The following is a 60,948-nucleotide window of genomic DNA, read 5'->3' as shown; positions in this document are numbered from 1 at the left end:
GACCTATATTTTGGGACCTACATCCTCAATTTTGGGGCCTACATTTTGGGGCCTCCATTTTTGGACCTATATTTTGGGACCTACATCCTCAATTTTGGGGCCTACATTTTGGGGCCTCCATTTTGGGGGCTCTATTTTGGGGCCTAACATTTGGGGCCTTCCTTTTTTTGGGCCTCCATTTTAAAAGTTTGTTTTATTTTCTTTTATTATGTGAAATTGTATAGAGTTTTATTAATTATTATGACTGTAAACAATTTAAAATAGAAATACGTGTACACACTATTAATAAACTGATTGTTTATACTTTATTCATTATTTATTGATTCCCCTACCTTAACAACACGCTAACAAAGGTCGTTGCTACGGCGGCTTAGTCTTTTGTATTCGCTAAATACACCTCCCAGTGTACTGTAGCAGAATACCGAAACGTGTTTATACGGAAGTTCATTTTTCTCAATACTATCCTTCTGTAAGTACTAATTTTATATACTTTATAGAACGCTTTAATGGTAATTATAATGCTAAATACATGAGCCTTTTATTTTTAATATCCAGCCAGCGCATCCCATTTGCTTATTTTAAGTTAGGCCCGGAGTCGGGTACAATATTCAATAAGTAAACACGTCGTAGTAGAGGCCTACTCACTAGCACTGACCTTCACGGTGAGTGATCTGTTCAAATAGGTAACATATGACTTGAATCTCTAGCTAGGATAATGTTTAATTATATCTACCCGGGATAGAGGAATTTCTTCGGTCATCAAAACAACCGTACAAAGCGTAATAATTAACACTATCAAAGTATGTGGCTAATCAGTGTACTGTTAGATGAGTTCGGATAGTAGGCCTAGGCCATGATAGCAAGAGTATCGCCCCACTAAAAATACTTCATAATACTGTAACATATTAGCATGAGGCCTGAGACATTTACTCTGTAGGCCTACTACTGTGTGGTTAAACCTTGTAGGCCTATGATAAGTTGCTGCTTAAACATATTTTAATGGGATTGACGTCAAAGGGACACCTTGAATCCCCTTCTAATTTAGGGGAGACATCCCCTTACCCCACCAAAAATCGTCACCTTAAATCGTGTTACTTATTGTTATTCGACTCTGCAAAGTTTAGTAAAATTCAATATATTTTCACAAAATATTAACACGTATCGGCTTGATGGGTACAGCTAACGCTATCGGAGTTAACAACACTGGCAGGGTGTACCCACACGTTTGAACACAGAACACTGCGTTACAGAATGAAACATGTTAACTCTGATAGCTATAGCCTATCAAGCCAGTGTTAATATTTTGTGTATGTTGAAATCTCGAAGATATAGCGGAAATACATCGGAGTTTTATCTAAGAAATATTGGAGTTATCTAGATACGGAGTTACGCCTATCGGAGTTATATCGGAAATACATGGGAATTAGTATCGGAGATACATCAGAGTTATATCGGAGATACATCTGAGTTATATCGGAGATACATCGTTATATCGGAGATACATCGCAGTTATATCGGAGATACATCGCAGTTATATCGAAGATACATCGAAGTTATATCGGAGTTATATCTGAGATACATTTGGAGTTATACATACATCAGAGTTATATCGGAGATACATCGGAGTTATACATACATCAGAGTTATATCGGAGATACATCTGAGTTATATTAGAGAGACATCGGAGTTATATAGGAGATACATCGCAGTTATATCGGAGATACATGGAGTTATATCGGAGATACATCTGAGTTATATCGGAAATAAATATGGGTTATATCGGAGATACATCGGAGTTATATCGAAGATACATTTGAGTTATATTGGAGATACATCGGAGTTTATATCGGAGATACATCTGGGTTATGTCGGAGATACATCGGAGTTTATATCGGAGATCCATCGGAGGTATATCGGATATAGGCAACATCGGATATATTGGAGATACATATCGGAGATCTGAAATATAGGAGTTAAACGATCACACGAGCACTTCGAATGTAACTATGGCAGGTAAGCAATCTGTTATGATACCGATCTACACTCAGCACGCTTAACTATACGTGCCTGTGTACGCAAGTCTGCAATAAATATAAAAGTGGTGTGCTCAAAATATCAGGCTTAAGGCCAATTTACACAGGTGAGCGGTAACGCTAAACAAAAAGCAAAACGTTTAGCGCGGACTGGCGGTTGAGAGCGGAAACCCGCCCAGGTTAGAAAACCGGTACGGAATTACGTGAGAAAAGCACGCGGTATTCCGCTTACCGTTACCGTTAGTCTGTGTAAATTAGTCTTTATATTACTGTATATTGAATATATATATATCGAATATGAAATTATTATAATTATTCAGCCTTTTAATTTGAAATGTAATACTGTTCTAAGAAAACACGTAATTACAAAGTGCAACATTAATTTGACAACTCAAGCATGGTAACAAATCAATACATGTTAAGTTTGATGCTTCGTATGGCAGCTGAATTAGCTGCTATATGTAAGCCATATATTTATAACTCATCTTTATCTAAACCATAGAATATCGGTACTCGATGTCTGCCGTGATTAATCAGTGATGACCGTTGTCATTTAGCTCATCTGCCCGTTCGTTACCGTCTTCGAAACTTTAAACAAATCTTAAGCTCTGTCCACACGGTAACATTTTTTGGACAAAAGTGTGATGTGGGTAGTGATATGTCCAAATATTGTAGTGATATGACATCATCGTGTCTATACTATTTGTTATTGGCATGGTAACCTACCTAATCATTATAATTAAGGCATAGACTTAACATATTCTTGTACAACACGGCGTAATTGACACTGTGAAGTTGGTTCTTGTCTTGGTCGTTTTTTTTATAAAATTAGTAATGTATGCATTTGTAGAACTTCTAAAATACACATAGACGCAGCATAATGTTACACGGTCATATAATCTAAACATTCCAATTAATTTCCAATGTATCCACATAGTACACGTGGATGGTGAGCAGAGCACAGATCTAAAGCGCTGTCTACACTATAAAACTAGTTTGACAACAAAAATGTGATGTGCCCAAATATGGACAGTATTGATATGCTCAAATATGGTTGTGATATGACCAGACATCATCATGTCCATATATGGGCTCATCACATTTTTGTCACATAAAGTTTGATCGTGTAGACAGATCTTAAGCCAATGTCCACATTGAAAAAGAAAAATATTGACAATAGAAAAAGCAAATTAAGTAAAATAAAGGCCTAGGCCTATTATAATTAGGTATTTAAAATGATGTCAAGGCAGTATACAAACAGTGTAGAAGTAGGATGAGAATAAACTAATAATAATTAAAACACACGGAGTAGGCTAGGCCTTATTATTATTATCATCTTGACTACGTATAAGTACCGTTCTTTATATTCAATTTCCTTTCTAAAGAATTGCTTTGTGTCTCCGTCATCAAAATCAATTATATTTCTGTCGGTTTAATTACCCAATAATATTAACGTTAGGCCTTATTGGTCACAACCATTTTGATTCGATATAGTCGTGCATAATTCATTAATGCCTAACCATTCATATGTCCAGATTATTGATACGGAAAGAAAACAGATGGAAAATGTATGTCGTATAAAAATACAGGCTTGACATTGTGAATAGATGAGCTTTTTATTTAACACATAGCGACAAGGTCAAAGTTTACCCGCCTTCTCAGTAGGCCACGCACAAAACGCAAATGTTGCCGCCCGTTGGGTAGGGAGATTTCAGAGAGTGAATCTATTTCAAAGGAAGCTTTGTATACATCATCTCGTAACTTATATATAATAATATCATATTGTGTGCCGCTTTTCCTTCTCTTGAAATGAGCTTTCAGTTTTTCGGACAATAGGCCTAGTTCTTCGGACAATAGGCCTAGTTCTTGTATTATACTCTTTCCTTCTATAGAATATCAATAACCGATACACGAAATTCTCTGCATGAATTATGATCAAAAGTCTAGTGTATCATCGTCGCACACGCTTTCTCAAAACAATTGATAATGATACGACGAGTAGGCCTACAGACCTCTTCCTCTCTATTTATATCCGTTTATCAACTAGGTAAATCGTAAATTACTCATCCATAACGGATTGTAACTAGCACCATCATCAGTTCAGTTTTATTCGGTTCACTCATGAACTACAAAGACAAAAATAACATATACAAATCACAAGATAACAATATTAATAGAATGACCCGAGGAATAAAAAAGTTTAAAAGAAAACTTATTTCTATTGGGGTCCTCAGACATAAAACTAACACTGATTATTGCACTTAAAGCGCCCCATAACTATTGTACTGTAAACATAATTATGTAGGATTACACAGGTATTTTGATAAAATGTGATTTTACATATTTAAAATTTTGTGAAATATTGCAATGTTTATTTATTGCAATCATGGAATATCATTTTTAAAATGTCGCTCTGTAGTACACAATTATAACTGATTTAATTTATACAAACATTAAAATAACACCTTTTCTTCTGAGGCATATGTAATTAATGGATAAAAGAAATCAGACACTAAGATACTACAGTATGTGGTTGCTGGCGCCTTGCGCACTTTTAGTGGATACGGGCGCTATATAAATTATTGTTATTAAATGCAAACTTATTCATTATTGCTTTGTTTGAATTAGGTATACCAACGATAAAGTAATATACTGACAAAAATGACGGACAGAGATCCTGTTCAACTACTGCGATACATGCAAAATGTGAGTTCACAACTGACGTCAGGAATTCAGCAATTGCGGGAAGGACCGTATCGGAAGCTCTACCAACAGACTCGAAGCTTCATAGACGCGCTGCAACGAAGTCCCAAGGCCCAAGGAACGATGTATGGCCCTACCATTAGGACGATAGCCGAGGTTCGGCAATGTTACGATCATTCTCAGATCATGGACGGTGAACGGCCGACACACTTCACAACTGTCATCGGACTATTCCTCGATCTTGTTAGCCATTTGCAGACATTAGCGAACCGGGCTAAAGAGTGGATTGGTGAGCCTATTAGCGAATTAACAGTTCATCCAAAACAAGAAGAAACATGCGATAAGATCAATGAAGAATTACAATTCTGGATACAATTTACAGACGAAGAAAACGACTTTACTGAACTTCATAAGCATAAAACATTGGAAGAGTTTCGTGGTTTGAACTCAGGTGAAGTCCCGGTTTGGGGCGCGGTGGTGAATATTGTACCAGTCCTCCTTAAGACGGCAGAAACTATTGCAGAACAAGTGAGTCAAGCCTATATTATTATTTTTAAAGACAGCACAAAAAAGCATATAATTTAACGTTAGAAAGTGAGTCAAATGGCTGAGGCAGGGACGCCGTTTACTGTACCTAAAGAGCGAACGATATCGGCATGTTCGAGGCCGACTCGCTCCTAGTTCTGGTGGTGGAACAAGTCTGTTCGGATAAGGACTATAAACCGAGGTCCATGTGTACACAACCTGTGTGCACTTCATAATTTCGAGACGAGTAGGGAGTTACCCCTGAGAACTGGTTCAAAAAATATCCCCTGTATAAGGGGGGATTACCACCTATCTGATATTACAGTGATCGATTTACTAATAGTAATTCTTGGCCACATGTGCCTAAAAACCTAAGAAAAATAAGAACACTCAATCTGAACGCGTCACCAAAAGCATGGAAGCCAATCTTTGTAGGGAAATTAGAAATAAATTCCTCACAGTTAACTCATACTGAATACATTCATATCATGCACCACCAACTTCTATTCATATTTATGCGTAACAACAGTCTAAAAGTACAATGATACACATCAAATTTCGTCTCCTCTAATGGTCATTTCGTGTGTAATAACTACAACAAAACAGTGGTAAACAGTGTGTTCAAAACGGCAGGGGCTCAGATGAACATGAGCCAGCTGTGGACACTGCACTGGACCTGTAGACATGTGCTACCACCATAACTATATTGCCGTGGAGAGTCTTAAATCTGTTACAATGTTATGACTACTGATTATACTGATACAATATCAGAGGTTGGCAATGTCCATGATTTACCTTTGTGTTGGCACTGTCAATCAGAGAGTTGACCATGCCGTGTGAAAGGGGTTAGCAGACATCTCCAGCACTTGATACATTTTGTAACGTAACATATAGTTTAAGTAGTCATTTTGAATCAAGCGTGTAGCGTTTAAACAGATACACGTTGAAGCCGTCAGCGTAAAGAAATCAAATGGTGTCATTTAAATGATCCTATCAAGTAATGATCGATCTTTCTCTCGTGTATGTCATCATTAAAAAACGCCGCCTTATGTTACTATTGATATTCTCATTTGGATTTTCACGATGAAGGTAACTAGCAATGATTGCCAAAGTAATCGTTACGATCACAGTAATTCACTAGCCTAGGGGGACACTCTAAGGAATGAATTTTGATACGCGTTTTATAACGTGAAGAAATGGTCGCTGCATTTCATATTATGATAAATCAACGTTGAGTATTTAACGTGTTTGTCGTACCCCTAGTAATTATTTTGATGCATAACCCAGATACCTTACTCTTTAAGTTATTAAAATAGGATGTGAATGTTTTCATAATAATTATGCATAACTTGACGGAAGTATTTCATAAATCTGGTTTAAATAATAATAGATCGATATCGATATGAATATTTTAAAGTTGAATACCGGTATGAACGTGGAATTGTCGCTTGTGATTGGCCAATGCGCTCGCCTCCATCTTTGCGCTGCATTTCAGTGGAAAACTAGCTTTGTTATTTCCATCACAATTATCATTTATGCCGAATACATTATAGTCAGTTTGTAATAATATTATACATATTACAATACATTTAATTAAAAACAAGATGACGGCGCAAAGCCATGATGTATCATCACAAACAACCGCAAAAAGACGATAATAATTATGAGGCGCCGTAAATAAGAACAGCCGAGTATATTAGGTATCCAAGATGTATTCAAGTTTCATTTAATATGTCCTACTGTTGAAACACAATCGTTGCTGTTCATTTGTTAAAATCCGACATATTTTCATCGACAAATAAATATACAATAAGACATACCGTATTTATTCGAATAAATGCCCCGTTTTTAATTAATGAGTTCTACTACAAATAGGAACGTTTCGTAATACGGTGTGTATATATGCATGTGGGCTTATTCGAGGAAATATTTATTATTATTTATTTATTTATTCGAACGTTTATTCCAAATGATGTTGAATTTAATTTCGTGAGGTGGTTTCCCGAAAGATCGTAAAATCAAAACGGTACTGGGTATGACCAACTAGCGTTATTGTCACCGGCTAGTCATCCATTCATAGAAGTACTAATGTAGTAGCCTACCTGTACGGTGACCATAGAATGTGACCCGAGGCATGACTAACTACGACTTTTAGATGATAGAAAGTTGAGAAAAATTGTTACGAGTAGTTGTACGACATGAAGATATGTTTATGAAATTATGTTAAAGATGTAAAAACATATTACATTAGGCATATAAACAGTAATGTGTGTTAGTAAAAATAATTTTATGTTAAAAAAATATAAGGAAGAAAAGCAAAGAGATTATGGAGCGGCTGTACCTGAATATACAATATAAATATTGTAAGGTTAAAAACTAGAAATTTAGGCGATCTTGTCAAAGGTCAAGCGCCTTCAGTCTGCCACGTTTCGATATTCAATATTGAACTTGACCTTAAATTTAATTTGGCAATGTTAGCGTGATCCAACACCATTTGGTCGAGGTGTGACGATTTGCTTTTTTTTTGTATTAAGTTAATTGGGTGTAGGCCTAGTTATATTTATAGTCGTGACAAAATTGAAATTGAAGATAAGTTACGTAAATGCTTACTTTATTCCCTGTTAAAATCTGTTAAATGCACCCATATAAATTTTTCGAAAATGCTCACTTATAATACAACTTTACAATAGAATGGTATAAAATGACAAAAACAAGGAAACGACCATCAACAAATTTTCAAAAAATTACTGCGTAGAAAGTAAGAAGTAGACTTGCCCCAAGTCTGTATTCATTGTCTTTTTTATTTATTTTGCTTTATTTCAATTTTTTTCTGAAAAACAAACTCAAGTAGTATACGTATGAAACGCCATATGTGCAAAAATATTTATCTTTTTACTAAAATTAGGACAAAACGCCGTCTGGAACCCAGCAACAATGGGTGAAAACAAGTTGACCAATCACATGCGACTGTTAATCCACCGGTTGTGAAATTGATTGGTTAATGAGAATATGAACATATAGTACAGTAGATGTTGGTATTTGTCGCAGCCAGACATTATATCAAAGAACTATTACGTGTTCCTATCTTGGCCATGGCAAGGCGAGCTCAGTGTCCTGTTGTTAGATTGCCTTGACAGGATAGACACTCATTTGGCCTTCTTGCCGGTACCATACTCTACTTAACAGAAAGATTGACAATACTAAAGTACTGAACAATAATTCAATTCATCACACAAGAATAGAATGATTACGGAACAAAGGGACGCTTTGTCAGGTGTAACTAGGTATCATACACAAAACCCGCCATTATCTGTTAGTTGGCAGTGTGTGGAGGGTTGGTCTGTGTGTGCCGCCGAATAGGCTTTGGAATCAACTCCCAAACAGATTTCTTCGTAAGTTCTATAAATGTTTTGTGAATGTATGATCGCTAGGAACGATTTCCAGTCGGTTTCATTGTTTAGATTAATTTCATTCTATAGGCCTGTAACGAATTCTATCCAAAACGCAATAAAAAAGTTCTTCATGCAAAATTTATATTTGGGTTTTGAACATGAATATCAGTGTCATAATTATTATTTTATTTTTTCAGCAAGCTAAGTGGTCGAGCGTAACAGGCCGTCTAGGTATGGGGATCTATAATCAGGAACGGAAGGAATGTTCCGAGCAAAACGGCAGGAGTTCACGTACGTCATCAGGTCGATCAGCTGGAGCAGCATCCAGTAGAAAATCACAAACTAAAAAAACCAGCAAGAAAACATACGGTATGGTTATGTAATGATTTTATTAAAAAAGAAAAATATATTTATTTGACCAACTTGAACATCATCTGAGTTTTTCATTTATCAACGTCAAACCTTCACTCTCACCATTTCCACTATCATTTATTCATTTGCATTGTATCGATCTATTATCATTAGGCTATTAACAAAATGTTCTTGCCTAACCAAAATTTAGGCGCCGTAGGCCTTAAAACAAAACTGTTATGCCTATGTTAATTCTCCCACGTGACCCCCACATTCAATCAAAACATTTAAACAATCTTTCAATATTATATCGAAATCACATGAATTGTTGTCGTTAAGCGTTCCGATGTGTAAATTTGGATCCGGTGAACTGTTTAACGGTGTCTTGTCATTCTTATGTTTGTACATTATAATAAATAATAGCTTGTACTGAAGGGCTAGAGTGCTACCTTTCTCTATACTTTTGATTGTTTTATTTGTAACAGCATTGTAATTTCTTTCAGTAATTTTCTTTTTGATACATTAAATAATAGCTATAATATTGTTTAAATATATTATTATAATTATTATTATAATTATTTCATTATTCATCAATATCAAACTTCATCATCAACAAAATACCTACAATTGGTAGGATGCATGTATTTACAAAAACTATTGTATCTTAATTTAGCTGACAAGGTGGACCAGAAAAACAAGGGAAAAATGTCATCACTTGAACGACCTCCATGGAAACCAGCCTCGTCGATTCCTCATAATCTGTTTCCAAAACTTCACATTCATCTTAGCGATCCAAGCAAAAATTTCTAGATGCTGACGTCATTGAGTTCCAATATAAACATATCAGAGAGGGACAGCTGAATTGACGACAAATTGTCTATTTATAACTTATTGTATATTTGTTTTTAGACATATCTTACTTGTAATATGTGTTTACACGCATAACATCGTTCATTCACACTTAAGGTGATGCGAATCCTATCTGAGTTACCGTAGGCCTACATCCAACAAATGATTAAAGGACAACTTGACCGAGGACCATATTTTTACAACGTATTAGGGATGTACATATATGATTTCAGAACCATCGCGAGATGAAGGATATCGCCGCACGCGCTCGCCGTACAGCCGTCGCCGTAAATTGCTGTGACGTCACAGGTGCATCGTAAAATCTACTTAATGAGTCCAGATAAGCAAAAGAAACAATAAAAAAAAATAAACATTTATATTTGTTTACGATTTATTTACAAAGTATGTTTACTAGAAATTTTCGATTTGTCAGACTTTGCCAGAAAACCCATGACGTAAATTTTGCGATTTACCTGTGACGTCACAGCAATTTATGGCGACGGCTGTACGGCGAGCGTTTGCTTAATCTCGCGATGGTTCTGAAATCGTTATGTACATCCCTAATACGTTGTTAAAATATGGTCCTCGGTCAAGTTGTCCTGTGATAAGTACATCCTGGATCCTATTATACCCGTGCATAAACCGCTCACAAACAAAAAACATAGATTATCTTCGACTGAATTCTAACAAAGTTCATGCATTATTTATTTAAAAAAACCAGTAATTTGACTGTTTCGAAATGTCTCATTATTTAACCGGTTTATGTCACAATTTGTCATATCTTTCATTCTAGGCCCCCGTAGTACTATAACTTTATTAGAAATATATGACATTTGAGTCCGGTATAGCGGGCCTCATTCGGATGCAATTTATTTGATTGATCGTGAGTTGTGGCCTACTTGTCAAATCGGTTACACATCAGTTGATGTGATGAGATTTTAATAAGACGTTATCACTTTTATGTGTATGACTTTAAACATGTCGTATAGATGAGTTATTAGAATTTGAGCTAGCAATTTTTAAAATCTTAAATATTTGTCTGCGTGTCTTCATTTTATCGTAAACGATAATGATAAATTCGATTGAGATAAATTAGGAATGCCAAATAATATAGGCCTACAATAGGTTGATGATTCAGTCTCACAGATGTTGAATGACAGATTACTAAAAACAAATACACAGCTAGCTACCTAGTTATTATTGTCCGTTGCTTCATGTTGCACGTAAATAAAACGTATACGCTACCATTTTATTATAATAGGTAGAGTTGCCCTCTTTTATATCATTTTAATATTTTTGTTTTTAACTATTATTGATCACTATACGTATGACACGCCGTGTGTGCCAAATTATTTTTTTTAAACAAATATTAAGCCGAATCGCCTTCAAGAACGTAGATTAATATTAGCTGTAAGTGTTCGAGATGCAATTTTTACATAGTAAATATATTTAGGTTATCTAGGTTCGTATATGTAATTTGTTGAAAGAAAAAGTGATTACGGAAGGAATATAAACTGTAGATTGATATTAACATGTATTTTTTCTGTGCATTTAAAAGCTGAAATAAAAGAATGAATTATGTAATTAATGATTTGTAAAATTGTACAGAGGCCGTACATTTACGAAATAAAAGAAAGAAATGTCATTGTGCATGTATTTGTATTGCATTTTAGTGCATGATATTATTGAATGAAATTGAATAAAAGTGGTGTATACATTTTATACACTTTATTTGATGAATAAATATACGTTGAATGAAGGAATCGACTTGCAAAACAATGTGGGGATGCCCGACAACTGTCCATTTATCGGTAAAACAATTACACGATATTACATCTCCGTACGGAAAACATAATTAATGTAATTCGTATCGTTTACATTCTCAGATCCGATTAGTGGTCAATTAACGGATAGAGTTACACTGATTTATTTAGTAACAATTCAAAAACCAAACTATCAAATCAAAGCGAAATATTCTTTATTATTTAAAATTTAAAAAAACATGAATTGTGTTGGTAGAATAAAAATACACACATCCCAAACTAAAGGTCACTGATTACAGGACAATATTCCTACTCCACTTCGAGGAGAAAATTTGAGAATTCCTGATAAAAATAAACCCTAGTAACTAACTGTTCCCATAATCAAGTATTTTTATCATTAAAAGCGACTAAAACTACCCTTAAAGATGTATTGTCCCCTGAAAAAAATAATTATTGAATTTTCTTTGTTGAATATGCCATTTTAATGTCACATAATAGTTATCCACTTTGACCAAAGATTGGGTCAAAAAAAAAAAATTATTTACCTGAAAAACTGTAATTTAAAGCAAAAAATAGTCAAATTGGTTGATTGAATTTAACCATTTTTTTGGTCATGTTATAAGTGAAAACAATTTTTTTTAGTTTTGTTTTTTTTCTACAGAAGTGATCAACTTTATTAAAACTACAAAATAACATACTCACAGTCTGATTAAAATTTATTTTCATTTTTTATGTTTTTGAGGGACGATACATCTTTAAATGTCTAACACGTGTGCAACTGAAGTCTTGTGACCAAAGATTGATGTGTGTTTGTAGCTCCATGTTTAAAAGTTTACTATTTATAAAATAATTTATAAACCTTTGCAATCACAATTATTTTTTCCAACAGCCACTGTAAAGAAAAACAAGCGTCGTGTGAAATACAGTTACATGACGTTTTCGTAATACTACTATTCAACTTTCATTATGTAAATTTGATGATACAGTATTATATATCTGAGAGAAAAATGCTATATTCTACATGAAAATACTATTTTAAATTACCGTAGCAATACTTTTTCCATTTTAAATATTAAACGCGGAGCTACCATTTAATACAAGAATATAATTTGATCCAATTAATTGAAAAGTATACGTCACTAAATGTAAATATTGATTATTACTGTAGATAAATTGAATATTAAAAGTTATGGAATACATTGTATGCATACGTTCATACATATATGCAGATTGTATTGCGTAATGGAGCGATGTGTTGACCTACTAGTATAAATCTATCATTAAGTATACATGTTTCTCTGCGCTGTGGACCTCTGTCGAAATTAGGTTTAAAAAGACAGAACAACATCAACGTTATTGTCAATAGTCGTTATTTTAAAGGATTAAAATGTATCCGAATTGCTCAATATTTTGCCTTTGAAGTCAGTCACTTAGGACCAGATAGAAAGTGCGCAAAAGGATCCTTTATACTAGTAATTATTAGTGTACCTGGCTCTTTATAAAGGCTCATTTACACTAAGACGATAACGGTCGACGATATAATCAAATATGCATTTTTCATACACAAAACAAAAGAAATATAAAAACTTTTCATTCTAGAACTATAGAATAACCATCTATGCTTCCTTTGATGAAAATGATATTTTCAAACGTCAAATCAAATGACGTCATGATTAGTAAGAGCAATAATATCGATATTATTGTTTGTATTTATCATGACGTCATTTGAATTTTTAAAATATTAATTTTATCAAAGACAGCATCAATTTTTTTCATATAGTTCTAGAACAAAATTCTTTCTAATGTCGTTTGTTTTATGTAAAAAAAATGCATGCTTATATATTTCGTTATCGTAATTAGTGGAAATGGGCAATTTTACACCCAATTCTCAGGGCTGTATTGGCACATATAACATGTCCAGGTATAGACAAATTAATTGTATATAAATATATAGCTTGTGTATCATAACAGGCTAAATTCAGGATTTGTTTATGTTACAGTCTTTACATGTGTTTCATGCGTTTCACATGCGATGCTGTAACACCGAATTTGACTATGATACTGGTACAACTTCAATACTGTACCGAAAATCGACTATTTTATCGTGCACCACACATAACTAGAGTGTAGAGTGAAAGACGACTAACTAGAATAATAATCTCGAGGGACTCATACTTTAAACTCTATGAAAGTTCTCAATGTATAAAATAGAAATAACATATACAGTACAATAATATAGCTTTGCATACAATGTCAAGGGTCAAGAAACTCAATTTTGACAAGAACCATGTAACTAATATACATTCTAGAAATATTACTCTATGTTTAAAGGTGAGAAAATAGGAAGAATGGACATTTCCAATGTGGTCGTAATTATTTATATATATTAAACCTGAGCCCTTTAACCTGAGCCCTTTAACCTCAGCCCTTTAACCTGAGCCCTTTAACCTCAGCCCTTTAACCTGAGCCCTTTAACCTCAGCCCTTTAACCTCAGCCCTTTAACCTCAGCCCTTTAATTAAAACTTGTAGTTAACATTTAATTATATCAAACCAAGAGTTGCTTTTTAATTATTCGAACTGGTAATTAATTAATTTAATTTAATTAATTCAAACCCGGAGCTTCCCTTTAAGCATTTAAAACCTTGACTTTCCCTTTAAATATTTAAAACCTTGAGCTTCCCTTTAAATATTTAAAACCCGGAGCTGCCCTGTAAGCATTTTAAACCCATAGCTGCCCTTTAAATATTTAAAACTCGGAGCTATACCCTTTAGGTATTAAAACCCGGAGCTGCCCTTTAAGCATTTAAAATCTGGAGCTGCCCTTTAAGTATTTAAAACCCAACGCTGCCCTTTAAGTATTTAAAACCCAACGCCGCCCTTTAAGTATTTAAAACCCAGAACTGCCCTTTAAGTATTTAAAACTCAGAGCTGCTCTTTAAGCATTTCAAACCCAGAGCTGCCTTTTAAGTATTTAAAACCCGCTACACTTTAAATATTTAAAACTCGGAGCTGCCCTTTAAGTATTTAAAACCCAACGCTGTCCTTTAAGTATTTAAAACCCCGAACTGCCCTTTAGGTATTTAAAACTCAGAGCTGCCCTTTAAGTATTTCCAAACCCGGAGCCACCCTTTATGTATTTCAAACCCGGAGCTACCTTTTAAGCATTCAACCCCGGAGCTCCCCTTTAAGTATTTCAATCCTGAAGCTGCCCTTAAGTATTTCCAAATCCGGAGCCACCCTTTAAGTATTTAAACCTGAATTATAATGATCCTGTTATTACACTCTTTTTACAAGGCAACTGTTTTTTCGTTACTTCCCTCATACTTTTGCAACTCTCGAAAGCGACAATATAATTTCATTATGTTCAACGAAACCACGAAACCAATAATAGAAATTGAGATAGCTAAAATTAACTTTATAGTCAAAGGTGATGGAAACGTTGAACAGATGAGATCAACATCTTTTAAGGCAAACAATGTGAAATCAATTAACGTATTAGGCGACAAGCAGACAATCTGTCTATCAAGAACCTCTATAATATTTACATTAGTAATATTACTATTACTGTAATAGTAATCTTTCATCCACTCAATGTGACAGTCACAACGCCACGGGTTATTTTCCAGCGTCAATACTTCGTAACTATCTCTAACTACCAAGTTTTCTGTGATACTTTCCAGAAAATTTGAATGAAGATGAAGAGTTTTTAGACAAATGCCATCAAATGCTGCTGGATTAACCTCCTGTATGTAGTTGTTACTTAAAAACAACTCCTTTAACGTCGATACGCACTCGAACTGTGACGCGTTGATTACCTGTAAATTGTTATATTCAAGTACCAGCGTTTCTAGACTGGTACCGCAAAATGCTCCTGTTGAAATGGATGAAATACTGTTTTTTAATAGATGAACAATAACTAGATTCTCAAGACCACAGAAAGATTCATTTGATAATGATACGAGTTCGTTTGAGTTGAGATTCACGTGACTGACGCTTGTGCCACGTAACCAATACGGCGGCAACGTTCGAATTGAGTTGTTATCTAATATTACGGTATCCAACCTCGACATTGTTTGTAGAGCAAACTCGTCGATTGTTTTTATTTTGTTACTTTTCAAGTCTAGAACTTTTAAGTATTTCAGATGGTTTAAACAATTGTTTTCAATGGTAGTTATTGAATTGTATGACAGATCTAAATGAATTAAATGTGTATTTTTCACAATATCTTTACACGGAATTTGAAGTAAGGAATTATTTGAAAGAGATAATACCTCAATCCAAGTGTTCTGTGTAAGTCCGATAATATGTTGTTGGCGAAAACTTTCAGAAAGAAAATTTTCTGATAAGTCTAAATGACGGAGAAACTGTAGATTGTTGCTCCATCCGGGTTCTATTTGAGTAATGAGGTTAGCGTCCAAGTAAAGCTCTTCCAGTTTATGAAGATTAACAAACGCACTGCTGTTTATGGTGTGAATCAAGTTGTTTGATAAAAACAGCTTTTGAACTTCTGCAAGACCTTCGAACGAAGGAATAACTTCAATCAGATTCCAAGATAAACTCAGATACTCAATTTGTTCCAAATTGTTGAACGTGATATTCTCCCCTAATCTTAGTTGATTTTTGTCTAAAATAAGTTCTTTTAACTGTCTCATCCGACCAATAGTGTTAAAAACTGAATCCGAAAGTAGATTCTCTTTCATATCCAATCGTTTTAGCTTTTGTAATGTTGAGAAATCGTTTTCAATTTCTTCGATGGAACATGACGCTAACTGTAGTTTTCGAAGGTGTGTGAGATGAGAAATCCTTTTCGCGTTGAAAACAGTCCAATTCTGATATCGTATATCGAGTTTCCGAGTATCATTCGGAAATAAAAACATCAATGTATCATTAACGTATTCAACGCACGAGATGTATCGTTGAGAAGCGTCGCATTCACAGGACGGTGGACACGACGCCAACATCATCGTATCTGACACATGAACTGTGCTTAAAATAAAAATAGCAAAGATACACAGAAGGAATATATGCCACGATGATGTCCTTTCAACTTTCAACATCTTAAAAAACAATCTGAAATGAAATAAAACACAGTGTTACGTTATACCTTGTTGGAAGTATTACTACATAAACTCTAGATATATTGCTACGTTGTGGAGAGAGATGGGAAGAGATTGAACACAAATATATTCCGTCACGTGCTACGCAGATGATAGTTAGCAAGTGTTCTATACTCGCTCGCTCCATGGTAATTTATATATTTATATTATAACATTAATATATTTGTTGACTTACTTTCTATAGCAAACTCCGCTTTACATGTTACAGGTACAAAACAAAACAAAAATCAGCGAGACGAAAAATGTGTAAAATATCGGTAGGCCTATTGCAATATCTACCAGATTAATATGTTGATTAATACTGGGAAGTAGGTCTAGTGATGAGATGCGTTTAATAGCATTATTAATCGTTCATACATAATTCATTCAGCATTTCCATAATATTGGCAACTAGCAGTAGGTATAGTGTCTTCAGCATTAAGCAGCTAGATTGTGCCGATCAGTCAAGGACTTCTGATAATTTCATTTTTCATAAGCTGTTAATTAAGACCTACAAGTGTAAAACGTTTTAATGTCGAACCTAAATTGCAATGGACAATTATCGATTGGGTATGGTTGGTTGGATTGAAAGAATTGCATGACATTTTATAGGTAGGCATGGCGTCTTGATTGGTCAAATTACTCGCGTTACGCTTACGTCATTGTGTTGCGCCCTTAAGCTTGGTTCCCACTAGAACGTAACGCAAGGACGTAAACGCAACGCAAGCGTTTTAACCAATGACACGCGAAGTCATAGACAGTTAGCAATCAGAAGCGAATAAGCCATCGCTTGTGATTGGTCAATCCACTTGCGTTGCGTTACGTCCTTGCGTTGCGTGGCTATTGGGAACCACGCTTTAGTGGGAAACAATCTGTACATTTGGTTCTTATTTTGACGCAACGCAAGGACGTAAGCGCAACGCAAGTGAACTGACCAATCAGATGCGATAGATTAAATGCTCTGTCGCGTTAGTCAAATTACTTTCGCCGCGCTTACTTTCTTACGTTGCGCCCTATAGCCAATATGTGCAACGTAATAATGGAGATGTTACGGCGACTAATCACGTATGTACCGCACGTGATACGGAAAAGGCGAATTTGCATTTTCTTTATAACTGCAAATTCATCTGTTGAATAACGAATGACGTATTTTTTAAGAATCAAAAATAAAAATATTAAATCAAAATAAACTCATACAGTGTGCATACGAATGGGCGTTTGAACTTGCTCAGCAGATTAATGGACATGTATACAATTGACGTACAACATGCTTTATTAAGATGTCAGAACCGCAGCCAAAATTACGCTCGATTTTATGAAATTATAAAGATTGATCATAATTCAAAACTCATAATAAATGTTTCATTAACTTAGCGCAAGTGTACTACAAAATTAAACTCATAACGACCATGGAATCTGAAAATGTGAGACTTTTAATAAAGAAACTAATATAAATATACACGGCTTATGTACGACAATAGACATTCAGCGTAGGCTAGCTAGGCCGTAAACGAGTGTTATTTTACGACTTCGGCTATAGACAGTGAAATCAATATATACGCGGGGTGCGAATATAATATGATGTCATCATACGCAGTGGGTTGTCTGTCGTGATGTCATAAACACTTGAAGGAAGAAGAAATACGCGCGGGTGCGAATATAATATGATGTCATCATACGCAGTGGGTTGTCTGTCGTGATGTCATAAACACTTGAAGGAAGAAGAAATACGCGCGGGTGCGAATATAATATGATGTCATCATACGCAGTGGGTTGTCTGTCGTGATGTCATAAACACTTGAAGGAAGAAGAAATACGCGCGGGTGCGAATATAATATGATGTCATCATACGCAGTGGGTTGTCTGTCGCGATGTCATAAACACTTGAAGGAAGAAGAAATACGCGGGGGTGCGAATATAATATGATGTCATCATACGCAGTGGGTTGTCTGTCGTGATGTCATAAACACTTGAAGGAAGAAGAAATACGCGCGGGTGCGAATATAATATGATGTCATCATACGTAGTGAATTGTCTGCCGTGATGTCATAAACAAAATGCGTCATTAAAAAAAATTTGATATTGTAGAATTCATGGTTTCAAGTTCGTGATGACCGTCAGGTATTTTGATGTCAAGAACATCACTTTAATTAAAAAACATGAATCCAGCATCATACAATAAACACTGTTACTCATTACTTATAATCACACAATGTTATCATATTCCCGTCGCATATAAAATGAGGCAAAGTGCAAATTATTATTTTTTATCTGAATTCTTTTGAACAAAATTAGAATTTCATATCAGTTGTTTCTAAAATAATTCAATGATTTAAAAAAAATACATGAATAAATCTAAAATATGTACATACATAATTCAAATATTGGTAACCTACATTTGGAGAATATGAAATAACTGTATGCAGATGAGCAGCTGCGTTGGCCTATGTAATGTCACTTATTAACACATCCTAAACGATGCTGCTTATTTATTTTTTCCTCTTTTTTATGGAAAATGTTCTATTATTTTACTTAAATCAGATTTTTTTTAATAACATAAACATAAAGGCGTATAGTCCTATAATCAAATAGAACAATATAAAATCAAGTTGTTGTGATTATGATGATGATTATGTATATTGTATATGCAAATGAAAATAAATGGAAGTGATTTTTCACTGATGTTGAGTGAATAAATGAAAGAATGAATGATGATGATGATGATGATGGTGGTAATAATAATGGTGATGATGGTGGTAAAAATGATGATGATGCTGATGATGATGGTGATGATGATGGTAATGATGATGATGGTGATGATGATGGTAATGATGATAATGATGATGATGTTCTTGTTATTGATGATGATGATTATGATTATGATGATAATGATGATGATGATGATGATAATGATGATGATAATGATGATAATGATGATGATGATGATGATGATAATGATGGTAATGATGATGGTAATGATGATGGTAATGATGATGGTAATGTTGATGATAATGATGATGATGATGATGATGATAATGATGATGATAATGATGATGATGATGATGATTATGATGATAATGATGATGATGATGGTAATGATGATGGTAATGATGTTGATGGTAATGATGATGATAATGATGATGGTAATGATGATGGTAATGATGATGGTAATGTTGATGATAATGATGATGATGATGATGATGATGATAATGATGATGATAATGATGATGATGATGATGATTATGATGATAATGATGATGATGATGGTAATGATGATGGTAATGATGTTGATGGTAATGATGATGATAATGATGATGATAATGATGGTAATGATGATGATAATGATGATGGTAATGATGATGATGATGATGATGATGATGATAATGATGATGGTAATGATGATGATGATGATGATGATGGTAATGATGATGATGATTATGATGTTGATAATGATAATAATAATGATGATGATGATGATGATGATGATAATGATGATGATGTAATGATGATGACGATGATGGTGATGAAGCAAAGCAACAATAAATCAACAAACCGTTACTTTACTGAATCATTGGAGTCTAACAGCTTGAAACAAACACAAAGTTATCAACCTCACATCGACTGCTAAAATGAAGACTCCTCGCTACAGTGACAAGATTAATTAATATTTGACATTACTTCTGAAAAATCACAATCTAGGCCTAGACATCCCAATTTACTGTAGCAACACGTAGTATATTTGTCTCCATGAAATATTCGTTCAGTAGGCCTATAACTGATTTGTTATCAATGTAGAACGTAGGCCTATGGTACAAGCAGCGTGTCGTGTTGATACACGGTATTACAAATCAAAAGTGTTCAGTTCAATGGTACTGGCTAAAAATAAGCTAATCCAATTACATGTCTAGAGGGCGGTATTTATATTTCTGCACTCGTACACATATCCTCAAAATAAGGTATAAAATCATACAGTATGTATTTTATACCGTATTTAAAGTACCCCGTTTGTGCTAGAAGTATTGTCTTGAATTAAAAAGTGGTCATGTTAAAATTCATCATTTTTACGCAATCTGCCTTTCGATACCTTAAAATGGGGACAAGTTATTCATTCCTTGCTCGAATTAGAATTTGTTGTAGCCCTACCACCAGGGAAGTATACCTCTCTGCTTTCACAGTCTCTTTTTGTTATTTATTGTCTTGTTTCAACGACAAAGTTCGTACTTGCTCTACATTTTTACAAAATTACCTTTCTAAATCTGGATTTCCTATTTTTTCTTCTTAATTTTCACAAAATGTCTGTTTCCCCAACAGATTAATTTCAATTTGTTTTATTAGCAACAGAAAAAGGTACACAAAATACGGTATAAATTTATAAATATATATATATAAATCAATTTTAAAAATCCCCTATTATGGACAAACAACAGCGCCCTCAGCCCCTATTATGGACAGAAAAAGCCCCTATTGTGGACGGATTTCACCAACCCTATGGTAAAAATGCGAGAGAGATTTGGACGAACACCATACTTTTTCACTACAATAAAAGTTTTTATTTAAATCAATACATTACAATATAATCATAATTTCACAGAAAACATAATTTTATCGTTAAATCTCTTATTTGTTAATATCTATATTGTTTAAATTTCTATATAATATGAATATGTTAATTTGAATTATCCTCTTACAAGTTATCATAATTGACAGTACCTTAATCATTGATTAAAGTTGTTATTTTATTGCAATGCGCTTCTAGTTAACAGACTTTTGGGACATCGAACATGTATATGAACTCAGTAATGGGAATATTTAGGCCTAGATGTTTTACAAGAGGAGCGTTGTTGGATTTTCGTCAACCGCTTCTTTATTTACTTCCATTTGCATTTCATTTGTAAACTCTATTTCATTAGTAGGCTTGTGATTTCGTCTAAAAGAAAAAAACAGTTATAATATTGAGTTATTGTATTTTAACAATTTTTAACGTACAGCTTTAAAAATTAAGGGTCATTGAACTTAATTCGCCATAATTACGCGTAATTCTTGCGTGTTTATGAGAAATTAATATTACAGCAACAGTTTTTAGTCAATGAGGGCATATCAATTTGATCTCTGTTGCGCGTGCGTATAGGCCTACAACCGAGGACTAGTGCTGTTCCGCCGTACCACGCAGAGAATTGTAAAGAGTCGCTATCCAATCGAGTTTGAACAATACCATGAAAGCCCCAGTGGTCTAATGGTTAGGGCAACTGCATATCAAGCAGACGGTCCAAGTTCGAGTCTCGGTTGGGGCGATTTTCTCATTCTCACAGATTTCCTTATCGTTACAGTTTCAAATTATATATATATATCCAGCCAGAGACATTTTTTCATACAACTAAAAATACGGAACTTTCGCCAATGAGCTATGCTCGACGCGATTATGAGATCATGTTCCGAATATGAGCACTGTTTCTATAATTTACAGTATGATTTATATATAATTTACACAGTGCTACGCAACATCATTGATTTACATATACACAATATTATTTAAAAACCCGTTGCGAATTAAAGTTGGAATTTATTCTGACTTGTCAAGCCTCCACTGATTGTGAGGGCGTTTGTTGTATGAGAGAATGTATCTGGTGGGTGAAAATCTGTGATAATACCATACATGGCTCTGTGGTCTAGTGGTATGATACTCGCCCTGTAAGCGAGAGGTTGCAGGTTCGAATCCAGCCAGAGACATTTTTTCATACAACTAAAAAATACGGAACTTTCGCCAATGAGCTATGCTCGACGCGATTATGAGATCATGTTCCGAATATGAGCACTGTTTCTATAATTTACAGTATGATTTATATATAATTTACACAGTGCTACGCAACATCATTGATTTATATATATATATATATATATAAATCCAAAGGCAAATTACTGCAAAAAATGACAATGCTGTGGGTATCAGTGGCTGGATCTCAATGGAGATACAAAAATAAAAAGCGAAAAGCTAAATCAAAACGATAAAGTAAACAGCCAGAAAAGTTATATATATAAATCCAAAGGCAAATTACTGAAAAAATGACAATGCTGTGGGTATCAGTGGCTGGATTTCAATGGAGATACAAAAGCGAAAAGCTAAATCAAAACGATAAAGTAAACAGCCAGAAACGTTAGCAGAGCTTTCGGGCAACACTAGCCCTTCATCAGTGCAAGTGATGGAATTTGGATAAAGTCATAGCATAAGAGTTGGCAAGTGCTGCCTGGGTGGACAGGATATATATATATATATATATATAGGTATAGCAGCAGCAGACGTTATTTACGCGGTGGATGCTGATAGACTACTGACAATTAGTAGTAAAAACGTTGGAGTCAAGTAATACTTTAATAAAGTTTACATAGTTACCTTGTAAGTTTAATGATTATACCTATCAGGATTAGAACTGTAATTACTAGGCCTACCACAACCACTATCAAGTAAATTTGGCCATTTGAATTCTCAATTGTACCTTAAAGATAGAAAAAAATTATTATAGTTCAATTGCTTTATATAAAATCAATATGTGTACAAAACTAGAATTAAAACGAGCAAGAAAACAAAACGAGGAATAAAACAATTAGGTATTGTCTCTTTTTTTCACATCAGAACTTTACAATCTACAATTAAATTACCTAATTCTTTTTTTTTTCCAAATGCAAATGTTATCACCTTTACTTCTTGGGTGTGCTTCGGCTTCTCTGAGGTTATTGATATTGACACCTAATATCAAAAAGTTAAAATACATTAAAAAAAAATTATACCAACGTGCGAATTATTTATTAAAATTGAAGCCTATGGCAGCTCTGCAAATTGACTTAAAACAAGCATTAAACAAACAGAAAGAAACATCGCCTTAAAATTGGTAATCGACGAGAGGTATTTTGGCTGGGACTGATATTCATTTTTTTATATTTTTCAATAATTGGTGATTTATGAAAACAAATTCTATAGCATACTTGTATAATTGTTTGTTCCACATGTCATTCCACTAAATCCATCAGTACAAATGCAAGAAAACAACCCATCGTCTGATGTTTTAATTTTCCCTCCATTTTGGCACTCATTGTATGATTTTACGTCTGTAAACAATGAATATAAGAAGATTAGTATGCATATTCACCTACACGTGCCGAATTCAGCCTTAGTAGCAGATAGCCAAGTTACATTCCCAAGATGGTTTGTGCATCGCATGCCTGCGTCTAGTAGGCAGTGGTAAATAACTTTACTGCTGTTACTAATACGCATGTGCAATCAATAATTAGCTACAAGAAAACTTTCCACATTGTACTGTACATTGTTATAGAAAAAAGTGCTATACTAACTTGACACTGTTATTTTGAACGAGCATTTGTTCGAACGTCCAACCATATCCGTAGCCGTGTACTCCACATTGATTGTTTTTCCTAAAACTCCATTTGGTATTAATTACTTTACCAGGAGAATGAGAGTTACTGGTACTGGAGAAACAAGAAGAATCGTCTGTCCACACTGGAGGTTGCCAAAACACATTTAGCCTTCTTTCATTTGGTTTGGTGAGAAGATGTATATCTTGTGGACAAGTTGACCCGTATGAAGGTGGTTCTTGATCTTCAAAATTACCTAAAATTGACAAAAAGGTTTTAAAATATTGTACAGATTGGAAGCTTGTTAATTGTTTGAAGGTAGTTTCTAGTTTACTTATGTGTGAAAGAATGGTTCATTTTTTTTTGTTTTCCATACGAATAGGCTTGAAGAAAATTCCATAAAGCGGAATTCTATTGTTTGCCATCGAAATAGTAGTAGTAAATATCCGCTTACTTATTTCACACACGTATGCAAAATTCATGCTACAAGGAACATCATTCCATTTGTCTGAATGTGTATAATCAAGTTCTACACAGTCTTCACCGTGTCCATAATTATTTGGTTCACCGGCTCCAAAATCTGTAAAAACACAAGATCATCAGTTTACTGTAACGGAACAGTTGTATGTGCATTGTAGTTTTATAATTAACAAGGCCAACAGCCATTAAGTCGCGTGCTACAATGCATAGTGATACCGGACCGACAGACAAACAGACCGACAGACAGACAGACTGACAGACAGACGGACCGACCGACATAGTGAACTATACTGACCGAAATTACTGAACATGTTTAAAAACATTTATATTTTTTTAATTTACACGTGCGTAGCTTGTCACTTTTGACGTGCTCGTATAACGTAATTTCGAGTTGAAAAGTAAGTCAAGAAAACAGAAATCGGGCAAAAAGAGTGCGCAATAACATTTAACGCGCAGTGCACGCGCAAAAATCTGCGCACTCATGGCAATTTTGTAAACGCTTAAAATTGCCTGAAACGTACTCTTATTTCATGGAAAATAAATTTTGAAAATTTTAAGCGCGCGTACGCATGCGTTACATGCGCTACGCATGTAATTGTATTGCCATATGATGATTTATGCCCTGAAATTTATGAGTACCAAATTTTATTTAATTGTGATTCATGGTTGTTAAGATATGATTACAAACGTGATTTCGTTAAATCGTGCGTAGACCGCGTAATTTTTTATTGCGCACCGTGAAAACATAACCACATCGATTCCTGGCCATAAGGAATATTCTGTGAAAAATTGACTTAGCTAGATTAAACTGATATCAAGATAAGGTCATAAAGCGATAAAACGCATAGTGATACCGGACCGACAGACAGACAGACCGACAGACAGACCGACAGACAGACAGACCGACCGACCGACATAGTGAACTATAGAGTCGCTTCCACGCGACTAAAAAAACGATGTCGAGTATTTTAGAAATACTCAAGACAAAAAAAATAACTTGGTTGACATGTTTGCTTTTAAGTTTACCAACTAATTTGTCTGTTAATTGGTCAATTGTGTTTTTATTTGAAGTATCTAGTGTTTAAATTTAAAACCTTCAATGATCGTCTATAAATTCCCTTCTTTTTTAACTTCTCGACATATACAAACAGTATTATAATCTTATTACACCCCGATGCAACGTTCACACGGGAGTGTCCTTCCTGAAATCCCTAAAATACAGCAATACTGCTGATCTAATGTGTTGCCCAAAACGACGCCAAAAACCTACTTTTATATTGACTGCATTCTTTCGAGACCCATTGAAAATTCGTCTCATTTTGTACATCCGATATGCCTAGCCATAGATCACTTCCCGTAGGATTGTTGGTGTAGAGAAAGTCATTTTCTGCTTTGTTTCTGACCACCACCAAGTCTGCACCTAGTTCCAAACAGCTTGATCTAGAGTCTGACCAAGACCGTTTTGTTGCCTCAAATTTGTAACAGCTATCCTGGAACGACACCCAGCCGTCTTGACAGGAAGAAACTGTAACGAATAAAGAATTTATAACAAGAAAAAAACCCCCATGAAATAACCTATATAACACAACATAGTTTATTGTATCGTGTGCGTATTTTTCTGTACCCAAAGAAGCGTCGTAGAGATTTTTTAGAGAGAAAAACGTCGAATGTCCTCCCAAAATTGGTTACATGAATTGCAATAGTCGAAGATCCATAGCTTATATTATTTATTACATAGATTTTTAGACTTGCATGTTTTACCGTAATGTACACACTCGTGGTGTATCAGAAATATGATCGTCATGGGCTTTAGTAAAGAATAGAGCACCTAATAATCATAACTGTAGCAATCAAAGAAAATATCAGATTTGTAGATGTAGCCATGGCGCATGAGCGATATCCATATGTGTGCATACTCGGTTGTTCTTCCAGAAGTACATTTTACTGTATTAGGCCTATATAAGATAGGTACCAAGTAGCCTTATTGTCGTTTTCCTTCCGATTAGAAACCGACTGAAGTCAGCTTTTTTTGAAATAGTAGAATCCTTATATTTCATGGCATTGTATTCTATGTCATCGACATATTAACTGAAGTCTTTAAAAATCCTGTATTATTGCAATACATTTTCTATGTAGAGAATGTAAATTTACATCTCTATTCAGTTAAACTACCTAATAAGAAGTTTGCTCACCACTATTGCAACAACATTTATTTAACTGCATTTCATTATATTACATGTGATGTTATATACCAAATATTCCTATAATACTTCGAAAATACATATAGTAGATATATTTTAGATTTCAGTTTGTTCAATTGATTTGGCCATACGAACAGATTTCTATTTAACCTACCCGTGCTATTTGTTGTTGCACATGTCTGTCCACTAAATCCGTCTGGACAAGTGCAAGAAACCAATCCGTCGTCTGATGTAATTATCCCGCCATTTTGGCACTTGTTATACAATTCTACTTCTGTAAAACCTATGTTTAAAAAAAGATTAGTACATTGCTATGGTAAACTAATGTAGTGTAGTTCAATATGCGTATACATAGATCAATAAAAAACATTGTGCTACAGTAGAGTAACTCCTGCTCGTGCCGATTGGACATTATGGAAATGGTTGATTACATGTAGTTTAAAACCTTGCCAGGAAAATTCCAGTCATTTTAATGGCCCATATAGATGATTTGTGTAACGGAAAAACGTAGACCTACAAACTTTCTTTCTTACAGTATAGTACTGTATATGTTTAAAACTACTAACTTGATATTGTTATTTTGAATGAGCATTTGCTTGAACGTCCAGCCATATCCGTGGCAGTGTACTCAATATTGATTGTTTTTCCTAAAACTCCAATTGGCATGTCAATTACTTCACCAGGAGAATGAGAGTTACTGGTACTGGATAAACAAGAGGAATCGTCTGTCCACGCTGGAGGTTGCCAAAACACATTTACTCTTCTCTCATTTGGTTTGATGAGAAGATGGATATCTTGTGGACAAGTTGACCCGTATGAAGGTGGTTCCCTATCTTGAAAATGACCTGAAATTTAGTATATGTAGACATAGAATTTAAATATGTATTTAAACAAAATTTATTAGGCCATTTTGTAGTTTAAGTTATTCACTTTCATCAGTGTCACTATAATTTGTAATTAAACTATGAAATGTCTTATCAACAGAAACAGTTTTACAAAATATTTTTTTTCAAGGGAAAATATTTTTTTTTTACAGTGATAATTTACATTTTACACGCAGAGGAGCCAACAAACGACGAAAACAGAATTCTGCAAGTGTATGCCCAAATAGTAGTTAAAGATATATTGTCCCACTGAAAACATAATTTTTGCACAATTTTTGGTTGAATATGCCATTTTAATGTGTCATAGTTATCCATTTTGTCCAAAAATTGGATCAAAAAGAAATTGATTTATCTGTAAAAACTGTAATTTAAAGCAAAAGTATTAAAATTGGTTGCTAGCCTATGGGATTTTGATTGAATTTAATCATTTATTTTGTCACTTTTATAAGTGAAAACATTGTTTCTACTGAAGTGATTAACTTTATTAAAACTACAAAATAACCTATTCAAAGTCTTATTTAATTAATCTTCATTTTTCATGTTTTTACATCTTTAATAGTTGATATCCCTACTTACTTATTTCACACACATATGCGTTTAACCTATAACAAGGGCCATCATTCCATGTGTCTGTTGATTTCGTATAATCAACCTCAACACAGTCTTCACCTTCACCGGGTTTGTGATTATTTGGTTCGCCTTTACCAAAATCTGCATAAACAACAAAAGAAATTATTTAGAAAATAACCTATAATACACAAAGTCCGCTTTACTTACTACATAACTTCCTTTAAAAAGTTTTAACGATAGGCATAAATTACAAAGAAAACTGTATTTAAATATAAGAGAATTCAATTGATTATGTCTAAAACATTGATGGGGATATCTCGAATTACTCCACTTTTTTCATCTCAATTTGAAACCCACTAATAATAAACGCGTTCACACAAAAAGTTAATGTTGCGCGGCTACTTTAAACAGTTTGAAAAATAAGAGTATAATATGTATATATCTAAAAATATATTTTTTTCCAGGTCTTTACATACTTTTATATTGACTGCATTCTGTCGATACCCATGTGAAATCAGTCTCGCTCTCTATATCTGATAAGCCTATCCATAGATTGCCAGTTGTAGGATTGTTTGCATAAATTAATTCATTTTCCTCTTGGTTCCTGACCACCACTAAGTATGCACCTAGTGCTGTACAGTTTGATCTAGCGTCGGACCAAGACCTTTTTGTTGCCTCAAATTTGTAACAGCTATCTTGGAACGACATCCAGCCTTGTTGACACAAAAATACTGTAATGATTAAAGTATTTAGAAAGAAAACACGTTATTAGACTTATATAAGGTACTTTAGTTCGAATAAGTTCTTCAGAAACCTAATAGTATTCTACAACCCAAATAATTCGGCGCTGTGTTGTCTTACGCAAAAAGTATAGTAGCAGCATTTTGTGATGACTGTGCAAAAACTAAAATAACGTAAACTTGCATTAGTTATACGAGTAAATTCAAATATTTGCTTTGTTTCTATGTGTTTAAATGTTAAAGCTGACCTTGATGAACTATTTATTTTGTTGCTGAAAACATTATCTGTTAACTGTTTCAGTGACCCTCCTAACTTCGTCAGTGATGACATCAGTAAGTAGGGCTATATGAATAACACCTGAGAGAATGCTATTTTGTTTTGTTTCCAGAAATTCTTAAAATGGATTACACCAATATTCGTTTTCTCGTCATGAGATAATAGACAAAATAAGTAAGAATATGCCTAGTTTCCCTACCTACCTTTGGCAATTGTTGTGCTTATAAATAAGAACATCAGGGTTGTGGATGTGGTCATGGTGCCGCTGTATCCAGCAATGTGAATATTTTCCGGTGTGTCTAATATAATATAATATCCCAGAAAGATAGGGATGATTGTAATGTTTCAAATAAGCTGACATCCGTTGGTTTCAAGCAAAACCGGAAGGAAAGCGTACATAATGCTACTTGTAATATTTAAGTATGTAGACTTTATATGATATGTTCCAAATAGCATTATTGTCGTTTTCCGAGTAAAGCGCAGAATTGGCTGTTTTGGGTTTGTATCTGCTTTTTTGTGTGTTAAGAGATTAGTGCGCGTTGTTTTACTTCCGCGGTTTTGATTGGAACCAACGGACGTCAGCTTATTTGAAACGGTACAATCATTATCCCCTGGGAATTGTGTTATATTTTGTCCTAGCCTAAACCCAATCAGAATGACAAGCATTGTTAATGCAGAGCCTACGCGTCTATGTATATACAATAATGTTGCACGTATAGTTAAAATTACAATATTATTAGAAAGGCGATGGACTCAGAATGTGCACACATTCACTTAATAAATCTATATATATATTTACGTAAGGGCAAAATTCGGTAAATCGCGCCTTACTTCTAGAATTTTTACTCGATGGTATATAAAGTTGGATCGTACTTTCGGTACTGATTTTAACCACCTGATGTAACCCTGTTTACTAATTAAATTGAGTTAGATAATTAGTTATTGACGATTAAAACGAATTTAGGTTCAACGATTTGCCCCAAATAGGGGTGTTTTCCGACCGTGGTATACACTGTTTAATGCATGTCCTTCGTGAAAAATACCCGCATACTATAATACGAGGACGCTTCGCATTTTCCTATCTCCTCCTACGATAACTGTTTTTAATGGCTGAAAACCGGTTGAACAGCTCGAGTACAGCATCATAATGTTGATTTTCTTTAACAAATACTATTTTGATACATTTAATATACGTTTATACAAATGTATTGATTTGCAATGAATGGAACATTCCAAATTATTTGGTTTAACCATACTTGCATACCTCCATGGTTTAACACAAGTAGATAAATTTATAGACCCTTGGAGAATAAACAGAAATAGTATTGTAATGCTATACAATACTGCAAATAGGTATTAACCACTTTTGATCGCCATTTGAATCAAAAGTGTGTTGGTACTGTTAAATATAATATAAACAAATATACTAATAAACTTTATCACTGTGAGTGTGGGTAGCCCCTACTTTTAGATTAAACACATAATAATATAATACTTTATTACTGTCAGTTGTTTCTCAACGTTTGTATTAATTAATAATTACAAAAATATAAACGTATTAGTGGTCTTTAAATGTACTTTACTATTTCAATCGACCATGAGACAGTGACAGTTTTAATAAAGTATTAAAGCGGAAATGTTTTACTCAGACTATTTAGTGGTATATTATTTATAGGCCTATAAAAAGATATTTCGTTACTGAGAGTGGATAATAAAGAAATATATTATAGAACCATTTAATATATAGAATATATTAAAAAATTGTTCCTCTTTGTACCTATCCTCATTCCCAACGCTCAACTCTAATAGATACAAAATTGGGTTTGTTTAAATGAGTCCAAATAACAAATTTGGACTCATTTGTGACAAGTTTCTAGGTGCTAATTTTGGTTGACTACATAAATCATTGTGTCTATTTATTTGTTTCTGTAAAAGACAATGTTTTATAATGTTTATATAATTTATCAACCTCATATTGATGAAGTGAAGATGTTCCTTGATACTGGGAAAAGATAAACATTTGTCATTGCTTCTGAAAAATCACAATATAGGCCTACACATCCCAAGGTACTGTAGGAACATAAGTATTGTTTTCATGAACATTCTCTCAGTAGGCCTATAACTGATTTGATACTAATGTGGTTCGTTGGCATACGGTACAAGCAGCGTGTCCTGTTGATATACGGTTTTACGAATCAAAAGTGTTCAGTAGTTCAATGGTACTGAATAAAACATAATTTAAGCCAATTACATGTCTAGAGAGCGATATTTAGATCTCTGTGGAGAAACGCTTTCTCTCGTTTTGTTTTTAAGGTTACTGAATACTGATTAGAAAGAGGGCGTCCTGACATCCCATGTTCTACTACCTAGGATATTGCGTCTAGAGTTACCTCAGATCAGATCTTTCTTGAGTATTCTAGAGCTCTAGAAAAACTGCGATTTCAAGATCTTCTATTTTCCGATGTTTTATTCTCTCCTCCAAAAATCTTATCTGCCAAATGGTAGGCCTAAGTTGTGTACATTTTGAAATATTTGAAAATTTTGACTTTGAAATTATAATTATTCCAGGAATATTTGCAACATAGAGTTCTGCGGTACTGACGTCACGAAAGTAGGTGGTTCTGCATGTACGGTAGGTGCAGAGCCATATATATAAAGAGTTTCGACATTGCGTTCACAGATTTTAGAAAGTCACGTGGGGTGCACACCGGCCATCTTTGTGTCCAACTATGCTTATGTAGAGTATGGAGTCGAGTCATTTCCTTAACAAATTTATAACATTCACAAGCTTTAAATGTCGATATTAATATCAAAACAATCAATTTGTTTAAAGGTTTTTGTTATCAATCATAAAGTTACTGCGAACATAATTTTAAACAACAAAATTTAAAAACAATGCATTACTATAGAGAATCGCTGTACAAAATAAACGCGCACGCGTAGAACGTGCATGAAGTGCACAGCCAGAGCCGTTCCGAAATTGCTATTTTTGTTGTTTAAAATTATGTTCGCAGTAACTTTATAATTTTTTTATTATTTTAATAAAAACCTTAAAACAAATTGATTGTTTTGATATTAATTTCGATAGTTAAAGCCTTTTGAACGTTATACATTTTCAAAACAAAAGACTCCATACTCTACATAGGAATAGTTGGACACAAACATGGCTTCTACTCCATTCAAAGTCGAAACTCTCTATATATATATGACTCTGGGTAGGTGGCGCTGCGTGGTTTCTAGCCAACCAAAAAATGCGTTCAACCTGCATGAGTGACTACAAGGTCACCAATTGTTTGGAATATGCTTATTGAAGTAGTCATTTTAAAACTTAATAATTTTCAATAAAAACAAACTAACATTTCAAAAGAGCACTAAATATTTATTCTTCAACTACAGTTTAAGTCTAAAAAATCAAGCTAAGATATATAATTTGATAGAAATACAGATCTATGCAGTATATCAACATAGTAGCGTTGAACGCATATTATTTGGTTGCGCTAGCAACCACGCAGCGCCATCTATGGTTGTGACGTCACACCGCAGAACTCTATAAACATTGAGAACGCACTGTGTACTATGAAAATAGCGCCCCCAGTTGTTGTGATTCTATACCCACTTGAATGGGACAATCATTTCTGTATAGTACGATTTTGTACACACGCCAAGAGTGAAAGAAAACGAATAAACGTAGGGCCTACACTATAAAATTTTAGAAATATATAACAATATATAGTTGTAAAGCCTTCATAAATCGTCCTAATGTTTATTATTATAAAATGGAAGTGAGTAATCCACGACCGCGTGGTTTTTCTTTTACTTGAAATTGCGCCTGACCAATCGACTCACCTCTATCAATGGTAATGGTGCCGTTTGCACGGTTTTAGCTTTTATAATCTTGAATTCCACATTTACTATCTTTTTTTTAATTATTTAAGAAGTCATAAATCAGAAAAATTTTGTTTACGAACTTTTCATATAGCCCATGGACATCTCCGTAGCAACATTCAGACAGATCGGATGTCGCACAGCGGCGTGCTGCAGCGGACAAATTGTTTGTGTTTCATATAGATTAAAAATATTAGTGGATAATACATTGACAAGCAGATTGGCAACTAAGGATAGGGAAAATGGAAAGAGGCAAACAGAGATAGAGAAATGGGAAAAGAGAGAAGCAAATTAAAAACTTTATGAGTGATGTGTCCTGCAGTGGACTGCCAAATCCCAAAAAAGATCATGTGACAAAAAAATACTTACTCATTTGGTACTTGGTGGATGTCTTCTTGAAAACTTCACATGGAAGTCTGACAAAGAGGCCTTGGGGAATGGCTTATAATAAATGGATACTATCTCTTTAACTTTAGCCTTAGTGGCTTCAATAGTTATATTTTAAATATTAAGTCGAAACACTGTCTAGACTATTTAAAACTGTACATCTGTTTTTATTTTTATAATTTGTGAAAAACAATCAACGTTTCACAATTACATATACTATAAAAATGTATGTCAATTTACAAAACATGATGCAAAATTATATACCATAGTTACGTTATTAGTTGAGATTATTATTTATTACTATTATTACCGTAATATTGTACAATAGTGAAACAAAGACAGATTCACACTCTCCATATTTAAAGTTTAACCAACAAATCCTTTTTGAAAAGATTGAGTTATTAATAATTATGACGTTTTAAAAAAAGAGATCAACAGCGTAATGAAACGGACTTTTCAAATTACATTGAACATTCAGCGATTATCTAGTTAATTGATGGTGACATGACGAATATTAGCAGCATATGCATCACCGATTTTACAAACTATTTGTAATTTATGAAATTATTCTTGATGGAATTGATTGCGTAACCATCACTAATTACCTGGTAACTGAATAATCCTTGATTTTGGGTAGCCATCGTCAAGAAAGTGTCAGGAACAACATAATGTGAAGAAAAGTTTGGATTAAACTTACACCACCTCTAACTACTCATATGGCCTAGTACTACAATTTTAACAAGTACACATTCTAAGTTTTTCTAACACGTTGTTGAGGCCGACGACGTGAATGCTTATTAGAAGAATGTGGCTTCCGTGCCCCCGGGACAACGGGAATACTTTTATTAGGTGAGGAGGGTAAATACAGGCCATATTGCTTCATTTTGTTTCTTATCAACTTAGTATATACTACATCATCTCTCAGCAAATTCTGACAGAAAATGGACTTTGTCATGTTAGGTTTTAGGACATATTTAACTTCTCGTCTGTCTTTCTTGTTAAGTCGTTCATCGTCAATACATTTGTTCATAGCTTGTTGTTGCCGTAATCGGAACTCGGCGAGATCTTTGTCGAAATTTCCTTCATATTCTTTAATTTTTCTCCATAATGTTTCATTAAAATGTGTATACAGCATGACGTCAGCACTATTCCATTCGCGTATTTTTGCTCGAAGTTCAAAATTGAGGGCGTATCGATGACTCGCGCTTCGTATTCCGTTAGAAACGTAGAGAATATCTTCAAAACTCCAACACATCAACCTCTTCAACAATATCAAAGATTCATCAAAATATTCAGTAATAAGAACTAAATCAAATTCAGAGTCCAGTTTCTGAATTTTTTGCTTTACAGTGTAGTAGTCATCAATCGTTTTATGCTCTAGGCCCAGGTCAAATAATTGGCCGTTCTTAGCTCTTTTCCACTGGTAGAAATGTTTGTCGAGAAATAACTTAGGCGTTTTCATGAACGTTTCAATAGGATTCTTATGACTTGTCAATCTAAGATGTTTAGCCATTTCAAAATAACCAAAAGCTGATTCGAAATTTGCGACAGGTTCGCGAATGATCGTTATGTACTTAGCATCGTGGATCACAGCGTCCAGTTCTGGACGGTTGTATCTTACGTGGTTAGTAAGTAGATGATATCCAGTTCCCATAGATGATATATTTAAACCTTTAGAGTTAAGAGAAGAGAGTGAAGGTATCATATTGCTGTTAAACAAATGTGAATCAGAAATAGTATGTCCCCTTTTACTAACGGCAAAAAGTAGATTTCTGATGTAGCCAAATCGCTCGAGAATGGAGGCTAGAGTTGTGCTGGCTGTCTTGTGTGTTTTTAGAAACACAATATAATCAACTTCAGTACATTTCGCTTGTGTTGGTGAAGGTACACTTATGTTGTCATTTGTTTCATTACACACATTGTTTCCATCAGTACATTTCGCTTGTGTTTCATTGATTACACTAAAAGTTAAAAGTTAAAACAAAATAATATGTAAATAAATATTGACTATAGAGTATAGAGCTTTCTATTAAATTTAAAATGTTATGGTGGTGGTTGTATTTATCTATTCGTTATAGTCCGGTTGCAAGAGGGGGGAATCACTGCCCGAAAGGGACAAATTGCCATACAACGATTATGGAAGGTAATCGATCAAGATAGGAAGCGTTTTTGAGATACAGTATAAAGGATTAAAGTTCAAAATTTAACAATTACAACAATGTATTATGTATATGTATTATAACACATTTTTCGAAGCACAATTTGGTATTTTATTACATTTTTATGATTATAGGTGTCTATTCAATCACCATATAAAAAATCATTTGTGATTCAATATTGACCAATCATAGAACGTAACTATAAAACCAAATAAAAACTATTATTTACAATTATTATATAATTACTTACAATGACCAATTAATAAAGTTTTCTTCCAATCTTACAGTGTTTGCTTTATTTTTTGTATTTAGCATTAGGACAAATTGTCTAAGATTAGAGAATATTATTAAAAACAAGACATTTTAACGATGTTTGCGATAGTTCCAAAAGCCGAAAAAATACATAAATAGTGCCCTCACGGCGAAAGTTTATCGTCGCGGTAATTTCAAGCTTTTGATCGTCTGATAGCAAATCTCTGCAATTTTTTCCAGCAACACCGTTAATTCAAAGTCAAAGCCGAGACTTTCAGGGGTCCCAAGTCTACCGCTACTCGCGGTAGTCTACCGCTTTTAGTACCCATATACCGCGCTACCGCTATCTCGACGTTTTCTACCGCATTTTGATTTTTTTACCTAAGATTTTCGTAAGCTCTTTTGTTCAAACTTGTTATTTATATAGCAATAATATTCCACCCGTTCCGGCATGCACGCTAGGCCTCTAGCCTAGGCCTACTCCTCGATCGATCGATCGATGTCCCTGCTGTCTGATGGGGAATTTCCCAGCGATAAGAAATCGGCGAAATAGCTCATAAACGGCCTACATTTTAATGTTATATCTTTAATGCCAGTGTAATTACGTATGGATAAAACAATATAAAACTCAATGTTTTTCATCTGAAATAATATGTTAACTCGCGTAATGTAGCATAAGACGGATTCGGAATAGTTATTTCGATTGTTTTTGGGTTTTAAAATGGTAGCTAGCTAGGGCCTAGAAGTAGAAGCCCTACCTAGGCTAGGCCTGTGCCTAAAAAAATGAGTAAATTCTATTGGGCAATACTATCATGTGTTTATTGTACATTATGTAATTAAGTTAAATTATTTTATATACTGAATTTTAGCTAAAATACAGTATATATTTTTTAAATGGTTTTTTAAATAATATTGTGTATATGTAAATCAATGGTGTTGCGTAGCACTGTGTAAATTATATATAAATCATACTGTAAATTATAGAAACAGTGCTCATATTCGGAACATGATCTCATAATCGCGTCGAGCATAGCTCATTGGCGAAAGTTCCGTATTTTCAATTTCAATCAATTGACACGACAGTTGCGAATTAAAGTTAGAATTTATTCTGACTTGTTAAGCCTCCACTGATTGTGAGGGCGTTTGTTGTATGAGAGAATGTATCTGGGTGAAAATCTGTGATAATACCATACATGGCTCCTCTGTGGCCTAGTGGTTATATGATACTCGCCCTGTAAGCGAGAGGTTGCAGGTTCGAATCCCGCCAGACATTTTTTCATACAACTAAAAAATACGGAACTTTCGCCAATGAGCTATGCTCGACGCGATTATGAGATCATGTTCCGAATATGAGCACTGTTTCTATAATTTACAGTATGATTTATATATAATTTACACAGTGCTACGCAACATCATTGATTTATATATATATCACCGGGCGGTTTAGAATTAATGTTCTGTGCCTGATTTGTTTATATATATATATATATATAAATCATACTGTAAATTATAGAAACAGTGCTCATATTCGGAACATGATCTCATAATCGCGTCGAGCATAGCTCATTGGCGAAAGTTCCGTATTTTTTAGTTGTATGAAAAAATGTCTCTGGCTGGATTCGAACCTGCAACCTCTCGCTTACAGGGCGAGTATCATACCACTAGGCCACAGAGCCATGTATGGTATTATCACAGATTTTCACCCACCAGATACATTCTCTCATACAACAAACGCCCTCACAATCAGTGGAGGCTTGACAAGTCAGAATAAATTCCAACTTTAATTCGCAACGGTTTTTTAAATCATATTGTGTATATGTAAATCAATGATTCGAATCCAGCCAGAGACATTTTTTCATACAACTAAAAAATACGGAACTTTCGCCAATGAGCTATGCTCGACGCGATTATGAGATCATGTTCCGAATATGAGCACTGTTTCTATAATTTACAGTATGATTTATATATAATTTACACAGTGCTACGCAACATCATTGATTTATATATATATATATATATATATATATATATATATATATATATATATATATAATATAAATATATATATATATATATATAAACATTTAACACAATTATGATAGTAAAGTATACGGCTACGTTTTTGTACCTTTTGCTAAGCCAATACTTGTTTTTTTCAAGCCTATTTACAAGAGGAGCGAATGAATTGCGTATTTTGGCAAAGCATAGCGCCCTCAATTTGCGTATTTTGGCATGATTTGTGTATTTTGGCAAAGCATAGCACTCTCAATTTGCGTAATTTGGCATGATTTGTGTATTTTGGCAAAGCAGATTTGCGTATTTTGGCATGATTTTTGCATTTTGGCAAAGCATAGCGCCCTCAATTTTCGAATTTTGGCATGATTTGCGTATTTTGGAAAAGCAGATTTGTGCTTTTCGGCATGAATTGTGTATTATGTCAAAGCATAGCGCCCTAAAATTGCGTATTTTGGAATGATTTGTGTATTTTGGCAAAGCAGATTGGCGTATTTTGGCATGATTTGTGTATTTTGGCAAAGCAGATTTGCGTATTTTGGCAAAGCATAGCGCTCTCAATTTACGTATTTTGGCTTGATTTGCGTATTTTGGTAAAGCAAATTTGCGTATTTTGGCATGATTTGCGTATTTTGGCAAAGCATAGCGCCCTCAATTTGCGTATTTTGGCATAGTTTGCGTATTTTGGCAGGGTACTCACCAACCCTAATGTCAGAATCAGAGAATACCACCCCCACCTTTAATTTCAATTCACAATTTCTAGGACTCTGGCCATTCACTGATCCCATCATTTTCTATTTAATGATCTTGGATTCGTCACTATGTCCTTTTGAAAATATTAAGAGAATATTGCATGTTTCCCTAGTTGACGACACATTTACTCAGATCTATAATCTTGATCAATAATGACTTAGATTTTTTCTTTTATTGAATAATAAAAACTGGAATCCACAACTCACTACACAAACAGACCACACTGTTTATATGAGTCTCGATATTGTTGCTAGCCACAGATTCCTGTTCATAGTGTAGTACACATTTTGTTTTCTGAAGAGAAGGAAAGCCAGTTAAGATCCACCTTTCCCAAGGTTGCATATATACTGTTCAAAGTTAGGAGTATGATGTCAGGAGAGAATAAACTCATCTGATTCTCTTCTTTATGCGTCTATATAACGAACGTAAGATATTTTCATTTCAATTTAAGCTTATTCATAATAAAACATTACATTGTATTGGAAAACAATAGACTATTAGGATAAAATGAATGGGATATCAAAAATCATTATTGGCAGTGACAAGGGTCGGAGACTAAAAGAACCAAGTCAATGTCAACTAATATAAACAAAGCCATATACATGGCTGCAGTCACGTGCTCAAATTAGTTTTTACCAACCAACCGACAAAGTGAGCTGTAGAGTCTCTTCTTTTTTTCGAAAGAGAAATCAGAAATCATTCCTGGTGGTTACGTGTAGAGATAATCAAAACTTTGTTGCAAACTAAACCAAATGACCAAAATCTTCACAGAATGAGCAAATGATTTTCGTATGTATTTCCGACTGTTGTGCTCTTTCTCTATTTCAAGTAATAAAAATACTAGTAGCCAGAATGCCCTCTCTTGTTGGGAGTGAAAATACGGAGATAAAATGTTATAGTGCAGCCATTGCTAAAGTCCCTTTCTCACAGATGTGCCTGCTATATACCGGTATGACGCTGGCGTCGTGCCGGTATTGTTACCGGCATATACCCATTCTCATTGGACTATCGTGCCGGAAATATAACCGGTATATACCGGATTTTTGTGAGAAAGGAGTCGGGCATATTCGGCCAATAAAAAGTATCTGACAAAATAATTATTGAGGGCGTCCTTTATTGTTATTATTTTTGTATAGCGATATATGGTGTAATAATTATAATGATATACTTTTATAATTGAGAAATCAACTTTTGTATTAGAAATCAACTAAGTTCACGAATTTGACCCAGAATGTCCAGAGGAGAAATTGTCCAGATGTTTTAAAAGAACATGGGTAAAAAAGTCATTTATTTAATTTTAGTTTAAATAAAGGTAACAGTAAGTTTTATTTGTAAATTAGGTCATAACAATTATATTTAAACAAACAAATTTTTAATTAGCGCTAATTATATATTCAAAATGGCCCCCAACGTATCAAATTACAGTAAATCTTTAAAACACCATATCTTAAAATTGGCTAAATGGAATTCAATCAAACTTTGTAATTACATCTATTACATCATAATGCACTGCATGAACCTTTAAAACCTAAAATATTTTATGACAGATTGATAATATTAATCATATACGACTTTTTAAAATGTTTCGATGGCTCATTATATTATTCATATGAGTAAATTAAGTTATTAACAAACACAACATTATTAATTTTATTTTATGCAGTAGAGTACAGTTAGTGCTGTATGTATACCAAATTTTATCAAGATTGATACAGTTGATTTTGAGTAATCATGTTTCAAAGATACCAAATTGATCAAAATATGGTTCCACGGAAACGGAGGCGGAAAATCATATACACATTATAATATATCAGCACGCATGCAAAAGTTCATTTTTATTGTTCTTTTTGAGCAAAAACCCCACTAATGTCCCCCTGGTGTATACACATCTCCTTCTTCTTGTTGCCTTTTGTCAATCCACCCTTTTTTTTATGTGTCTAAGTGATGTTCGTCTTTTGTCGATCGGATTTTTTATTTTCTGCATGCATGATTCTTTTTTAGTCAGTTTTCTCGCATGCCAACTCTGTCAAAGTTCCTGGTGTTATATTTAATAAAAGAAAAAGTTCCAAAAAGCTACTGCATCCATCATTGAAATAGCTGACAGTCATATTTACAGCATCCTTTATAATAGGGCTCTCTACAAAATATTCTTTTGAACATCTGTCCCAAATAAGTTTGTTCAAACATTCATTTACGTTTTGAGTTTTCCCATGAAGGCCACAATCTTTGACGCTATCATCAGTTCTTATTTCACTTGTTGCTTTTCTCATGCTCTCTCTAGCAACTTCAGTTGATGCTGCAAGGACTTTTTTTCAAATATGCTGTTGTAGCAATCCTCTGTCATAGGTGGGGGTGAATTTGCCAATATACAAAGTTTTGTGAGGCATGAATGTCCTTTTCCGACTGCCCTGGCATAAGCCACCATGCGTACATTTATCTCTTTTGTGAGCTTTCCTTGTACAGATTCATCTTTTTCAACATCTTTGGAAGTTTGAAACTGTGTACTCCAATCACACTCTGTACATTGAACGCTGATGAAATGGCAGAAACCTTGTTTGTTTTTTACATTCAGTCCGCATGATACCTCACATTTGCATTCATGACATCTTGTGTTGCATTCAATAAAACTACATAGCAACTCAACACTAACAAATACATATCCATCCTGGCAATGTTCAAGTCCTATAGATTCATTACCTGACTCTGAACTTTCTCTAGATCTCTTCAATTTTATTGCTGAAGCAGATAAATTAAGGCTAGGCCTAGTACTAGTACCTTCTTGAGCGTCACTGTTAGACTCATTCTGATCATCATCAGGCCTGGGCTTACTATGCTTGTATACCATGAAACTTTCTAGCTCTTTTTCTGGCTTTATTTCTTGAAGATCCCATTTAAATTCAATACTAAAGTATTCTAAAATATATAAAGACTATCTAAACACAAATTTCAGACAAATTTTGACTGTTTACTTTGATACATTTTGATAGCTTTTGTTGACAATGTTAACAATGTTAGCTTGGCTTTATGAATGAATAACATGTGGTTTCATAGCCACTGAACCATGACAATAAAGCCTGTTTGAGAGAGAACCTGTGATTGGTTGATTCTGAATAAGCTTTCTAAACATGCTCTGTCTTTTTTTCTTCAAAAATACATAGGTAAATTAGTTTTTTATAGTCCAAAAGCCGTTGCTAGAGAGAATTTTATAAGGCCTAAATAATCCAATTTTTCACATTTTTTTTCTAATTTTTTTTTCTCCCATAAAGTAATTATATCAAAGATTAGAAATAACTGAAAATAACAATTTATGATACATTTGTGAATTTTGATATTTCATTTAAATTTCTCATTTAAATCCCAAAGTAAACAGTTTATTTGACCTCTCTAACCGTTCCCATCGTAAAACAATTAGATATTGACAGTTTTAAGCAAAGATTTGAAAGGGCCAATTCATCATTGTAACCTCCCCAGATAAGATCAATCACTCCCACTTAAACACCCCTGGATCAACTTAGGACCAATCATTAGCTTCTGAGATAATGTAACGACATATGCAAATGAACCGAAGCCAATATACCCCCAAGTTTCAGAAGAGCCCAGACACACCTCACAGCCACTTCCTCAGAAGCAGACCTGCACTCACATCTCACCGACAGCATCACCGCATCCTCTGTTCCTTAGTCAGTTTGTTAGTTGCATCATTATTATTGTATCACCAAGTTGAAATATTATAATGAATAAACAATATATGTGTTACTGCAGTCAAGCGAGTAGAGTCCTCATTGCAAGTCAGTACCTCAACACACTATATTACAATGGCGGCGAATTTTAAGTTACAGATTATTATCTTCATATATAGCATATTTATGCAATACATGCTATGTACAGTATATTGTGCATATATTATACAGGTACAGCAATTAATTAGCCGTCATCGGCAATCTGTAAAACACCTTAGAAGGAGAAATCTGCAGGCTGTACAATTTACAAGGCGACGAAGGGTCAGGCACCAACAAAGAGCTAAGTAGGCCTATGGCCTATAGATTATATGCTACAAATTTCTTCTTGTCCCCTTATTTTAACAGCTCTCTTATCTCATTATCCCTCCACTTTGACATTATTATTGTTAATTGAAATTAATCGGCGCCAAAGTGATACACTTGACCGCGCAAGGTGTCAAAGCCTCGACGGGGAATTAAATATATTGGCGTTACGTTCTCACAGAATGCCCGTTTGGCATTGCGGAGAATATCCCAGTAATATTACTAGGTCTAAAGCAGGTCATGTCGATGCCGGCATGATGCCAAGACGACCCGTTCTCACAGAAAATCATACCGGCATGGTAATGGTATATTCCCGCAACATTCCTGGCACACAGCTCTGTGAGAAAGGGGCTTAAGAGAAAAAAGCTAATGCGAACACGAAAGTAAGAATGTTTTTGTCTTAAGACATAATTTGCTGCCTTCTAGAGTTTAATTTTGCGCATGTGCAAAGTAAAATTGAACAAGAACATTTTTCCAAGACGGTTTGATAAATAAGATTAAGTTATTTGCTTAAGCACTTCTTAAATATTTTAGCTTAAGCAAAAGTATAAGCAAATATTGATAAATGTTAACCCTGGTATGTTCTGATTGCAATTTGGATGAAAAAAGTGACAACCAATAGTATAGTAAGATTTTGTTAAACGCTTATCCACCAAAGTGCTCAAGGCGCCTGTGAAAAACCAATGAAGACTAATCTGTAAACTTTACAAAGCTACCAAATCTAGACAAAAACCACATAATTGTATTTTGTTTACCAGTTAAGGTGCACAGACTGGCTAAGTATTCTCAGTTATCGGAGTACCAAAACAAATAAAAACCAAAATTATATATTGCCAACATAAACAGAGCAGATCAAATCAGAGTGTTTATTGCCTTAAATTGTTATATTATATTGCCTCAAAATTAATATTGCAGGCCTGCAACCATGTTCTGACCATCTTTGCAAAATTAATTTTGCAAAGTGTTATAAGTTGTGTTTTAACCGTCTATTTTATTTAAGGTCAGCGTAACATTTTATGTCTGATTTGATTAATTACAGTATTATAATTATATTGATTAACGTTATAATGAAATACTATAACTTTACTGATCAAATAATTAACTAATAATATGCATATAAAAATGTTGACCTTTGATCTTGTGTCAACTGATGAAAGTGACCTTATGTAATGATGTATTCGTTCTTTTACATTGGGTTAATAGACTCAATTTGAACTCTCATATATTTTCAATAAACTAGAATGGATAAATAAATACGTGACATTAAAATGGTATATTAAAAAAATACCACAAATTAATTTTTCAGGTGGACAATATAACTTTAAATTTTAGGAAAGAAAAAATTAAAATAACTTACCGGCGACGATGAGCCCAAAATGGCACAATGACGTCATTCTTGTGCCAGCTGTTCTTATTGACTGCAAGTTCAAACTCCAGCAGCATTATGACAACAGAGATGACAGAGACCAACAACAGAAAGGCCAATTTGTTGCCATTAAATCGCCCTTGCATCGGCAACACCCGAGATTTTCTCATCTTTGATAAAAAATAAGTAATCAAGAATATAATTATTTATTTTGTTATAAAAATAGAATACAAGCGATATTGATATTGTATGTATCTATTTTGGGTGTAATTAGATAATATTGTGGCACTTGGTTTATTTTATCCAACATTTTGGCTTCATTGTTATGCAGTTGAGAGTCAAGGTTTAGGCCTATTCAGTTTAAGTTTTGCAGGGCTTGTGTATTGGAGTCATATTTCCTTGTTTATGTAAATATTTTGGCTACTCTGTTTTGTAGCATTTGTAGTGTATTTTTTTATTTTTGATCTGCCCCACACAATATTACAATTAGTTAAACTGTGGGGAGATAAATCTATTATACATTAGAACAAGGCCAACAGCCATAAGTCGCGTGCTAAAACGCATACGGTAGTGATAACGGACCGACAGACAGACCGAGCAACCGACATAGTGAACTATTGAGTCGCGCGCGTCCACGTGACTAAAAATACATGTTTTGGAACAAGACTTTTTAAAAAGTAGTACAAGCCTGGCAATACTTTATTTTAACATTATCTATTTGTTTATCACACAGATTTATCTACTGTAGATTTTTACTTTCTGCAACCGAACAGAATTTTCTATGTTTAATAATAACAATTTATTTGGAAGTTACAACTTTGAAACAGTGAATTTAGATCAATTTGCTAATTTTTCAAGCCTTTATTGGGTTGTTGTGTTTTATTAGGCTATGTTTTTTAATTGCTAGACATGTTTTGATATTTTGTAAATATTCATTAATTTTTGCAAGCACTTCATTTACTGTATATCAGAAGTTCTGTATCATCTGCATACAGACTGCCCAGTAGCCGCACTAACAAACTACCTCGCACATTGCCAACAGTCCACAGGTCCCTTGTTTCAGCACCTTGATGGCAAGGCGGTAACACAACAATTTGTGTCGTGCCGGCTGAGAGCGGCAGTGTCGTTTATTGGGTTGAATCCGAGCCATTACAAGGGCCACAGTTTTCGTATTGGGGCAGCAACACATGCTGCGTCATTAGGCAGGTCAGATAGCCTCATTCAAAAATTTGGGAGATGGAAATCTTCTGTTTTCAAGAAATACATTCGTATTTCATCGTTCAGTTCATAAGGGGCAGGTCTGGTCCGTGGTTTTTGTTTGGTCTGGGTGGGAACCCATCCAAGGCTGGGTTTTTGGCGCTGACACCCAGACTCATGTCTTATATACAGCCAATTTCATATTTTATTGTATTTTAATCAGACTCAAGTAGATTTATAGATGTATATATTTGATGCTTAAGTCAAATGTGTTAACCTAATATTAAGTACTGTTTAGTAAGTAGAGTTTAATACTTTGATTTATACTTTGTTTAAATATTCTGATTACTGATATCCGTTATGCAGTATTTGATTTATGTTTCAGATGACATAACGTATAGGGCGTGACCCATTTTATATTATGTAATATAATTAAGTTTTATACTAAGTGATGTGTCATCTATGTTTTACCAATATACACGTTTTAATATTCGTCATTTTAATAAATGACATTTCCATCCAATGATGGTTTATCTGTGTTTGTTTGTTGTCCTGTCCGGTCGCTAGCGTAACACAAATACTATTATCTGTACACTATTTACATGCCTTTGTAGATTGTTTGACTTTGTTGTTTATACAACACGCTATTACACGCATATTCTACACGCCTACGAGAAGTGTGTTGTATAACAACAAAGAGATTCCGTGTAATGAGATTTTAATTGCAAAAAAGGCTACTTGGCTGAATCCTAAAATTTGGTGGATTCCCGGTCGCCGTTACCGTGTTGGAAGTGTCCTCAGGGTATATTTTGACCTCTCGTTAAAACAGGTCGTAATATCAATCATGTCATGCGACGTTGCTAACAAGATTGGGCCCATTTATTGCTGCTTCGCTGCCAGCAATCATCCTCCTACCACGTCTTACGCCTAGCCTAGTGGGGCCAACTCGTAGTGGTAGTAGGCCTCTATCATTTCCCACTCCAAACAGAATAAAAAATAACATCGCAAAAATGGCATCTTCTTCCATAGTGTATAGAGTGTATAGATGAAACAATGAAACCCTTAAAATAACTTTTATTAATTTAAATGAAACGAGAACAAAATAAACACAATGCAAACGTGAACGAAGACAATAATGAAAATGGTAAAAACCGCGCGAATACATCGGACATACAGCGAGGAGGCGACGATGATTGTTGACAACTCCGCCAATTCAAGCGATCAACGATTTGACCTTTTATCCTAGCATGCACTGCGTGTTGATGAAACTTCCGGTACAACACGGTATCGTGATTTCTCGTATAACAGCAAACGTTAAGGTGGGTTGACCTCGGTCCGAACAACACGCTAAAAATTAAAGCCGTGTTCAAATTTAGGGTGTTGTATAAACACGACCATAGTGTATAAATTAAGTGTGGTCGTAAAATTGATCCTTGGGGGATATAGCACTTTTTAGATTGGAGGCCATTTACTTGTATTCATTATTTATAGTCTATAAACACATTTAATTAATAAATTATTACCGATCATCTTTTTTTACTGTATTTGTTTTGTGTTCTAATGTGAAATGTTGATTCAAGCAAAACAGTCTTGTTATGATAATCTATATATAAATTTACGTAAGGGCAAAATTCGGTAAATTGCGCCTTACTTCTAGAATGTTTACTCGATGGTATATAAAGTTGGTTCGTCCTTTCGATACTGATTTTAACCACCTGATGTAACCCTGTTTACTAATTAAATGGAGTTCGATAATTAGTTATTGACGATTAAAACGAATTTAGGTTCAACGATTTGCTCCAAATAGGGGTGTTTTCCGATCGTGGTATACACTGTCCAATGCATGTCTATCTTGAAAAATACCCGCATACAATAATACGAGGATGCTTCGCATTTTCCTATCTCCTCCTACGATAATTGTTTTTAATGGATGAAAACCGGTTGAACAGCTCGAGTACAGCATCATAATGTTGAAGACAGACTTATTTTCTTAAAAACATACTATTTTGATAGATTTAATATACATTTATACAAATGTATTGATTTCCGATGAATGGACATTCCAATAATAACTCTTTGCTTTAACACAAGTACCACCAGCTGTAGGTAAATTTATTGGCCCTTGGAAAATTAACCTAAAACCTATATATAGATAAGTATTGCAATACTTGGACATTACTGTAAATACGTATTAACTTGTGGTCGCCATTGAATTTACTGTGAGTGTGGGTACTGGTAGATGTATAACACAATCATGTACAAATAAACGTATTACTGTGAGTGTAGGCCCTACTGTTATATAGAACGTACAATATACAAATAAACTGTAGTACTGACAGTTGCTTCTCAACGTATTAATTAATAATTACAAAGAATATAAACGTTGTAGTGGTACGTGTATCGTTACATGTACTATGCTATTTCAATCGACTATGACAGTGACAGTTTTAACAAAGTATTAAGTCGCAAATGTGTTACTGTATCAAGTGGTATATTATTTATAGGCCTGTGAGTAGGCCCTACTGTTATATAAAACGTACAATATACAAATAAACTGTACTACTGACAGTTGCTTCTCAACGTTTGTATTAATTAATAATTACAAAGAATATAAACGTTGTAGTGGTACGTGTATCGTTACATGTACATGCTATTTCAATGGACTGTAACAGTGACAGTTTAACAAAGTATTAAATCGCAAATGTGTTACTGTATCAAGTGGTATATTATTTATAGGCCTATCAAAGTGAAAAACATATTTCGTTACTGAGTAGATAAATAATATATTAAAACATTGTTCTTCTTTGTACCCATATCCTCTTCCCTATCCCTCAAAACTAATGTTACACACAAAACACAAATTGGGTTTGTTTAAATGAGTCCAAATAACAAATTTGGACTCATTTTGTGACAAGTTTCTCTTTCGGAAGTAATTCCCAGTGTGCTAATTTCAGTTTAATACATAAATCATCGTGTCTATTTATTCGTTTCTGTAAACAATAATAACTATTATCGTCCTGCAGTACATACATTAAAAAAAGCATTTTTTTACGCTGAAATTACTGTGTATTCGAGAACCATCTGTGGGCACGACCTAGATGGTACGCGAGCGAAGCGAGCGTACCATCTAGTTATAATAATTTAAGTAAATTTTTGTCAAAATATTAAAGTATTTATAAAAAGTTTGCGATTTTTGATTTAAGAAAAATATTCTTGATAAGAATAGTATGATATTAACATCTTATTTTAAGTAAAATATTCATTAAAATAAGTATTTACAAGAATATCGCGATTCTTGATTCAAGCAAAAATATTCTTGATAAGGATATTATGATATTAACATCTTATTTTAAGTAAAATATTTCTCAAAATAAGTATTTACAAGAATATCGCGATTCTTGATTCAAGAAAAATATTCTTGTTTAGGATAATATAATATTAACATCTTATTTTAAGTAAAATATCTCTCAAAATATTTATTTACAAGAATATTGCGATTCTTGATTTAAGAAAAATATTCTTGATAAGGATATTATGATATTAACATCTTATTTTAAGTAAAATATTTCTCAAAATAAGTATTTACAAGAATATCGCGATTCTTGATTCAAGCAAATCTATTCTTGATATAGTGGAGTCTGTTAGGGCTGAAATAAGGGTGTTTGGTTCAGTTTCTTCCAAAAGCACCAAATTTGGTATACAGGTTGCCCACCCTATACAAATTCAATTTTTGATGGGCGCCAAGCAAAATGACCCATTGGGTCACCTAATTTGCATAATTTAAAATGGCGGACATTTTCGCTTAAACAGTCTATATCTCTAAAAATATTGGTCATAGGGAGTTGATTTTTAGCCCAAAATGTTCAGAACATAAACATTCCTATTTACTGTAATGAAGGATTTTTGAAAAAAATGACCGGAAGTACCAGTTTTAACCTTTGACCCATATTTTAAGGCATTGCCATATCTCAGTAAATAGTTGTCACAGACAGTTTATTTAAGTGTCAAATTGTTCAGAATATATATGTTACTATTTAATTTAATGAAACATTTTATCCAAAAATGACCGGAAGTACTCAGTTTTGCCTTTGACCGTTACGGTGTAATTACCAACCTTGTTACGGTGTAATTACCAACCTTGTTACGGTTAATACATTTTGATATCCATAAAACTACTTGTCATAGAGAGTTAATTTTGGTGTCAAAATGTTCAGAACATAAACATTTATATTTACTATAATAAAGTTTTTTCTCAAATAATGACCATAAATACCATATTTGACCTTTGACATGTTTTTTCAGGCAAATTTCCATATCTCATTATTGGGTTGGAGTGGAAAGTTCATTTTGGTGTCAGATTGTTCAGAATATATATGTTTCTATTCTGCTTAATAGAAGATTTATCAAAAAAATGTCAGGAATTATAGTTATTGACTTGTTAAATACATAACATTTATAAATTTGTTCAAGTTAACTGTATATTTATATTATTTTACAATCCACTTTTGAGCACTTGTCGAAGATGTCTACTTGCATGTGCAATTGAACGAAGTATACTGAATGAAGTTGAATATAGTCCTATTTGTAGTGAGTCTAGAGTAACGCAAATGAGAGAAAATTGTATAGACAAAAAATACCCAATCTCATTCTCATCTAATAAGTATTTACAAGAATATCGCGATTCTTGATTCAAGCAAAATATTCTTGATAAGGATATTATGATATTAACATCTTATTTTAAGTAAAATATTTCTCAAAATAAGTATTTACAAGAATATCGCGATTCTTGATTCAGGAAAAATATTCTTGTTTAGGATAATATAATATTAACATCTTATTTTAAGTAAAATATTTCTTAAAATAAGTAAAATTGCGAGACTTAATTCAAGAAACTGTTTCTGTCTTAGTACAATTTTTCTTGTTTTAAGTAATTTTAAATCTTGACAAGAAGAAAATTACTTATTACAAGAAGTAAATCTTTAAACAAGAATTTTTTTTCCTGCTAAGAATTTGAAATTTTGCTGTATACGTAGTCTAATCGTTCCAGGTAAACTAGCTGAAATTCCAACACATTGGAAATTCAAATAACTGTGATATTATTACCTTAACAGAAACATGGCTAGATCAAACTATTCTGAACAATGAAATGATAGAAACCGGCATGGCGGCGGATGTGCTCTTTACACATCTAATTCTATACACTTAGTTAATTCCCATATTTGTACTGATCTCTTGTCAGATGTGATAATGTGTGAAATACAAGTTTCAAACTGGATGATTTTGACTTATGTATGTTATAGGCCACCACAAAGTGATGTTCAATCTGATCAGGATCTACTTGACTATTTTCAAAACAGTACTAATAACTTTGTTTTGTTTCGACACAGCTTAACTTTAATGATGGGCGATATGAATGCTCAAAATAATAACTGGTACAATAATGGTAACACAAATAGATTTGGAAAATCATTTTACGAATTTGTACAACAAAACTGTTTAACTCAACACATTAATATGCCAACACGTATAAAAAAACCAACGGTCTTGTATTGACCATATAGTTACTAGTAAAAATGTATATATATTAATGATTTTGGTGCATTGTGCCCTCTTTTAAATTGTGATTACAGTCCAGTATATGCAAATATTGATATTCGTATCACACGGGACAAGCCATACAATCGTAAAATATATTTTTTTGAGAAAAATTATTTTAATTTATTTCGTAATGCTCTTAATTCTGTAAATTGAGAAGAAGTTTATTTATCTTCAAAGGTTGAAGATAACTATATTATATCTAAGATTATAACTGTGCGTCCTAATGACAAGCCTTGGATTGATGCACATAATTATAACTCTTATTCCCAAAAGAAATCGTGCCCATTCCACTCGAAATAATTCAAATTTGCATATTCAACGTTTTAAGAAAATTCGCGCAAAAGTTGTTAAAGCAATAAGAAAAGCTAAACAAACCTTTTTAGTGGCGTGGACGCGACTCTATAGTTTACTATGTCGGTCGGTCGGTCTGTTGGTCTGTCGGTCTGTCTGTCGGTCCGGTATCACTATTCGTTTTAGCACGCGACTCATGGCTGTTAGCCTTGTTGGATAAACAATTTGATTTATTAAAGTATAAAAACTGTGATTCAAAAACTTGGTGGTCTACCATAAATTCAGTTTGTAATTTATAAGATTCCTCCAATCAATTTAAACGATGATGTACTAACTTTAAATAGTGAGAAAGTTAAAACTTGTAACAATTATTTTAAATGTAAATAGTTTATTCCTAATCATGATGATTTTCCTTCGGAATTCACGTATAGAACTACATCGAGACTCTAAAATTATCTGCTGATAAGATCATGAAATTAATAACGATGCTGAATAAAAACAAGGCGGTGGGACCTGATGAAATTCACAGTATCATACTAAAAAAATCTGCTGAAATTATTGCACCCCATTTGACAAAGCTTTATAAATTGTGCATAAGCCAAGGATACTTTCCTGTGGAATGGAAAAAATCAAATGTCATTCCTCTATATAAAAAAGGCAATACATCCCTTATTGAGAACTACTGCCCTATTTCTATACTTTCCAACTTTGCAAACATTTTTGAGCGTGCAGTTTTTGATATGCAAATAAACCTCTTCTTCAATTTCAATCTGCTTTTGCCCTAGGACAAGAAAACTGAATGGTAATTATGTAACTGTTCTATGTGGTAAAGAACTAAATTACGTTCAATCCACTATATACCTTGGTTGTGTTATCAGTAATGATACTGGGACGAACTGGATATTAAAAGGCAGTATCGATCATTAAGTATGCTAGTAACACTCTTTGTAGAAAATTTAGTAAATGCTCAACGAATGTTAAGATTACTTTGTTTAAGTCATACTGTATTAGTATGTATTGTGCGGCCTTATGGTTTGATTTTAATGTAAAAACTATGAAGTCATTACAGGTCTGTTATAATAACGCATTTAGAAAGATTTTAAAACGCTCAAGGAGCTGTAGTGCTAGTGCAATGTTTGTTGATAACCATCTTCCCTTCTTCTATGAGTACATTCGGAAATATATTTTTTGTTTCAAAACAAAAATTGAAAAAAGCTGTAATACTTTAATAACTTGTGTTTTTTTCTCGAATTCTAAAGGATTTTAAGTTGCACAGAAAATAGATTGAACTTCTATATACATAATATCATGTATATTTTACGTATAGTTAACTTGTATCAGTATAGCCATTATAATGTTATTTTACTCCAGTTGAAAATCGATGGTTTTCCGACGGCATTATTATGTGCGACATGTGGTATAGATATTTTTACTTACTTATATTTATTTATTAGAATATTGTTATGTGTTATGATATGGACTTTGTTCTGAAATAAAAGTGAATTGAATTGAATTTTACACCAGGTGACTCGACAACGTATCAACTTCTTTATCTTATAGATACATTTATTAGAGCTTTAGATCTAAGGAAAGAAGTAGTCTCGGTATTTTTGGATATTTTCAAAGCCTTCGATAATGTTTAGCATAATGAAATTATACAAATTAATTCAATATGGAATTAATGGCACTCTTCTAAAATGGTTCCAAAGTTATAAACTCAGGTGAACAACGTGTTATTATTGAAGGAAGTACCATTCCTTGGGTGACCATTATAGCAGGAGTACCCTAAGGATCTGTTTTGGGTCCATTTTTATTTATTGTAATTATAAATGATATGGTTGATAATATCAAATATAATATTAGTTTACATGCAGATGATACTTCGTTATATGATATTTGTACAGATCGTAATATTTCAGAACAAAAATTAAATGGTGATCTGAATGTCGTTTTTAATTGGGAAAAAAATGGAATGTAACATTCAATGCTAAAAATATGAAATATATACTTTTTACACGTAAACATTTTAGATAACTATGTTAGTTTAAACTTCAATAATCTAAATTTACAATTCGGCTAACTCGATTATTGAGGATATCTTAGCCAAGGATTTTTCTTTAACGTATAATTTTAATTTACGTATAATTTTAATTTTGTAAGTGTAATTTTTATTTTTGGTTCCGATCTTCTTTCGAATTGTGAAAATGCTTTATTGTTTTATTATGTACAACAATTTCTTGTTAATTCTGCTGGAAGATTTGATTGCTGTTTCTGTCAGTTTTTTGTTTGTTTTAAAATGTTGTATTTATTAACTGAGGCGCCTTGAAGCTAAGGTGGTTCCACCTTGTAAGGAGCCTCTGTGTAATATATTAAATAAAAAAAAACCAAAACAACTAAAATATATACAGATATGTGTTTAAAAATGTACAAATAAAAATGACCTTACATAAAATAAAGTGCGCCCTCACTCGTCATACTTTTATCAGACTTGTATGGATGGTTATAATAATATGGCATTAATAATAATTATACGAAACCCGATGCAGTTTGTTAGTTTTGCCGTTTTTTACGCAATAGGCAGTAGGTATAATTCCACCAATATTCATTTAAAAACAAAAGGGATCCAAAAACAGAATAATAATGTGATACATGTCTAGAAGTATTGCACCGATTCCATTGCAGTGTATATTCATTTGTATTAACTTACATCATCACATAATCAAGTACGAGACATTTCATCTCTGAAAATCCTCCAAATACGTACCCCACAAAAGGTTATTTGTAAATAAATTGAAAAATTCGTAAACTCGTTTGTGAATAACTCCTTATATAATACCTTATGAGCGTAGGCTACGTCTAGCCATACGTGTGTCTGTAAATTTGTAAGAGTTACAAATTAATTGGTTGCCGATTTTCACCTGAAAAATTATACGAATTTTTGGTCACAGGATGCCACATGATATTGACGCCTTTATCGTGAGCTAGGGCACAAACGAATCGTACAAAGGACAGAGCTAGACAACCGCGTACCTATTGTTTAGATCACTGGCAGTCAGCATGCATAAAGTATATAGCCTTTCGACGTACAAAAAATGGAACGCTGCGGTTACATACAATATTTATGTGTGGCTATGAAGTAGTGTATCATCATTATAGAGGATTATAGTGGATTTAATATTTTACACTGGTATCATGTAGGCCTACTGTAGTTTACATTATAGCATTCGATTATTTTTTTCTAGGCCACCAGCCAATACGTAGGCCTACCCAACTGTATCAATACCACCTATCTATTTACATTGGTAGTATTTAGTTTTCTCAACAAATTGCTGTAACTAAATATAGATAGAGCTATCAGGGGCGGTCGCAGGACTATTTTAAGAGGGTTACCCAAAGACTGACTGAGTATTTGAGCAAGCAAATTGTTAAATGACATCCCCAGATGGCCGCAAATGATATTCTCGCACGTAATATTTATGATAAACCTGTACTTCGCCGGAAACGTCGCTAACAAACAAATGATTGTAGCCTATATTATTCCGCCGGTAATAAAACATACGCGACTAACAATATAGGATAACATTTTTTTTTTTCGTTCAATGCGAACGTCACGGGGAAGGAAGTTCCCCATGAAGGTACTTTTGTACGGCAATACATTCTAATAACTGTACGCAATTAATTTAAATTAATTATCAATTAACAATTTTAAAAAGTTATACAGAAAATATGAAGCTGTTACTATAAATATATTAATTAATTAAATTTTATTATTTTGAATTAAATGCTAAATAAAGTCAGATGTTAAAACCACAATTTTTAAAAATTCATTTTTATTTATCCACTATAAACTTTACAAAAGTGTTGTTTAAACCACACTACAAAATAAAACAAAGAAAGTAATGATAGGACATTTGCAGAAAGAAGCAAAATTTGCTCTGCTACTGGTATAAGACGGTTCCAATTATGATTTGGCCTAACAATTGCAATAATTATGGACAAATCGATTATTAGCCTTGGCAATACGCCTAATGAATATAGGCTATATTCCGTTTGTCGATGAATTTTCATTTCATTTTCATGTGTGAATGCTTGATCCATTAGAGGTAATCTGTGATGACGCGAGCATAAAACTTCTATGCGTGGGTAATTTGTGAATGACGTAGTAGGCTACCTACATACACGAGCTTAGATAGGAAAGATCTGTTCTGTCGTTCATGGTTTATTCAAAGTCAAAACTGTAACGAATAACTGACTATTCAATCAAAATGTTGTTATACTACTATATTGTTGAAAAGTGGATTGCGTGATATGAAAAATGGATTGAAAGTAAAATGTAACAAAGATACATCCTTGTCTGGTTATTAGGTATTAATTCAGTGATGAAGCGGATGATTTTTGTACCGTTCCATTTAAAATAAATGTTGTTACTGTACAAAGAAATATTTTGGTTGTGAAGGCCGTTACATTCGTTGGCGCTAGCAAATTACTCCTCCTTTCCATAACATTCCCTGCAACTCTGAAACTACTTTATGACTAAACCTATCAAGTTCCGGGTCCGGGTGGATATTGTATACGATAAAATTGGACTTAATTTTAATTTTGTAGCAGAAACAACATTTAGTATGAAATTAAGGGTGTTGCCCGGGCCACTAGGGCAACACCTCTGGGTCTGCCCCTGGCTATAATAAGCATTGAATTTGCCTTCCCACCCAAAGTGTGCTTTTTATCGTGGCTTGTAACTTGCACGCAAAACAAAATACCGACTTTCTCAAATAAACAATCCTCACCAAGGATTTCCTGCTTAGTGAGCTCGGCCCTTTGTTTTAACTAACAATTGTTTTAACTAACAATTAATTGCACTACAATTGCTATCTTCTATCGTGATAGCTCAAGCTTACTGATTCAATTTGATCATCCAGTTAACTACAAACTTGATCCTGTCGTCAGTAAACTTAAATTTGCAAAGAGACCCGTTTCGTACTACTCCAACCATACAGCCGCATTCAACATAATATTATTGACGGAGACGACGTAGAAAAAAATCCAGGCCCTGAACAGCATGTGATGTTGTTTATACAGATTCCTCACGCGCTTTTGACGGGTTGTCACATGAGTTCCTTCTCTACAAGTTTGAACACATTTGGTATCACTGGCAAACTACACCAGCTACCATCATCTTACGTGAGTGGAAGGTAGCAGAGAGTTCTTGTTATGGGTCAATAGTCCAGGTTGGTTACCTATTCTTTCAGGTGTTCCACAGGGCTCAGTGTTGGTCCTTTATTATTTAACTTTTTATTAACGATTTAACCACAATTGCTAAATTTTCCAAGTTTCTTTTATTTGCGGATGATATTAAATTATACCGTATTATTTTCTTCTAACGACGATACAGTATTAATGCTATGCTAGGTAATGTATGGTCTAGTGCAGTGGTCTAAATCTTGGGGTATGAAACTAAATGTCTCCAAATGTAAGTCAATGACTCTTAAATCAAAACCCATTTCGTTTACTTATCAAATAAATAATTAGAACTTGGACAAAGTTCAATACCATAAGGATCTGGGAATATTCTTCGATTCCAAACTTTATTTTCCAAGCACATTGACCACATTGTTAGTAAGAGTAATAAAATGGTTGGCTTCATTTGGAGGCAATGTAGGGGAATTAGCTACCCTAAACCCCTTGTTAATTGGTAAAAAACGCTTGTTAGGCCTAATTTAGAATTATCCTCTGTTACTTTTAATTCCATTTCTGATATTCATGCTACAAGGCGCCTACGTGTTCAAAATAAGTTTGTTAGGTTTCTTTGTTAATTGTCTTGAACCTCTTAAGTTTAGAAGAAGTGTGTCTGATTTGATGTTTCTTTATAAGAGTGTCAATTGTTTGTTTAGTTGCGACTGTTGCTCTCTTTTAAGTTTACATGCTCTTTCTCGTAAAACTAGAGTCAAGTCCACTTTCTATGTTCCGTTTAATAGAGTAAATGTCTCGAAAAAGCGGTTTCAGACACGCTTTCCTTCTTTGTATAACTATTTATGTGAGTCCAATGCAAATGTTGATATTTTTTTCAATAGTCATTTCTTCATTCAAGACTCATTGTATTCTTTTTTTAATAATCCATTTAAGAAACCATTAATAACATAGAAGCAGATTCGAACACGAGTGAAAACTCCGTAACAGATCTCACAGTGCATTCTTGCTAAAGTTTGAAAAGAAGGTTAAATCATGCATATTCATTAGCAATAACAATAGACCAAACGTAGACAAGCCATGGTTCGATAATGACACGTTCCATTATGCGAATAAAGAATATGTAGAAAGCAAAATAGTCTATAAAAACCTAATTAAAAATAAACATAGAATATTTGAAAGAGATGAGGAGAAAAACAGCTTTACACAGAAACGAAAAAAGATTTTGGGACATGTTTAAAGACTCAAAGAAATTATTAAGCAATATTTCTATAAAGTGTAAAAATTGATATGACTACTTCAAATCGGTATTCAATAAATCAGTTTGAAGCAACGAGCCACCCTTAATAGAAAATCCAGCTCTAACTCAGAATAATACCCCCCTGATTATAATATTAGAAGTTATAGACAGCATTAAATATTTTAAATTAAATAAATCATCGGGAATTGATGGTTTAACACCTAATATTTTTAAGACCCTTACCTACTATATATTTTACAAATAATTACTAATATTTTTAATTTTATTATTAAATCTAGTAAATATCCAGACAGTTGGACAATTGGAATTTTAGTTCCCATCTACAAAGGGAATGACCCAAATAACGTAAACTATTACAGACCCATTACTTTATTACCTATTTTTAGCAAAACATTTACATGGATTATAGAAAAACGAATCAGAGAATGGGTAGAGCAAAATGATATTATACCAGAAGAACAAGCAGGGTTCAGAAAGGGATACAGCACAACCGATAACATGTTCATTTTAGACACTTTAGTTAAAAAGGCCTTAAATAAGAAAAGGGGAAAACTTTATTGTGTATTTGTTGATTTCAAGCAAGCGTTTGATAGTATTAGTAGAAATATTTTATTTACTAAACTTAAACAAATGGGTCTTCCTTTATATATTAATATAATATTATAAGAGCAATATATAAGGATGTAAATATTAAAATTAAAACACAACATGGACTAACAAATAGTTTTAAAAGCACCAGAGGACTTAAACAAGGCTGTCTCCTATTGCCCATATTATTTATTATGTTTCTTTATGACCTAAAACAATTTTTATTTGAAAATGATTTACATTTCTGTTCAATAGGTACAACAGTTATCTCGCACTTAATATATGCAGATGACCTTATGCTCATGTCATATTCTAAAATCGGAATTCAAAAACAAATAGATCAATTACAGAAATATTGCACAGAAATTAGCCTCAATATCAATAATGTAAAAACAAAAATATTGGTTTTCAGAAAAGGAGGAAAAATAAGTAACAATGATAAATTTTCGCTAAATGGAAATTATATAGAAATTGTAAATAATTTTAAATATTTAGGTTTCACCATTAACAGCCAAGGTAAATGGAACACCATGGAAAAGGTCACAATAAACAAGACAAAAAGAGCCATGTTTAATTTAAGAAGGAAATTATCTGATTTAGGTTACAATTCTGTTAAAATTAAGGAAAAGCTATTTGAGACAAAGATCCTCGCTATTATCTTATATGGATGCGAAATATGGGGGCATATAGAAGGAAAAGAAATTGAAAATATCCATCTTAACCATTGTAAATATACATTAAATGTCCAACAGTCGTGTCCCAACGAGGCGGCCAGAAGTGAAGTAGGCCATATCCAATTACAGTATTACAGACATTATTAGAATGATAAGTTACTGGATTAAAATATTAATGATGGAAGACACAAGACTATCAAAAATATGTCTTCTTCAACAAAAGACCTGGGCCGAGAACGGAAGCGACTGCTGGGCACTTAATGTTAAATATTGAATTGAAATTTATATTTATACTGGGTAACCTCTTTAGTCAAAGACTGGTCTCCCAGAGTGCCCAGTTGGTGATCAGTGGCTGTGATGTACTAATACACCGGGGTAACCCCCTACTCGTCTCGAAAGATGTACTAGGTTCTTTAAAGTGCACACGAGCTAGATGTGTACACTGGACCTATGGTTTATAGTCCTTATCCGAGAAGACTCGTTCTACCACCAGAACCATGGAGTGAGTGAGCCTCGAACCCCTGCCGATGTTATGGCTACGTAATTACGGTTCCACTGTCTTAACCGCTCGGCCACTCACTCACTATATTAGTAGTCATTAATATATTCTTAACTATTACGGATTTAATTATATTTTTTATTTAAATTATATAAATAATAATTTCTTACATAATTTCAGCCAGATGGTATACGATACAGATTTACATAAAGAAAGAGACAGTCTCCAACAAAACCCACGTTTGCGATTTTATAATGATTGTAAAGCTGATTATGTTACAGATGACTATTTACATGATTTAAATTTTAAGTTCAGGACACTTTTATCAAGATTTCGTTTATCAACACATAATTTATTTATTGAGAAGGGAAGACATTTTAAAATAATTAGAGAAAATAGAATCTATTTATTTTGTAATACTGGTGAAATTGAAGACAAATTGCATTTTTTATTTAGCTGTCCTTTATATATCAATCTGAGAGACAGAAATACATTAAAATCAAAAATCAAAATATATATACCTATTTGAATTATGTATTTAGAAATAAAAGAGAATTAAGACTGTTTTTTATATACTTTGAAAAAAGTATTAACTTAAGGAATGGCCATATCAAGAGAAATAATTTTATTTTAATGTTTTAGAAAATGCTTTAGTTTAAGAAACGACCGCCTAAATATTGATTCATGTTATGTAATATGGGCGGAAGGCCAAATTACGAAATAAATAAAGAAAGAAAGAATCGTGCTCAGTAGGCTAATTTTTACTATTTGCATATTTATTTAAGTTTTCTTCATATATTATTTATATAGAGTATTTATTGTATCTGTTTTCTGTTTCATATATTTAAGTGGCAACTTTCGTTGCTGTTGGTTTTGATGAAATAAAATAAATAAAATGATGTAGGTCTACAGTATCGGGCCTTATACTTGGGGTGTATGCCTAGTATTAATTCGGTAATTATTACTATAAAAAGCGCATTTTTTTGTAACCATCGAACATTACTGGACAGACGAATCTGATTTCCAAGATAATACCAAAAATAAAAGAAATACATACCTTGAAATGTTGAAAATATCAATTGGAAGAACTTTTCAAATCGTGCATAAAAATACTTCTCTTATTTCAAATTATTAGCCAAGAAAAAAGTGCATACAACACCCAGCAACTCGAGTTTGCTCGTACAAACATGTAGCCTTATTTACATTGATTTATCTAGCAGTAGTAATGCCACAATTTGAATTGAAATTAGTCACGGACTGAGTTCTAGTTATGTTACCCGGAAACATTTTATTTATGAAAAGTACACTACAGCCCTCAGGAAAAATTCTTTCATTTTTAACGGACCATTTTTATGGAATAATTTAACCTTAAACATTAAATTATTACCTACCTTACTTTCGTTTAAAAAAAAATGCAAACAATACTTAATCCATCAATATTCTTTAGATAGTTAATAAGTTTGTTACTATGTGAATTTATTCCTTACTTTTCCTTGTATTCATATTCAATCAAATCAGTTTGGCTTTTTGTTCCTTTTTTTAGAAAGACATTTTACGTTACCATG

General features: G+C 33.5%; 4 protein-coding genes across 5 annotated transcripts; 1 reads left to right on the top strand and 3 right to left on the bottom strand.

The window, feature by feature from the left end:
- The first annotated feature begins 381 nt into the window (after window positions 1–381).
- LOC140058467 (uncharacterized) lies at window positions 382–11,483 on the top strand. Its single transcript, XM_072104088.1, has 4 exons — window positions 382–469; window positions 4,662–5,264; window positions 8,851–9,022; window positions 9,678–11,483. Exons 2-4 carry the CDS (start codon window positions 4,695–4,697, stop codon window positions 9,812–9,814), a joined length of 879 nt encoding a protein of 292 aa, XP_071960189.1. The 5' UTR covers window positions 382–469; window positions 4,662–4,694; the 3' UTR covers window positions 9,815–11,483.
- A 44-nt stretch (window positions 11,484–11,527) lies between these two features.
- LOC140058466 (uncharacterized) lies at window positions 11,528–20,761 on the bottom strand. 2 transcript variants are annotated; one of them, XR_011847010.1, is made up of 3 exons: window positions 20,267–20,761; window positions 14,121–16,687; window positions 11,528–14,008 (listed from the first exon to the last, which is right to left on the bottom strand). XR_011847010.1 is itself a non-coding variant. In XM_072104087.1 (2 exons), exon 2 carries the CDS (start codon window positions 16,672–16,674, stop codon window positions 14,905–14,907), a length of 1,770 nt encoding a protein of 589 aa, XP_071960188.1. In that variant the 5' UTR covers window positions 16,675–16,687; window positions 20,267–20,761; the 3' UTR covers window positions 11,528–14,904. The 2 variants fall into 2 exon arrangements, 1 of the variants encoding a protein (XP_071960188.1); XM_072104087.1 differs by having other exon boundaries at window positions 11,528–16,687.
- A 2,877-nt stretch (window positions 20,762–23,638) lies between these two features.
- LOC140058243 (uncharacterized) lies at window positions 23,639–29,488 on the bottom strand. Its single transcript, XM_072103806.1, has 8 exons — window positions 29,434–29,488; window positions 28,690–28,944; window positions 28,220–28,354; window positions 27,326–27,604; window positions 26,914–27,042; window positions 25,829–26,083; window positions 24,058–24,334; window positions 23,639–23,814 (listed from the first exon to the last, which is right to left on the bottom strand). The coding sequence occupies exons 1-8, from the start codon at window positions 29,486–29,488 to the stop codon at window positions 23,796–23,798; spliced, it is 1,404 nt and encodes a 467-aa protein (XP_071959907.1). The 3' UTR covers window positions 23,639–23,795.
- Window positions 29,489–33,757: 4,269 nt separating this feature from the next.
- On the bottom strand, window positions 33,758–45,238 carry LOC140058242 (galactosylceramide sulfotransferase-like). Its single transcript, XM_072103805.1, has 3 exons — window positions 45,113–45,238; window positions 44,080–44,258; window positions 33,758–35,463 (listed from the first exon to the last, which is right to left on the bottom strand). The coding sequence occupies exons 1-3, from the start codon at window positions 45,236–45,238 to the stop codon at window positions 34,254–34,256; spliced, it is 1,515 nt and encodes a 504-aa protein (XP_071959906.1). The 3' UTR covers window positions 33,758–34,253.
- Between the last annotated feature and the right edge of the window lie 15,710 nt (window positions 45,239–60,948).

The sequence above is a fragment of the Antedon mediterranea genome, chromosome 9 (assembly GCF_964355755.1).
Source record: "Antedon mediterranea chromosome 9, ecAntMedi1.1, whole genome shotgun sequence".
NCBI lineage: Eukaryota > Metazoa > Echinodermata > Crinoidea > Comatulida > Antedonidae > Antedon > Antedon mediterranea.
The sequence above is the reverse complement of the archived record's forward strand: the minus strand, read 5'-3'. Positions and strand labels throughout refer to the sequence as shown.

What these genes read in the sequence shown, in the direction of transcription:
- LOC140058467 (XM_072104088.1), top strand. Translation starts at nt 4,695, where the DNA reads ATGACGGACAGAGATCCTGTTCAACTACTGCGATACATGCAAAATGTG. An exon ending in CAGAAACTATTGCAGAACAA is followed by an intron (nt 5,265 to 8,850) that starts GTGAGTCAAGCC and finishes TTATTTTTTCAG; the next exon opens with CAAGCTAAGTGGTCGAGCGT. An exon ending in AACCAGCAAGAAAACATACG is followed by an intron (nt 9,023 to 9,677) that starts GTATGGTTATGT and finishes ATCTTAATTTAG; the next exon opens with CTGACAAGGTGGACCAGAAA.
- LOC140058242 (XM_072103805.1), bottom strand. Translation starts at nt 45,238, where the DNA reads ATGGCTCGGATTCAACCCAATAAACGACACTGCCGCTCTCAGCCGGCA. An exon ending in GACTGTTGGCAATGTGCGAG is followed by an intron (nt 44,259 to 45,112) that starts GTAGTTTGTTAG and finishes TTTTTATCAAAG; the next exon opens with ATGAGAAAATCTCGGGTGTT. An exon ending in TTTTGGGCTCATCGTCGCCG is followed by an intron (nt 35,464 to 44,079) that starts GTAAGTTATTTT and finishes TTTAACTTTTAG; the next exon opens with TGTAATCAATGAAACACAAG.
- LOC140058466 (XM_072104087.1), bottom strand. Translation starts at nt 16,674, where the DNA reads ATGTTGAAAGTTGAAAGGACATCATCGTGGCATATATTCCTTCTGTGT.
- LOC140058243 (XM_072103806.1), bottom strand. Translation starts at nt 29,488, where the DNA reads ATGACCACATCCACAACCCTGATGTTCTTATTTATAAGCACAACAATT. An exon ending in AAGCACAACAATTGCCAAAG is followed by an intron (nt 28,945 to 29,433) that starts GTAGGTAGGGAA and finishes TAATCATTACAG; the next exon opens with TATTTTTGTGTCAACAAGGC. An exon ending in TGCAACAACAAATAGCACGG is followed by an intron (nt 26,084 to 26,913) that starts GTAGGTTAAATA and finishes TATTCGTTACAG; the next exon opens with TTTCTTCCTGTCAAGACGGC.